This window comes from Lytechinus variegatus, chromosome 1 (assembly GCF_018143015.1).
Source record: "Lytechinus variegatus isolate NC3 chromosome 1, Lvar_3.0, whole genome shotgun sequence".
Taxonomy (NCBI): domain Eukaryota; kingdom Metazoa; phylum Echinodermata; class Echinoidea; order Temnopleuroida; family Toxopneustidae; genus Lytechinus; species Lytechinus variegatus.
Window position 1 is genome coordinate 29877919 of NC_054740.1, and position 60948 is coordinate 29938866.

General features: G+C 36.3%; 2 protein-coding genes across 3 annotated transcripts; one reads left to right on the forward strand and one right to left on the reverse strand.

The window, feature by feature from the left end:
* Positions 1 to 8823: 8823 nt before the first annotated feature.
* LOC121410828 lies at positions 8824 to 27316 on the forward strand. 2 transcript variants are annotated; one of them, XM_041603145.1, is made up of 4 exons: positions 8824 to 9002; positions 20973 to 21188; positions 21855 to 22016; positions 24675 to 27316. In XM_041603145.1, exons 2-4 carry the CDS (start codon positions 21070 to 21072, stop codon positions 27175 to 27177), a joined length of 2784 nt encoding a protein of 927 aa, XP_041459079.1. In that variant the 5' UTR covers positions 8824 to 9002; positions 20973 to 21069; the 3' UTR covers positions 27178 to 27316. The 2 variants fall into 2 exon arrangements, with proteins under 2 accessions (XP_041459079.1, XP_041459087.1); XM_041603153.1 differs by lacking the exon at positions 8824 to 9002 and adding an exon at positions 11784 to 11929.
* A 6574-nt stretch (positions 27317 to 33890) lies between these two features.
* On the reverse strand, positions 33891 to 60720 carry LOC121410841 (nuclear pore complex protein Nup54-like). The gene is made up of 13 exons (XM_041603166.1): positions 60622 to 60720; positions 53839 to 54069; positions 51267 to 51389; positions 49844 to 49903; positions 48605 to 48789; positions 47941 to 48128; positions 44873 to 45069; positions 43455 to 43509; positions 42627 to 42720; positions 41038 to 41145; positions 40141 to 40260; positions 38156 to 38266; positions 33891 to 37094 (listed from the first exon to the last, which is right to left on the reverse strand). Exons 1-13 carry the CDS (start codon positions 60710 to 60712, stop codon positions 36987 to 36989), a joined length of 1671 nt encoding a protein of 556 aa, XP_041459100.1. The 5' UTR covers positions 60713 to 60720; the 3' UTR covers positions 33891 to 36986.
* Positions 60721 to 60948: the final 228 nt, after the last annotated feature.

Genomic DNA, 60948 nt, shown 5'->3' on the forward strand with positions numbered 1-60948 from the left:
GCAAAAAAAATGTCAGTGAGTATGGGCGTTTGGTTTGCCTATAGCATATAGTTGTAATTATAATGTATTTTATATTGTTGATTTATATGGCAGGATGCTTAATGTCTGACAAGTTTACTATTGAAGGGACTTATCCATATCAAAAGGAACTTCCATGCTAATCCCCTTTTTAATTCTCATGAGACTATATAAATTCAATACATGAGTACAAGGGATTACCACGCTATTATTGTGTTGGGGTATTATCGGGGGGGGGGGTAGTGGAGAAGGCATATCAGCTGTATTTCAAGTTGTTTTAGTTTGATATGATGACATAAAGTGTAGTTCCCTATAGCTATATATATTTAAAGAAAGGTTTGATTCGGAATGTTAATGCCTTTTTTTAAATCAATTTTTGTGTGTAGGAGCTAGATAGTTATTGAATTTCAAAATTTATCAATATTTTGTGAAAAAAGTATATGCACATCGTCATGAATATTCATATTAGGTACGTTTTGTGGGCTGTTTGTCAGGTATCCCCACTTGTTCCTTCTTCTTCAGTGTAAATTACATGAAATCGTAAATTCACTTTTTATGCACTTAATCAGTCAATCCCGTTGTTTGAGTTCTTGGTAGAATGTTTTTACTAACCTTATTTCATACCCGGGATTTCATATAATAAACGTGGGGATGTGAAATCATCAGCCACCCAGCCTACATGCCCAGAATATTTTGTAATTTATTATCCAATTTTGAACTAATTATCAGCATTTTATGCTTTGTGAATTTTATTCTATTGAGATATAAATTTTCCCAGCCTGCGCATGGACCAAAAATGGGACATTAGTAACAGATTTGGATCTTGCAATGCATTATATTACTATACTTCCAAAGTGATTTTTCTATCGAAACTGCATAGGGGCACGGTTTTCAAAGGGGGGGGGGTTGCTGACCATGCAAAAATTAAATTACAATCCTATGGTCATTTTTAACTTTTTGTTCACGGTTTTGGAAAAAAGTGGGGGCCGCGGAACGGTTTTCAAAGTGGGGGGGGGGGGGGTGCTGACCATGCAAAAATTAAATCACAATCCGGCCTTTTTTAATTTTTTGTACACGGTTCCGGAAAAAGGTGGGGCCGCGGAACGGTTTTAAAAGTGTGTGGGGGGGGGGTGCTAACCATGCAAAAATTAAATCACAATCCTATGGTCATTTTTCACTTTTTGTACACGGTTTTGGAAAAAAGTGGGGGCCGCGGAACGGTTTTAAAAGTGGGGGGGGCTAACCATGCAAAAATTAATTCACAATCCTATGGTCATTTTTAACTTTTTGTACACTGTTTTGGAAAAAAAAGTGGGGGCCGGGGCTGAAGCCCCCAGGCCCTCGCTTCCGCGGCCCCTGTTTACATATATGGTGCACTGATTTTACAGATTTCAGTTGAAAATATGCAAATATATGTATTTGTTATTTTATTATGAGCCCAATAATTTTTCTATTATCAAATTGGTATTACTGCTGAAAATAAATTTACACCTTCTTAACCCATGCAAAAAGGGCTGGGGCATGATGCCCCCCCCCCCCTTCACTCCCCTTACTTCCTTGAATGCTTGAGCACCTAGGCAGCCCAGCTAAAGCCGGGGTATGGCAGGGCCTGCTGAGAGAATAGTTTTTTTAACTGAACTGGCCACCATGAATTATATACCGCTATCAATGCCCAATTCATCATTTGAATATCCTGAATTATTTTTATCAGAGAATATGTTATACATTTATAGTTGTACTTGTATGGATTTATTTCTTTCAAAATACTGTAAGTCTGTAATGAATTTCCAAGCATACTTTTCCTCATGGTATAGTTGATACATGTTTTATTTTTTAAATATAATTATCAAGATGATATAATCTCTGTAATCATAGTAATGTCTATATTTTAACATGCTATAGATCATTATTCTATTTTTTTTTTATTTAGAACCAATGTTGTAGTTCCGAAGTATTTGCCTATGATGCTATCTGCACATAATAATAATAATAATAGAATAAATAAAAAAATGTTGAAAAAATGAAAAAAAAAATCATTGTCTGTTGCCAAATTTCATTTTCAATGCGCACATTTTTTTCATATATCATGATTCATATCATATCATATATCTAGCTGATTAAAACGTTCTTGTCACATTCTGTTTTTCAAAGAATATGAAATGAAAAAGCAATAAAAAACACACTGCGTCTGAGTCTTTCTCTTTAGTAGATAGACAATGAGGGATAAACAAAAATTAAGAGAGAAAATGAACAGAATTGACTGGCATGTTTTCATCATTCCCATTATACACTGAAATATACAGCCATGACCGGCATGTTTCCATTTTCATTATACACTGAAATATATGGTATACTGACCGGCATGTTTCCATTTTCATATTATATCGGTCAATTGACCGGCATGTTTCCATTATACACTGAAACATATAGCCAATTGACCGGCATGTTTCCATTTTCTATTATATCGGTCAATTGACCTGCATGTTTCCATTTTCATTATGCACTGGTCAATTGACCGGCATGTTTCCATTTTCATTATACACTGTAACATATAGCCAATTGACCAGCATGTTTCCACTTTCATTATACAGTGAAATATATGGTATACTGACCGGCATGTTTCCATTTTCATATTATATCGGTCAATTGACCGGCATGTTTCCATTATACACTGAAACATATAGCCAATTGACCGGCATGTTTCCATTTTCTATTATATCGGTCAATTGACCTGCATGTTTCCATTTTCATTATGCACTGGTCAATTGACCGGCATGTTTCCATTTTCATTATACACTGTAACATATAGCCAATTGACCAGCATGTTTCCACTTTCATTATACAGTGAAATATATGGTATACTGACCGGCATGTTTCCATTTTCATATTATATCGGTCAATTGACCGGCATGTTTCCATTATACACTGAAACATATAGCCAATTGACCGGCATGTTTCCACTTTCATTATACAGTGAAATATATGGTATACTGACCGGCATGTTTCCATTTTCATATTATATCGGTCAATTGACCGGCATGTTTCCATTATACACTGAAACATATAGCCAATTGACCGGCATGTTTCCATTTTCTATATATCGGTCAATTGACCGGCATGTTTCCATTTTCATTATGCACTGGTCAATTGACCGGCATGTTTCCATTTTCATTATACACTGTAACATATAGCCAATTGACCAGCATGTTTCCACTTTCATTATACAGTGAAATATATGGTATACTGACCGGCATGTTTCCATTTTAATATTATATCGGTCAATTGACCGGCATGTTTCCACTTTCATTATACAGTGAAATATATGGTATACTGACCGGCATGTTTCCATTTTCATATTATATCGGTCAATTGACCGGCATGTTTCCATTATACACGTACTGAAACATATAGCCAATTGACCAGCATGTTTCCATTATACACTGAAACATATAGCCAATTGACCGGCATGTTTCCATTTTCTATTATATCGGTCAATTGACCTGCATGTTTCCATTTTCATTATGCACTGGTCAATTGACCGGCATGTTTCCATTTTCATTATACACTGTAACATATAGCCAATTGACCAGCATGTTTCCACTTTCATTATACAGTGAAATATATGGTATACTGACCGGCATGTTTCCATTTTCATATTATATGATATATCGGTCAATTGACCGGCATGTTTCCATTATACACTGAAACATATAGCCAATTGACCGGCATGTTTCCACTTTCATTATACAGTGAAATATATGGTATACTGACCGGCATGTTTCCATTTTCATATTATATCGGTCAATTGACCGGCATGTTTCCATTATACACTAAAACATATAGCCAATTGACCGGCATGTTTCCATTTTCTATTATATCGGTCAATTGACCTGCATGTTTCCATTTTCATTATGCACTGGTCAATTGACCGGCATGTTTCCATTTTCATTATACACTGTAACATATAGCCAATTGACCAGCATGTTTCCACTTTCATTATACAGTGAAATATATGGTATACTGACCGGCATGTTTCCATTTTCATATTATATCGGTCAATTGACCGGCATGTTTCCATTATACACTGAAACATATAGCCAATTGACCGGCATTTTTCCACTTTCATTATACAGTGAAATATATGGTATACTGACCGGCATGTTTCCATTTTCATATTATATCGGTCAATTGACCGGCATGTTTCCATTTCCACATTATGCTGGTCAATTGACTGGCATGTTTCCATTTTCATTACAGTGGACATTCCGCTGTTAATGTAATGAAACGCAATTAAGTGAAGACTCTCTTTAATCAATGAGAGGATTGATAGACTGAGTAAAAAATAAAAGACCCTTTCTAAAACAAACAAATCAAATAATTGGAATGTAGCAATTATCATTACACTTTTAAGTTTGGAAAGAGAGTCAGCTGATCAAGAGCTGTAATATCCTTCACATGCACACACTGCAACAAAATAAACCCATCCCTGATCGTTGTTATTGTAAAGTTAAAATCAAGAAAACGACTGGGTGTCTACTCTATGCCCTCACGTCCAGTGAACACATGTACTGCACGCTTCGCATCACACATACACACACGGAACACACAGACACTGCACTGCCTTAATTGACCAATCAGAGAACGACTGAGAATGGAAACCCGTCGGTCGCTAGCCAGCAGTGTGAGTGTACACCGGGAACATACGTATATCAAATGCTTTAATAATGGAAATGAAACATACCTTGGGCAAAAGTACAAAACAAGGTCCACATTATCAACAGTGCTACGATGAACAGTGTCTTCCCCATAACTGACTGCATCACAGCGTGTAGTCTGCTGCACATAAATGCAATGAGGTGTGTTCACGCGGTCTGTCTACGTCTGGCTGTGCACAATGCACAATATACATAACATATCGTTTGCGACCGACGACGTAGGCCTACTTGTCTGGTCAGAATAAGCTGAGATCGATTGATCGATCGTAGGCCCGATTACTAGTACATGTATAAGAAAGATGCAGGGCCAGGGATGAGTGCACGTATGGAGGCAGGGAAAAAAAGATGGAGATCGGGGGCTGATTGCACGAAAGGGTCTTTCAAAGGACCGTCTTTCGTGTCGCCCATCTTTTATGATACGCTATAAGCGGGGTGTTTCTGAAATTTATGATAAAAAATAATATTCGTTAGCTTGCTTTTAAAAATCAAATTTTATAAAATTTCATGATATATCACATATTAACATTTTGTTTATTTTAACGGACAAATAAAATATGTTTGCGATTGATTTATTTAAAATGCCTTTCACATGGCGCATCATAAAAAAATGGGCGACACGAAAGACGGTCCTTGCAAAGAGCCTTTCGTGCAATCGGCCCCGGCATATCTTATACCCCTTTCATAAACCCCATTAAAATGAATTAGGCGGCTAATAGCAGCATAATTTGGTCATAAAATTGGAGGAGGACAAGAGTTATCCGCATTACTCTGATGCTGCTATTATCCGCATAATAGCAGCATCGGGACAAGATTTTGAGTTTATGAACGCATTTCCAAATAATGCGGATAATTGCCATGGTGCGGTCACAAGGTCACCCTTTTCCAACACAACCGCATCGGAGGGGGCGTGTCCAGTTGTCATGGCGATCATATCAATTTGTTGTGTACAAAAAACGCTCCTTTTATAAGGCGTAGAAATGGGACGTTTAACGCACAGTCACTAATACGCGCCGCTGTCTTGGCGATCTACGTGTATAGTGGCGGGCTGCTACATTGCGGTGCAGGGGTGTTCAACTTACATATCGTGAGCGCACTCAGCTGCGTGTTTTCACTTCTTCTCCTTTCTCTCCTTTTCTTATCATTTTTCCTCGCATTACTTGTTTTCATAAATTTCCCTCTCACTTTCCTTGTTTTCTCACTCCCTTCAGTTTTGTAACTCTTCTTGATCACTTGCATTCATTGGCACACCCCCCGGTCAAAAATGGTACGGTCCTATCCAACATACACTCAAGTCGTCGCTGTACGAATAATGAAAACGTGCAAAATTCTTCACGCGTTGCGTTGCCTAGCTATGCGTGTGTACTATGTACACACAATGCCATCGGCTGAACCCGCCAAACTATAATGACCAATTATTGCAAAAGCTTTTGCAAATGTGAAAAGTGACAGAGGTTTTTTTTATCCAATCAAAATAATTCTTAGGTATTCGCAATCTACAGCATTTTCTGCAAAATGTCTTTTTTTGATAGGGTCTATTGTGACGTATATATTTTTTACAACAATGTGAAGTCGCACCAAACGTTTCGTTTCCTGCACTTAATTGCCCATTGGCTCATGTACAAATGGATTTCCAAAATCATCAAGAAAGGTTCCAAAAACCTCAAAAGTGACAGAACTTAATTTGACTAAAATTAAATGAAAATCATATCATGTTCAAGGTGAGAATCTGCTCTATTCTATTCTGTTTTGATAGATCACCTTGTTGACTCGTTTGGGAGATATCTTAGCAAATCCGTCAAAAAAGGCGTATTTTTCTATTATTCTCCATAGGGAAATAATTTAACACGCTACGCACTGCAAAAAAGGAGCGCAAACAAATTGATATGTATCCGCCTTTTTCAGGACGGTCGCTCGTAAAAATAATGCGGCTTATTTTCGGAGTTTATGAACGCAATTTTTATTGAATTATTCACATTACTCTTAGGCGGCTAATTGGAGGATAGGTTTATGAAAAGGGTATATTTCACAGGATTGAAATAAGATGCAGCAGCAGATTTTTTTCTCGCTGGCGGCTGGCGCGTAAAATCATGAGGGCGAATTATGGGATCGTACGCATCCCCGGTCTACTGATAGCTGTCTCTAGACTTTTGATGATTTGAATAAACAGAGAAAAACCAAACTAGCAAAACGATGAAAATTTCATCAAAATTAGACGTAAAATAATTTAGTTTTTATGCGCACATCTCAGTGATATACCAAAACTGTCAATGACGTCCATCACTCACTATTTCTTTTGTTTTCATTGTTTGAATAATACAAAATTTCATTTTTACAGATTTGACAACAGAGGCGTCGATCCTGGGGGGGGGGGCAGGGGGGCGATCGCCCCACCAATGAAAATATTGGGGGCAAATATATCATTTTGCCCCCCCCCCCCTTAATTCCGGATATGCATAAAAAAAAAACAAGAGTGTAATGTTCAGCAAGCGAGATTGAGATACACAACTCGTTCTTTATTTAAAATCGTGCTCAAAATGTCCGCTTTTCAGATTGGAATATAAAAATTTTAAGCTCGCGCTTCGCGCTCGCATCATTTCTGTTGCAAGAACCCATACTTTTCATGATTAAATAGGTGAATGTAAATGTCCCGTTTTCAGTTCTAAGCCTCAAAAGAACTCCTGCTTCGATTTGCTATCAGTGCGTCCCACAAAAAACAAAACCGAGATTTATCAGGCTTAATCACAAATACAATAGACAAATGACCTACCATTTTAAAGCTTAGAATCTCCTCTTTCACCTGTAATTACTAAGATTATTTCTCATTCACGCATGAGTGAGCAAAAACAATTTGAAAAGGATACCAAAAAGTCACTTGGCGGGCCGTATCTGATTTTAAAAAGAAAACCACACTTTCAGAAAGTTCAATATCTTGTCTTTTATTTGATACCCCAATTACAGAAAATGGTCAATAACAAAGTTCTGGTTATTTAAAATAAGGCTTGAATTTCAATACACCTATTCTGTTTAAGTCACAAAAAGTGCATAGAATTTCCAATCTTTAGGTAAAAGTGTAAAAATTTTCAACTCGCGCATGACGCTCGTATTATTTGATTGTTGAAATATGGAGTCTTCATGGATAGTTGCAAGCAGTATGTAGGCGTCCCTTTTCGATCAGTTCAAAACGTGTATCAAAAATTTCCGCTCGCGCTTGGCATTCATAGTATAGTTGCATAGACATCTTTTTCAGGATAACAAGCATTGCCTAGAATGTCCCAATTTTAGGGAAACTGTACATAACATTTCCAAAAAAAAAAGTTTGCTCGCGCTTCGCGCTCGCATTATATAAATTATGATATTATAGCTAGGTTTATGTTGATTTATAAGAGTAAAGCTAAGAAGTAATTATAAGAACTACCACTTCAAAGAAACAAAACAAAAATCATGTTCGAGCGGCCGATCGGGGAAAATATGACTGAAAAAAATTCCAACCCCCCCCCCCCCCCATTGGCGAAGGCTGGATCCACCCCTGTATAAAACATGTATTTTAGAACGATTTGGCTTTAATTTGGGGATGATGACCCTTTTTTTCTTTTGTTTGTCAAATTCATTTTCGTCGAAATTACGAAATTTAAATTTGGGGTGAAAACCTTGTACAAGTCAAATTTTCCAGCCCCATGTCCCCCCTACCTTTTATGAGAGATTTCCGCCCCTGCGTATCCCCATACTCCGGTACGGGCGTAGGATTGGAGCTGCATGTGGTTTTCCTCATTTCTTTCTCTGTCATCTCATCCTAGGTTTTACTTGCATACTTGTTGTAGGTCTTTATAGCATATTTTCAGTAAAAGTGTAAAACTGATCGAGAGACACACCTACTTGACTTTAAATCCTAGTACATGTAGATATATCCTATAAAAAGGACATAGAAAAGAAAAAAAAGAAGAAAAAGAAATATATTTTTGAAGTTTACTTTTTTCATTTATTTTTTAAAGAAAAAAAAGTTAAAAATTTAATATGATGGCGAAAATAGTCAAATTTGACTGGTTGCCAAATAAAAATAAGAACCCCCTGCTGTTACGCATTTGGCTTTTCATACATACAAGCGCAGCGTTTGATTTGAAAACAGTGCCGTACACGGTGTCGGTGACACCGGTCTGATCATCACAATATACAGCTACATGACGAAATTGCTGAATCTCATCTCAGAAAGGAGTTATCCAGACATCGCTTGATGCAATGTGCAATTTACTCAATACTCACACGTATTGCGAGGTTAGTGGTGATGTTGATAACTTAACAGTTGATTTAGGACATCATGATATTCAGACGTAGACTCAGTCTCAAAGTCAAATCTAACCCACTCATTCAATGAACAAGGTTATCATATATAACCTTGTTCTCAGTTATATCTCCATGTGTGACAAAATAAGGGTGGCAATGTTTGGCTTATTTTCTCTTTTTCTTTGGGGCAAATGCTTGATTTTTTACACTGAAAGTTTCCATTAGATCTGTTAATTCATACTGCTTGGCTCTTATTTAAATTTGATTCTTTATATCATTTTTTCTTAATTAAAAATAGAGATCAAAAAATGAAAATTTTCTTGCCATATTACTTTCCACCAATAGAGGGCGTACACAAAAATATGGCCAAAATTCAAGTTTTTTAGCGCTCTGGGGCCCGTTTCTCAACACCTGGACAAGTTAGTCATATCTTTATCCACAAACCACGGAGTTAGTTCTAATCTTACTAAACCTGTTTCACGAAAGGCTTCCTAACTAAAATACCTTGATATCGATACTATCGGTAAAAAGAGCAGACGAGACGTAGCCTTAGTCACATAATAGCATAATTTTCAAAAAGAAAGATTATGACGAAATTGCAAATATTGTGATGAATTGGGAATTACATCTTTTAAAAATAACAGCACAGGTAAATTATGCATCATACATACTTATACCATGAAGACTGGGGCATTCAATTGCTGAAAAATGGAATTATGAATAATTTATTTCATGACTAAAAAATCACATGTTTACGTTGAGATGGGTACCCCCGGGATATCCAAATTTGATAGTTTACGAAAGTAAACCAAAACGGTTTTATTCGTAAAATTATGATAATTATACAATGTTTTACGATTCCAAACATCATCGAAATATAGTTTAACATTTTTTTTTATAAATCCTTGATACCGATCTTACGATTTGACAAATTCTATGCATAAATTAGAGATTAGAATTTATCCAAATGTCAATGGGTCTGAAAACAACAAATACAAGTCCAGTTATGGATGGCCTGACGTGGTAGAATTTTTATCGATTATATTATTTTACTATTTCAAAATAAATGGTTTTGTGGCGTTTTACCAACAGTTTTCATAGTTACTTTGTATTACAATGATCATTGAATGCATATCCAACTTATTTTGGGATGTAATTTCAACCTCTATGATTGATTACGTAAGATTATAATTTTCAAATTTCTCGGCACTTTTGCATGTCATAGTCTACCCACGTGATGCCACTACGTCATTAAGAAAGAAGTTATGACAGGTTCGGAGGTGTCATAAATATTTAGTGAGGTTGTTGTACCCGATCTTGGTAAAGAGGGCTTCGTGAAACGGTTAGCGGACAAGTAGCTCACCATCTCCGATTTAGTCAAGAAGTTAGACTTATGACGGTGTTGAGAAACGGGCCCCTGGTGAATACAAAAATTATTCCCACGTTACTAATGAAAAATAAATAGCAACTGTATGGAAATTAGTAATTTGGGTCACAAAAGTGATATTTTAATGATTTTTTAAAGTGTGTGCTCTATACAGCATTGGCATACCATAGTCCTACGCTGTAGATTCTCCACAGGCCAGATGGTAGCAGTGAACAAGTGATCTAACCCAGCCCCAGGCCAGGCAGGGAGCTCGCGCTAAATTAAGCCAAGGGCTTACCGTGTAGCCTATTTGACCATACTCCTATGGATACCTATGGATGCTTCTGAACGCAGTCTAAGACTCTATATTCAGTTCCAAATTCTGTCTCCTTTTTAGGTTGGCCGGGTCATGTCCTGGTGGTGGGTCAGCATCAAACTTGAACTTCACAGGTTCACATCTCCAAGTCCAATACTTATCGGAGTTATCCAATCCATTCTCGAAGCTGTGGACACTGGGTGCATTCACTAATTCATTACTAAGGCTATTCCAAGGTTTCCTCATTGTGTAAAAGGAATTCTTACGTTTCTCAGTTACTGACCTCGGAATTTTTTATCATGACCCCTGGTAGGCCCCTGCACCTGTCCCAAATCTGGCACTACTTCCTGGTCATACCTGTGAAATAACTTGTATGTTTCGATCATGTCTCCTCGCGCACGGCGATAAGCTATAAATGTAGGAAGTTTTAGTTGAATCAATCTTTGTTCATATGGGAGGTTCTTAACCTCAGGCTCAGGTACCAACTTAGTGGCCCTTCTTTGTACATTTTCTATTGCTTGAATATGTTTTTTTAAGTATGGACTCCATACTGCATGAGCATACTCCAAATGAGGTCTAATCAATGCTTTGTATAGGAGCAAGAAGTTCTCCTTGTGAAGATAAACAAATGTTCTCCTAGACCTAATAAGATTCATTAGCCTATTGGCTTTATTTATCTTTGACTGAAAGTGCTGGTCAAAACTTACACCAAAAGCTTCAGTCTCTGTATTTTGGTTGTTCCGCTGAACTGCGTTGGCTCCACTCACCATACATAGACTGAAGTGGTTGGGGGTCCGTGGCTACAGACAACGTATAGTGAACTAGCGTTTTATAGATCGCGATCTAAAACTGTTTTTTGAGCGAAATTTAATTATGAAATTCAGGGAAATACAAATAATTTAAGTAATTGCATACCTTGGACCGGATTTATTGATAAAAAAAATCCACTGGATGATTGAGAAATCTGTCATCTAAGCCATTTTCTCCTGACCTGACGGTTTATCTTGCAAGTTGCCATCTTGAATGACGTCATTATCGTTAATGTCTCGATATATCGCGATTATAACTATTATCGTTTGTCTTCGTGAGTGTATCGTATTATTGCCTTGTAGGTGTGCTGGTAGAATGCAATATCGATATCACATTCGTACATTGTTGATGCCCTCTCCGCGTTCGTTTTCATAGTTTGGCTGCCATTTTGACCTGTTTTCCTGCATCGTACCCAACTAAACATCGGTAAAGTATAATTTTCATGCATTTTCATCTATATCGTTTAAATTTTTGTAAAATTGAATATTTAAATATTAAGAATGTTTAAATATCCTTAGATTGTAACCTCGATGTGTAAAAGAACCTCAAACTTTGGACTCTGGTCGGACAAAGGTGCTGGGGTTATAACAAATGGGAGCCCACACGGACACTTTACCGTCGGTGAATGGGGATTACAGTAAAATGTCAGAAATTGTTGAATAAATCCCCAGAAACGACGGTTATTCCTGTCTAGTCAAAACTAAGCTTTGTGTCAACAATCACTCCTAAATCTTTACTAGTTTCAACTTGTGATAGATTATGTGAGGCATTATCATGTGTCATTGTATAGTCATTGGAATCATTTCTTTTACCTATTGTAAGTACACAACATTTATCCGGATGGAACTTTAATAGCCACTTGTCTGACCATGAAACTAGATGATCTAAGTCCGCTTGTAATAACTCAGCATCTCTGTCATTTTTTACATGCTTGTATAACTTGGTGTCATCTGCGAATAAATGAACAGTACTTGACAATATCTGATCTGGTAGATCATTAAAGTACATTACAAACAGCAGGTTCCGAGGACACTCCCTTGCCCAGAGAACACACCATTCACACAAACACGGTGCTGTCGACCAACAAGAAATGACCTAGCCCACTCGCATATTAGCTTAGATATGCCAAATCCCTCAACTTTGGCTAAAAGTCTTTGGTGTGGGACTTTATCAAAGGCTTTCATGAAATCTAGGTAGATGACATCAACTGCACCACCAACCTCCAACATATTTGTCCAATCATCTAACACATTGAGTAATTGCAACATTGTTGATCGTCCTGATACAAATCCAAATTGTTTTGAACTGAGAAGATTGTTGCTCTTCACATGCTCATATATTTCATCCCTCAGGATAGACTCCATGATTTTACATACAATACATGTTAGACTTATTGGCCCGGGGGGGCCACTTACATTGACGAGTGGATACCATGCGCGACCAAAAAAACACGTAAAAAGGATGTCCTTTTCACGATAGGGCACGTTACGTACGTAACGTGATAAGGGTGTCAAAAACACAAAAATAATGAAAAAAGGGTATCTATTTCGCTAGGAAAATTACGTGTTTAGGGTCGAATATGCGGGGATGATAAAACAAAATTAAAATATTTTATAAAGGATGTCCTTTTGCCCCTATACTACGTGTTTAGAGTCCTATTTGCGCGAGGTGTAGAAGGTGAGGTCGTACTAAACCAAATAAGGTAAAGCCGACGACCGAAGGACCCGTAACAATAAAACATTCCTGTACTTGTTTAGGGGTTTATTTCAGGGAATATTTGCTAAGAGTATCGTTTTGTTTCCAATACTTGTTAAGGGTAGTGTTTCACACGCCAATACTTGTTAAGGGGTGCATTTTCAGAATATGGAAATTACGTATTTAGGGTGCTTTTCGAGACCCCATGGTCGCGCATGGTATCCACTCGTGAATGGAAGTGGCCCCCCCCCCCCGGGCTTATTGGTCTGTAGTTAGAAGGGAGTTTACGATCACCCTTTTTGAATACGACACTGACGTTGGCCTTTTTCCACACATTTGGTACTACGCCTGATGCAAGAGAGTTTGAGTAAATAATACTCAATGGTTTTGCAAGAACAGGTGCCAGTTCACGCAAGACACGGGGATGCAACCCATCTGGCCCTGGTGATTTGGATGTATTCAAACTCTCTAGTTTCTTAAATACACACTCTTCAGTAATTACAATTGTGTCTAGTATGTGAACGTCATGACGTTTAACAGATGGGAGTGGTCCATCAGGATCTTTAGTAAAGACACTAGAAAAATGTTTCAATAGTGCATTTGATTTCCCTACATCTGATTCTGTCAATGCTTTACTACTTCCAGTTCCATCCTGGTAGAGTGGTGGTATTCCACTCTTTACTTTTGTCTTGTATTTTGCATACTGCCAGAATTTCTTAGGATTAGATTTTACTTCCTTGGCAATGTTTGACTCATATCGTTTTTGACAATGTCTTGTTGCCGTCTTCACTTTATTTCTGATTGTGTTATCAGTTTTCTTCTTTTTTACAGTTTTGTCTCTAATATATCTTTCCCATGCTCTGTGCTTCTTCTTAATCAATTTCAGTGTGTCATAATCAACTGGGAAATCTTTTCCTTTGCCCCATGCATGTTTACCACATGTTACTACAGAAGGAATAAATTTGGGACTAGCGTGATTTATGGTCTAAATATTTCTCCAAATGAATTGTGAAAAGAGAAATTATGCACTTACCATGATTGTATGGATGAAGGTCTAACGAGTGGCAGTTTTCCTGACATCTGGGCACAGACTGGAACCTCAAAACACGAAAAGTTCTCTCCTTTTGTAACAAAATGGCCGATCGAAACGGGGGTAGCCTATACATGGTAGGAGACACTTGTTCACTGCTACCACCCTGCCTGTGGGGAATCTACAGGTAGGACTATGGTATGCCAATGTTGTACAGAGGACACACTTTAAAAAATCATTAAAATATCACTTTTGTGACCAAAATTACTAATTTCCATACAGTTGCAATTTATTTTTCATTAGTAACTTGGGAATAATTTTTGTATTCACCAGAACGCTCAAAAACTTGAATTTGGGGCATATTTTTGTGTACGCCCTCTATTGGTGGAAAGTAATATGGCAAGAAAATTTTCATTTTTTGATCTTTATTTTTCATTAAGAAAAAAATGATTTCAAGAATCAAATTTAAATAAGAGCCAAGATGTATGAATAATAGGTGTAATGAAAACTGTCAGTGTAAAAAAAATAAGCATTTGCCCCAAAGAAAAAGAGAAAATAAGCCAAACATTGCCACCCTTATTTTGCCACACATGGAGATATAACTGAGAACAAGGTTATAAATAATTATAACCTTGTTCATTGATTTTGCATTGTAACTCCCCTAATGGCGGCGGCACGCTAGCGAGCCGTCTGTGTATGAGGAGAATTAAACAAAAATTTAAATAACGTTAAAAAAACTCTAGACAAAAGACAAAAAAAGACAAAAAAGAAGGCTTCAAAATATAAAGTGTCCGGACACCCTACCCCCCATCCTACAAGCCATCCTGCCTGTCTGTGGGCAATCTGTGGGGAATAGGACAATGCTATGCCAATGGTAATGCTGTACACAGCACACACACAAAATCATTAAAATATCACTTTTGTGACCAAAAAAAACGAATTTCCATACAGTTGAAATTTATTTTTCATGGCATTATCGTGCTTTCTGAATACGGAGACAAAAAAAGATCTGGGGTGCAAAATTTCTTCCAATGCCTGTAGTCTCAACACTGGGTCTGAAGTTCCATCCGCGCTCGAGTTGGCTCATGATCAAAATCTTCTATTGCGTGCTCATGAGACTATACTTTCTTATCCCATCTCTCCCTCAAATCTCTCTCATTTTCTTTTACGCTTTTCGAGTGTTGGCTTGGACTAAAAGTAAAATAAAGAAAAACAATAGAAACTGGTTTGTTTGATTCCGCTCTTTTTTTATAGAACGTTGTTATAGAACGTTGTTATAGAACGTTGTTATCACTGACGGGATAACTAGCTAAAAAATAAAATTTGTGTATATGAGGAAAATGCCTCACACCTTGTCAAATCATTCTTGAACTCCAACATTCAACAAACTAAATGAATGTCAATAATGTAATCCCTACAGCTCGATGCACAGCTTTCACAAACTAATTATTTTCCCCAAAATGATATCTACATGATACTAGTATATTAGAAGTGTGCAGGAATGCCTAATTCAATAGACATGTAAAATTTCATGGCTCGTTATGTGCTCATGCCACATGCATGCTTGTTAAAGAGAAATTCCAGTAGTTGCAGTAAACACTGATTTCATAAGAAAGTCTGTAAAACAAGGCTTAATTGTCAGTATATCATCGAGGATCTAGATCTGGTACAGTTACATTAACTGAACTTTGTGAAATCTTGAAATCTACGCTGAAAAATGTTCACACCGAAGATCCCCAACATAGATAAGCGCACGTGGGACAATGTATAATTATTGTAGGGCGTCGGGCCCGACGCCCTACCCGATTCCTGTGCTTATTTGCTGATTTCTCAGCAATTACACAATTTCTTCCAGAATTCTTTGGCACATGCGTTTTATTTATACAAACAGACACTTTGGTGGTCATTTCATTGGATTCTGTACGAACTCATTTTGATATCGTTACCAAAACTAGCATTTACCTTTAATTTCTCATGCACACCTGTTGATTGACAAAGCAGAATTTACATCTGTCTTCTGAAAGTTGATAAAATAAAAATTGTCCTAAATTTATTTGTCAGTGGTCGACATCAGTTTAATGATCTTCAGAATTCAATGTTCTGTCTTATTTTGTCAGCCAAGTCAGGCCTCTCATGACTGACTGACTTAACTGACAAAATATGAATAAAATGATTGGCCTATTTATTTAGTCAGTGTCACAAATTTTTAACATCTTAAATGTTACAAAGGAAAAAATCTAATTATGAAGTAACCCTGTCATTTATCAATCTTACATTTTATTTAGTCAGCGATAAAACAAATCAATTCAAACTGTATATATCTTTATCCTCCTTTTTTACTCCACTTTTCCAACTAAATTACGCACGGTAAAACTAATTAACCTGTATATTCCATCAACCCGTCTTTTCCCTTTTCTTCAAAACCACTCTGGCACTTTAATCAATCAATTCACACTGTCTATATCTTTATCCTCCTTTTTTACTCCACGTTTCCAACTAAGTTACGCACGGTAATTACCCTGTATATTCCATCAACCCCTCTTTACCCTTCTCTTCAAAACCACTCTGCCACTTTTAGACAGTTAGCTATCTATCCTGTACAATTTCAACAAGCTTAATATTTATCTTTATGACTCCAGCGCGTGTTATCGCGTGGCCAAAACCCATATACGGACCCAAGAAGAAAGAAAAAGTTCTAGTTTTTATCCTCCTTTTTTGCTCCGTCAATTGGTTTTGACAACTGGATGCGCTGGAGTCAAAAAGGAAGATAAAGTAATAAAACATTGAAAATTAATGTGTGCGACTGCGTGTGCAGTGGCGGACCGTGATCCGGAGGAGACAAAGCATTGGGGGGGGCACAGCATTGTTCACAGACAATGCAGTGCCCCCCCCAATGCTTTGTCTCGTCCGGGTCACGGTCCGCTACTGTGCGTGTGATATGGTATCCTTTAGAATGATCCATTATGACTAGGGGAGTGTAATGATGCAAGAGTTAAGTTGCTGCGCAATGTCATGTCAACGCAAAAATTGTCCCAAGTGCGAGAGTCTTGTCCATTGAGAGCTAGCTGAATTTCTCGCATCATCCATTGAAAATCAACAAGGCATGGTAGTGCAGCTTAGCGAAATTCAGGTAATGTATACTTTATGACTCTTGAGTCAGCAATCCCGATTAGCCTTTTTCACGAGTAACTTGGGAGTAGTTTTTATATTCACCAGAACACTCGAAAACTTGAATTTTGGGCATATTTTTGTGTGCGCCCTCTATTGGTGGAAAGTAATGTGGCAAGACAATTGTCATTTTTCAATCTCTATTTTTAATTAAGAATAAATTTAAAGAATCAAATTGACTTAAAAAGCCAAATCATATGATGAGTAATCGAAACTAACAGTGACATAAAATCAAGCATTTGTCCCAAAGAAAAGAGAAAATAAGCCAAATATTGCCATATTTCACTACACAGGGAGTAGCAACAGAGAAAAAGGTTATATCCACTCAAGGCCAAGGGTCATTACATGCGGCGGCGCACAGAAAAATCAAGCCATAGAAGTCGTGTGTTGTGGAACCAGAAGTGGGATCGCAGCACGTTCGACCCACTAGTTAGAAATCAACTGCCAAATGCAGTCTATGGTGCGTGTAACCTCGCAATATGTGTGATTGGATTATATCTAAACCAGGCCAGGGAGCTCCGGCCCACAAAGCGGGTCAGAGTTCCTTGGGTTAGGTTATATCATAACCTTGTTCATAGAATGAGTATATTGATAGCTTTACGGTATGGTATTTGGTAAGCATTAATCGAGTCATCCCAATTGCAACTTTGAGCCCTGCTCATAGCTAGAAAGGCTACAGTGTACATGTAGGCCCTAAATAGAATTCACGAGGGGAGGCCGAGGGTAGCGGTGGTGAATTGGAGTGGAGCCTAGATCTATATGAACTCTCGCCTGAGGTAGCCAGCATGTTATGCTCTGTTAGGCTAACAATATTTCTGTGCGGCTGGCACAGATTGATGAGATAATAACATAGCACTGTAAAATCTGTGTGAATCATCAACTGCATACAGGTACTCCGGGTGGTCAGTGTCTTTGAGACACTCCTGGACTCTGTGTATGAACTCCTGGCAGAGATGACGTCTAAGCCAAGATCCAACAAAGACAGTAATCTTGACTGTCTCATCATTAGAGTCAAGTCATAGAGGGGTGGTATAGGTGGAAGACTTTCCCTGATGTGTAGAGACGACATCGAGTTATGATACGTGGATGAAAGTAATTGGGCTCTGGCAATATTCGAATGACAGGGTAGTGAGTGTTCTTTGGATAAAAGATGTCTTTTTCAAGATAGGGCACGTTACATAGATAACGTAATAAGGCATTAATGGTATCAAAACACTAAAATAATGAAAAAAGGGTATCTACATTATGTATTTCCAGGGAAAGCTACGTGTTTAAGGTCAAATTTGCGATGGTAAAAAGACTAATACGTTTTATAAAGGATGTACTTTTTTCCCCAACAGTCAAGACTTGTGTTAGAGTCCGATTTGCGTGAGGTGTGGGAGGTGGGGGCGTACTAAAACCAATGATGTAGGTAAAGGTTAAACCTACGTTCGTGACATATAATATATTGCTGTACATAGGGGTTCAATTCAGGGAATACTTGCCAAGGCAGGGTATCATTTTGTTTTCAATACAATTCACACACCAATATGGTTGGAACTTCATGTACCCCTTATCGACCACCTAATCTTCTAAGCATCATATCTGCGAAAATATTCATCAATTTTACCCAGTTTTAGTCTCATATGTGCAGAAAATTAAGCAGATCAGATTCCCATGTTTCGCACCGCGACTCCGATTCAATCCGCGTATATATCGACGAACAACGAATACAATGATTTTACATAAATTTGCACCTTTTATCTTTTGAAACCGACCACCCGCGATACACTAAGTTTACGGCCTATTCTTGTCGCAGTGGCGAAGTATTTTGACTCTTCCAAATCAATGCTAAATGATCATCTCACTACTTTGCGAGCTCCGGCACATTTGACGATTGACGACGGATATTTGTTCTAAAGCCGTTTCCTATCGGATTTCTTGGTTTTTCAGCGGGGTTTGGGTCTGGTCAATACAATTTTGATTAATTCTACTAAATTTTTACTTTTTGTTGCTTTTTTTTTCTTGTAAAATCAATTCTTACTGTTTCTATGGACACTGTGCCTACTCTCCCGCGCAGATTGGTGGAGGCTAGGATATGATATATCCAGAACTTGAGAGATGACATTGCACGGATGCCTTATGCGACAAGATGACTGACACAGCGAGGTAGATCTTGTTGTACTTGATCACTTTCCTAAAAGTGGAGTAAGGAAGTGGTTCCTAGATAATGCTGTGTAGACCGGGAAGGTCATATTTTCTCATCTTAGCGTATCCTGGATATTTTGGAAAGTAAGAGTCCATGCTCTGAGAGCTGCTACATGTAGGAATGCCCGATATTCAAAACGGTTGTGGTCTGGATTGGAAAGTTGACCGATAAGAAGCAATCTATCAAGATCTATCTGGATGGAAAGAGGCAAAATGTAGGTGAGAAGATACGTGATGTCTGACTGTTTCAACCTCAAAACATCTGTCAGAGGAACCTGCTTGATGAATCCCTAATCGTAATAGACCATAGGCCAAGGACCCTTATGCAGAACTATGGAGTGACTGTAGACTGTAGTTTCTTGTCCTTAGATTTTAAATAAACTTTTTGTGTAGAGGAGTCTGCTATTTCATTTCTTCTTGTTCCGCAATGTTCTAAGATCCACTCAAGATATGAAACTTGGAACTGCATCTAAGCCTTGTAGTAATAGTCAGAATTGCTGTGATAGAATAATAGGTTTGTCTTTCTGTTGCTGTGAGGGCAAAAGGGCAAAAATGCTATTTTTCCATTTGTCCCTCTTTGTCTAAATGTTTAGAAGCTTTATATATTATATAAATCTTCAATATTTTGGTGTCAAAAGAAAACATTTTGAGCCTACAATCCTATACAAAACTCTATATTTTTTGTTTTACTGCATTACATTTCGTAAACAAATATACACAATGAAAATAATAATGGTAAAAGTAATTAATCTCATCATTATTTGAAATTAAGTTCAATTCATTATGATGTCAGCAGCTCTGCGCTACAGGTTTTATCCCATGCATTAAAAGAGAAAAAAAAGGAATAAACATCGATGAGGAAGAGTCTAGTTTATTATCGAGACTAGCATGGTCGCCCACTTCTTTTCCATGCAAGAGGGCAGCTATATGTACACCATTTACATATATTGCATAAGATTTTACGTTGGGTATACTACATAGCTGACTTATGAGGTGTTTCAATCTCAACTTGCAACAATTGCAAGTCTATTTTTGGTCCCAGAATCAATCATAAGTTTTGAAATTAATTGTAAATTTGTGATTGATTGCTGATCTGATTTTTGAAACAAGCAGTGTAATTTGCTTTGCTGCAATCAAAATTAATCTGTCATTTGTAAACTTGCAACAGAATATGTACACTGGATTGCAAAATTCTCTTACAACACCCCCTTAGACATTCTGCAGCTCAGATGTTTTTGCCCAATTGGATAAAAAAAAATCATAATTTGATCAGGTTCAGGCAGACCAATGATGAGAGGAGTAAGGAGAAACGAATACTGCTTTACACTTTCCTTGGAAGTCTGGAACATTATTCCTTGATTCACTCCTGGTGTTTTCTATTACTTTCAGGCACAACATTTAGGACAGAAAGCCAGGATTCAGCCTTGCAATGAATCATCAGACTCAATTCAGCTGCATCAATTAATGGATCATAAGATATGATAACATGGCTGCTGGTAAACATCTTATCCTAGCCACTGTTATTGATGTTCTTCCTGGTCAGATGATATACCCAGCATGCGTTACCTGTTACACCAAACTTCACCTTCTTAGTGATTCAAATCAGTAAGTCTATCTCTCACTGTTGGATTCATTCAGTTATTTTCAGTTTCTATCTAGTCAGCCTTGAAATAAAAACTGATGTCCTTGATGGCACTGTAGTGAACTCCAGAATGTTTATTGTTTAAGTGATAACTTAATGTGTGTAATCATCATACAGCTTAAAGAGGAATGTTTCCAATCAAATGGATATGTATTTACATGACATATGGGATAGCCGCTCGAAAGTGATGTGATAAAACTTTCTTTGATGGATTTTTGTCAAACTTATCGGTAATGCTTTCTCATTTTTCTGCATTTTGATTTTTTTGTTGTAATCTATACCTCCATAGTGCACATCAAAGAAAGGATGCAGTATGTACAGGTCTTACTTTCTCAGTTGAAACTCTTTGAGGTTGGTCTATTCATTTCCCAACAAGCTTTTGATTCAATACAAATGAGTTGGCAGATGAAAAAAAGATTGTTTGGAAAAAAGATGAATTGGTAAAATACAGGTCCCAAATAGTCTAAACTTGCTTTACAACTAACCTGAAGCAATGGCAATACATTGAATACTCCCCGTCTGGTAAAGTCAGCTCTGTATTACAAAGATGCAGAATATTACTTAAAGTGACTATGTTGTTTTCTTGTAAATTGCATTCTAGCTGTCATATTGTTTATTCTGATCTATAGGTTGCAGTGTCAGAGGTGTGGAAAACTGTATGGGAGTGATCAGATTTACCAACGTTATCGTTTGACTTTAAGAGTAACCAGTCAGTCTGACTCTAGAGAGGTGACTGTGTTTGGATCATGCCTGGATCCTTTTATTGGGGTTAATGCTACAATATTAGCAAGGTAACAAAAATTTAAGTGTCTCAGTGCCATAGTACAACATATACATGTAGAACAAATAAGATTTGTGTAAGTGGAACTATTAAAGGTACATGTACCATATATTTTTTGTGTTGGCTTGATGTAGAGCAAGATGAGCCATTAGAGGAAATGAATGGGCGACTACCCCCCCCCCCCCCTCCATTATTTTTCAACTTGTGAAAAAGCGGAAAAAGAGGAGGGGTAAACTGAAGAAAGATAGAAAAGGGAGAACTCAGAAGAGTAAAAAAAAAAGGAGAGGTCTGGATTGTGTGGCTATACAGTGTGTATCCAAAAAAGTTTACACTCAAAATAATCCTGTAAAATTATCTATTTTTGATATCCTGAAGCATTTTCCACGTTAAAACATTGGTACAGATCTCTATAAGCAAATGATGATAGAACTATCGCGAAATCTTACCACTTGAATGAGCACTACTTTTGAAAAAGTTTTTGAAAAATGATTTGCACAGAACTCGGCAATACTATGTGAATAAATGTCAATGACAGTTATGAAGAACACATGGACTTTAGCTAGGGAGATTGATTTGAAGATATATTTTACCTTTTGAACTTATTTCCTTGCCCAAAACACTTCATAGAGCACCAATGCAACCCCCCCCCCCCCCCATAAACACACACCGAGGCAATCCTGAAAATATCTGCTTTACACAGAGTTGTGATTCTCCTGAAATGGCTTGGGCTTGATTTTCCTTCTGTTAATCATTGTCAAGCTTGGGAAAAGTGTGGAGATGGGCCTAGTGGAGATTCCCATTCCTGGTATCAAAGGTCAAGTCCAACCCAGAAAAATGTTGAATTGAATAAACAGAGAAAAACCAAACTAGCGTAACACTAAAAAAATTATCAAATCGGATGTAAAATAAGAAAGTTATGACATTTTAAAATTTCGCCTATTTTTCTTAAAACAGTGATATGCACAATCCAGTGACATGTAAATGAGACAGTCGATGATGTCCTTCGCTCACTATTTCTTTTGCTTTTTATTGTTTAAATTATACAATATTTCATTTTTTACAAATTTGACAATAAGGACCAACTTGACCGAACCATGTAGTATTAAACAATGCTAGTTCCACAATTTCATGGAGGAATTAATCATTGTTTCACTTGACAATGAGGGAAAAATTTGAATATTTCACATACTAAATTACAAAAAAAAACAGTGAGTGGATGACGTCATCAGTCTCCTCATTTACATACCAACTAGGATGTGCATATAACTGTTTTATGAAATTAAGCAAAAAATGTCATATCTTTCTTATTTTACATCTGATTTTGATGAACTTTCAGTATTATGCTTGTTGGATTTTTTTATTTTTATTCAAATCAACTTATGGTTGGGGTGGCCTTGTCTTTATACCTTCTTTCGAACAAATGCACACAGTACCCCGGGCATGGCCCGATAATGTTAAAGGGATTATTTCACCTTGTGAGCATTTTTTTTTGTGCCTTTTTTCCTTGACACAACATGAAAATGAGCATTTCTTCACACACTGATTTCTGTGAGCTTACCAAAAATAGACAATGTTCACTTAAATGTAACATTCTGTCAATTTTTTTTAATTTGATAGATGTGGCTTAAACCCAAGAATATATGTAAAAAAAAATATCACCATATTGTTTATTTTTTCAAGTCCCAGGACTGTTTCGAAGTATAAACTTTTTGTTGTTACACACTATATTCTCTAGATGTATATAACCCCTGCTATTTCAGATGAGAAAAAAATTATCTTTATGCCTTGCCACTATCTGGTGTAATGCCTGAAATGTGAAATATTATACAGTATGCAGGAGATGTAAAGATAAGGGATTATACCCTCTTTGAAGAAAATATTGCATCTATTTGATGGTCGAAATTGTAAGTATGATTAGGGGGTGTAAACTAAAAGTCTTGGTTAAGAACAAGCTGAGATAAAAGGGTAGATTTAAGTAAACCAGTCTGTTTTGCATTATTATTAAAATGTGTTTATCAGTGATTTAGTTATAATGGCTTGCCAAGAATCTAAAACCGCAGCATCTGCCATTCAATACAGACCACATGCTCACCCAATCTTCTATTTACACTGAGGTGGAAAAACAATTTTTTACTATTGCAAGTCATTACATGTTTGAAAAACAAATATGCTTTCTTTTTCAACTTTGATACTGAATACTGTACGCTTTTCAAATTTTCTGAAATTTCTCATGTATTCCTATCGTTGCTTCCAAAAAAGAATTTCCTTGTCACACAGAACTAGAAAATGAGAGGGAAAAGCATTTGACATTTTTGAAAATTCTGAATTGCTAACATTTTTCTTCCATGCAAGTTTGCCTGCTTTCAGCTCAAGATTTGTCTCTTTATATGGTTTATTTAGTCATGCAAGGTATTTACATAGTATTGTTTTAGACTGCTATTGTAATAAAAATCAAGCTATTGGATATTTGAATTGTGCACTGACTACTCCATGAATAGGTGTATAGGTGTGATTTATTACCAATTCATTAGTGACTCGTTATCGCTTGATGAGATTGATTCATCCAGGCAGTAGTACTTGATCTATAAATGTATGTATAGACCAATGGTCAAGCTGGTTTACAATTCTTTGCCAAGATTGTCATATAGTTTGTTTACATCTTTTGCAGCTACTTGGAGCATACGTTGCAAGTTCATGCAAGCTCCAATGATCTCCTCCATGATTCCATCATCAAAACACTCGTTGGGCATCCTTTCTACTTTGGTTTCAAGACATCCCCAGCTCAGAGGAATAATTTCACTGGTCCATCTCTAGCAGATATCATGGCAAGGGATCATGAAAGTTTGGTAGCAGTGCAGATGACCTCCCCTTTTCAACAGTGGAACTTTCCAACTGTTGTGCAGTATCTACAAAAGACTGTCGAGAGGTTAGGGCATGCTCCATGTGGAGAGTGTGGTATCTGTCGTGTAATACCAGTATCTCATCCTCGGCACCAACATGAAAGAGTGAAATATGATGATGCTGAAGATACCATTGAAAAGGGAGGGGTCAATGTAGAGGGTTTTGAAATAACCTGCTCACGATTAGATGCAACTTGTGATGAAACCACAAGTAGCAACACAACCTTACATTTAGGAGAAACAGTCTTTAGCTGTAGTATCCCGAGTTTTAGGCTAAGCTGTGATAAGAGCATGTCTACCACAGAGGAAAAAATTAGTAGTAGACTGTTAAATAGTTCTCATTATCAGAGAAACTTGTATCAGACCGATAGTAGTAGCACAAAATATCAAGAAGATTTCCCAAGGGAAATACACAAAGATGAATATACGCCGCCAATATACACTAGTGATGACATGGACCATCAAGAAATTAGTAAACATAACTTGCATAAGTTTAAGTCATTTAAAGAAGGTATTCCAGTTGTTGCAACTTCAAATCGGGCAGAGTGTGGCATGTGCATCAAAGGCAACCTTCTAGAAGAAGGTGGTAGAAATAAGGTCAATGGTTCGAATAGTTGTGCAGTCACTACAGATAATGGTGAGGATGAGTTTGTCACACACAATCTTGAAGAATGTCAGCAGGATGTCCTTGCAAATACCAATAAAGACAATGGTAGAAGCAAGGATACATTCCACCCAGTTGCTTCACGAGAAATTGGACTTGAGCTGGATGTTGTAGGAATCAACGATTCATCTATCATTCAAGAATGTGAAGAGTTCATGAACAAGTGGCTAGAGGAAAATAGTCTTGATAGATGGTCGTACAGGGAATCCATTGAGAATTCTAGTATAAATCTGAGAGGATCACCTAACTTGGACACCAATGCTCTCAAAGTAGAAGACTGTTGCAGGACAGAGGCCAGAGAGAATGATAAAGGCAGTAGCTTTCATGAGGTAGACCCTTCCAGGACGTGTATGAGCCAAGAATTTCTAGATGATCTGCCCTTCTCAGAAGCCCTGGATCAGTTCTTGTATGACATAGAGGACGAACAACCACAGTCAAGGGGAAGGGGATCCAGTAATAGCCAACACCTAGCTCACACAAAAGGCTTATTCAGTGGCACCATAAACAGTCATAAGGGGACTTCTTCAGCCTTAAAGAGTAAGAGGTCAAGTGAAGCAGGAAGAACAGAAGGAAGACCAAATGGGAGAACAGAAACAGGGGGAAATGCTACAGCCCAAACAAGTGGCTTGGTCAAATACCATACTGAAACTGATGTATGTTATGCAAAAGATTCTGAAATTATAGTAAATCCAGTGCATGATATCAAGTGCAATACAAATGAAGGAAATGAAAAGGAAGAGCAGAGAGAGTCACAGTCGATTAAAGAAGATAATGAAGATTTCAACAAAAGGAATAGGAATCATGGGACTGACTGTTATTGTGATGATGGCACTGTTCTTTCAGATTCTTCCAAGCAAAAGCAACAACCATCACCTCAGAAATCCAGAAGAAGGAAGCTTGATGAATGTATTTGTGAAAGTAGAGCACCTTCACATTCCTCCTTGCAAAGTGAACAATCATCTTGTGATTACAGCCAAAGTCCACTTCTCTTCTCCCAATCACAATCCCCCATCTTACTGCCAAAGCCATCAAAGTTCCTTCCATCACAGCAGCCTAGATCCCTAAATATTCATGGACTATGTGCTGATGATACTGAGAATATGGTGCCCATCCTCCACAGCACTACACCTCACTTAAGAAACAGATTTCATCATAGCAGAAAGAAACTGAACAAACCGAGTGATGGAAACCAACAGGGAACAGCTACAGATGACTCCTCTAACGATCAGCAAATACCAGATCAAGGCACTCCATGTCTTTTCTTCCAGATCACGGACGATCCGATTATTTCTTCTCGGCCCTCTCCGATCCCAACCACTGGAAACTTTCCGAAAGTGTTCCACAGCAGACAAAAAGCCACACCTCTTCGACAACTCTTCCTGCAGAGAGCACGCTCCTGGAAAATGTCCAGCACACCCATGACAAGTAAGAAGACCACCGCCAGAGAGAGTTCTTTTGAAAGCCCTTTGTCATCTGGTACCCCAAACCTCTTCTCACCCGAAACAAGTCTTGAAAACACATCATCTAATCTTGGTCAATTGAATCATTCAAAAGAGAGGGAAGAATCTATTCCCAATAGTTTTGAGTACACACCTGATCTTTTTTAGAAGCTAATTATGTGAATTTTGATGGTTGCAAATAAAGTGCATTTTCATGTCAAAGGACATTAAAGGAATGGTCCCGGCTGAAAGTATTTATCGCTAAATAAATAGAATAGAATTCACTGAGCAAAATGCCGAAAAATTTCATCAAATTCGATAGCAAATAACAAAGTTATTGAATTTTAAAGTTTAGCAATATTTTGTGAACACAGTAGTCATGAATATTCATTAGGTGGGCTGATGTCACATCTCCACTTGTTCTTTTGTATTTTATTATATGAAATTAGGTTCATTCAATTTTTTTCCTTCAAAAACTAGAAAAATTGGATTGACAACTGATTTAGTGCATTAGATATTTATTGCTGCAACTTATTTCATTATATGGGAGACATATTATTCACACAAGTATGAAATAATGAAAAATTATGATTTTATGTAATAACATACGAAAACGGAAAGTGGGGTTGTGACATCATCAGCCCACCTAATGAATATTCATGATGACTGTTTTCACAAAATATTGCTAAACTTTAAACTTCAATAACTTCATTATTTGTTTTCTGATTTTGATGAAATTTTCAGCATTTTGCTCAGTGAATTCGTCTCTATGTAGATATAAATATTTTCAACCCAGACCTACCCTTTGACTGTGAGCTAATACCATTTGCCAAATAAGAAAGCTAGACTTCGTTAAAAGAACTGTTGTAACTGAAGAAAGAAATTGATATGATATTTATCTTTGTTTACAAGTTAATAATATGTATCACAAAGTACTGTGATATGTATCACAGTATCACAAAGTACTAAATAATACATATTTAAGAAGGGATAAACCATACTTGCAGTTTGTGATTTTTGGGGGCTTGAGCCTTGTGTTGTCTTTCAAAATTAATATTTTGCTTATCAATACTGTTAATTTTCAGATCATTGTAATATAAGGCTCTCCAATCTGATAATATGGTGATTGATATTCATGTTAAAACAACCATTTATATGCATACAAAATTATTTTGTAAATAAATTTTTAATTTTGTGTTCTTTTTTTTTGTTTTATGAAACAATGAGATAATACCTATTGTGTAGGCTTATGAATATAATACTCAATACATTCTGATAATGTGAGAAAAGCAGTGGCACATATATCGGCCCTGCAAACTACACAAAGGAGTAACTCTTTTTTTTTTTAATAATACATTATATCATATAGGGAAATAAAACTCCTCTTTTTTCCAGATACTATGCACAGTCATCTATGGGAAATGTGCCGTGACTCCTATTTTTCAAATGAATCACTCACATTTTGTATGTTTACAGGTTAGAGGGCCCAACACATGCCAATCAAGGTTAGAGAAATACTAGCTGCCTGTATTGAACTTAGGGTGTGTAAATGCTTCCATCGCGAGGACAGAATCAGCGATTTGAAACGTTGATTCAAAATGCCGATCGTAAACGTGGTTCTGGGAGTGCTGTTTATGCTTAAAGGGGAATCCAACCCAAATAAAAACTTGTTTTTATAAGGAAAAGAAAAATCAGACAAGTTGATAGGTGAAAATTTGAACAATATTGGACAAACAAAAAGAAAGTTATGAATTTTTAAAAGTTGTAAATATTGGTAATCACTATACCCATGGAGACTTCAAATTGGCCGCATATGGGATGTCATAGTGATGTAAGGCAAGGACTACTCTTCCATGTGCTCCAATACATATTATGGCTAAAATGTCATTTTTCCCAAAAGTTTTATTTCAAATTATATTTTTCTTTCATGAGGACATACTACAATATACTACCTGGGTTATATTTAGATTACTGCCCCAGGGGAATGTGTACTTAGGAGAAAACCACAAATCCCTGATAATAAAGTACATGGCCTATGGGAAAGTTGTCCTTGCCCCTTGTCATAATTTACTTACACAGTTGCCAATTTGAAATCTACATAGGATTAGTGATCTCAATTTTAAAGCAGCTATAACTTTCTCATTGCTTGTCCGATTTCTTTCAAACTTTCACCATTCTGTTTAATTTATTTTTCTCCTTCCCAACACAACATTTTATGGCCAAGGCTGGATTCCCCTTTAACTTTTCAGAGCAAATCATGGTCTCAAGCTGGCTTCACATCGTAAAGCGAGGTCAAATTGGGGGCGCCTTTTTTCGAAAGTTTTTTTTCCGATTGTTGTTATTAAGTGGAGATAACATGGAGCAATACGACTGTATTTGCCCGCGGATTTTCATCTCACCGGAAGCATGTATCAAATGACGTCATTTAAACACGTTCACGATCAAGGTTCTGTTTATACTTCCCCAGAAAGCCTGATTCTGGTCAAAAAACGTTTACAAACGCACCTTTTTGTGAGTTTACGATTGGTGTTTTGAAACAGCATTTAAATGAAAGTAAGCATGGACGCAACCATGTTTTGGACTAATCACGTTTGGAAATGCTGATTCTGGCCTGAAAAGTGGAAGCATAAACACGGCCTTACATGTAGGTGGTCTATAGTGATGTGACATAACAAGAGATGTGTGGTTCATTAGCACAATTCAGCACTCAAATAGTTGAACATTACAGTACAGCTTTAATTTTCTTCCATGAAAAAGCCAAGTTAACATTAAGGACTGTATAATGTTAATGACATGTTGATATTGTGTGCGAGAAAGTTTTAGCATTACGGTACCTTATAATAGTCTTAGACCATGGTTTGTTAGTCCAGAAATGTGGGATTTCGTCTTTTTGAAAAACCTAGTTTAGGCACACTGGTGATGATACCAATGGGAGTTGTAAAGAAACATGTTCATGTATGTTTTTTTCTAATTGTAGCTGTTTCAATCATGTACATGTTCTATGTTCTTCAATGTTAAATAGGAAATTATATTCATATTTATGCATGTTTGTATTCTATAATCAACTTCAGTACTAATATATAGAACTTCAATGGATGGTGACATTGTATACTCGAACAAAGATGGCTATTTTTTTTAATGATAAATTATAAGGAGGGTGGAAAAGCTTTTGAAGAAAAAGGAATATCATTCCAATGGTAAATTGCCAATTTGTCCTCTGCCAACTCGTCCACTCACCACATGGTCTACCTTCATTTTCTAATCATGCAATTCCGTTCATCAACATTTCGTCTAATAACCATTTAATCCAATAATCATTTGGTTGAATCATCACTTCGTCTAATCACCAGTTCGTCTATTACCGTTTGGTCTAATAACCAGTTGGTCTAATACCCATATTCTTTTCATTCATTTTGTACAATTAGCACTTTAGTTTAAATAGACCAAATGATAAATGGACGAAATGGCTTTTGGACCAATTGGTTAGACGGAATGGCAGACTAAATGAAAGTTGACCATGTGGTGAGTGGATGAACTTGATGGTAGACCAAATGAAAGAAGACAAGTTGGGAATGGGACGAATTGGCATTAGATGAATTGGAAATAAACCATTCCAATGACCAAAAATTTTAATTGAAGAAATACAAATTTTCTTTGATATAAAGCAGTGTATGAAGACTAAGCAGCCTTTTTGTCCTTGTCTGTTACTCTACATCTGCAAATCTATTTCTGAAAAGAACTTCATCATTGGGAAATTAAATTGCAGAGAACAATCCAGGAAATGTTCAATATTAAAACCTTCGAAGTTTGTTTTTCCATTTTATTTTAAAGGACAAGTCCATACTAATGGCAAGTTGGTTTTTATAGAAATGGATGTTTTCTATAAATTAATAACATTCTGTATTGTACAACGCCTACTTAGCTTGTTGTACGCGATCAAATGGGAGGCTGAATGTCACACATTCGTACCGTTGCACACAAGACGTACCATCCAAAATGTACCATTGCACGGCTTTAGGAGGTGACGTCACAATGCGATTTCACTGAATAAGGTGACAATGCGCGTACAGCCCGCTGGCTAAATGCGCAATGCTGTCCAAGATCATGTGCGCTTGTGGGATTTTGCTTTTCGCTTTCAATATTTTTGCTCCCTTTTCATAGATTACTGGAGGGAAAAACTCTTGTTTTTTCATATCGCTAGATTCAGAGGCGTTGTACAACACAAATAGCGAATATTCTTATTCTTGCAATGGTGCGAGATTTCGCATTCGGTGAAAGAAAGAAACGCTCTATTCAACTCGGCTAACGCCTCGTTGAATAGAGCATCTTTCTTTCACCTCATGCGAAATCTCGCACCATCGCACTCATGCCTATTCGCTATTTGTATGTTTAATAAGAAAATGATATACCAGTACATGTAGTGTGTATTCTATAGTAATTATATAGGTAGAACTACAATGGATGGTGATACCTATGACTGAGATATTTGTTTTATGATACGTTTGTAGATCAAGGAATATCACTCCAATGACTAGAAATTTTATTTAAAAAAGAGAAGACTGCTTTTTTGTTGTCTTTGGCTGGTACTGTGCAATGTGTGCATTATGTGTGATTGTCTGATATCATTGTCTTACAAATGAAGAACTCCTCGTTACCATCATTAGAACATTAAAATGCAGAGAACATGACAGGAAATGCTCAATATTTAGAATTAATATATTCAAATGGGAAATCCACAATAACGGCAAGTTGGTTTTACAAGGAAAATAAGTAAAAAAAAATCATTAATGGAGGTTTGGCAAAATATCAACAAGATTGTTATATATTTTCATTTTTATGTATCTTTAATTCTGTGATGATGGTATGAGATGAAGTTTGTGACCATGGATTTCTCTTTAACTCAAGACAAAATATTAAAGAGATAATTTCATTTACATGTACTACTTTCTGTCAGAAAAGCTTCTGTTTTCTTTTTGTTTGGAGAAGGAGCACCCTCTGTTATCAGGATTTGTGAAAAAATGCAACATTATAAAGGAATCCATTCTTGGTCATTAAGAGTTGTGTGGGAAAGAAGAAAAGTAAGTATAACAGAATAGTGAAAGTTTGAAAGAAATCAGACAAGCAGTAATAAAGTTATTCTTTATTAAATGTCAAGTCCACCTCGAAAAACATTGATTTAGATCAAAAGAGAAAAATCAGACAAGAAAAATGCTCAAAATTTTATCAAAATTGCATGTAAAATAAGAAAGTTATGACATTTAAAGTTTCGCTATTTTTCACAAAATGGTTAAATGCACAATTTAGTCCCATGCAAATGAAACGATGACGTCCCTCACTCAGTATTTTTTGTTTTTTATTGTTTGAATTATACAACATTTCAATTTTTACAGATTTGACAATAAGGACCAACTTAACTGAACCATTATATGTTAAACAATAGTAATTCCACATTTTCGGGGAGAAAAAAAATTGGTTTCACAGGACGATGAGAAAATTAGAATATATCATATTTTATATAGTAAAATACAAGAGAAATAGTGATGTCATCAGTTCCCTCATTTGCATACCGAAAAGGATGTGCACATAAACTGTTTTGTGAAATTAAGCGAAACTTAGAATATCATTACTTTTTTTTTACATCCGATTTGATGAAATTTTCAGTGTTTTGTTTGTTAGATTTCTCTTTTTATTCAAATCAACTCTTTGTTGGGATGGACTTGTCCTTTAAAAGTAGTGATCCCTAAGACTATTCATATTGGCAACTGGTATGACAAGGTGCAAGCACACCATTCCCATAGGCCATGTACTTAATTACCAGGATTTTGTGGTTTTCTCCCAAGTACCATTATTACCCTGGGGCAGTAATCTTAATATATTAGGTGATTTTTTTTTTCAAAATGACACTTCAGCCATTATTTGTATTGGTGTACATGGAAGAGTGGCCCTTGCCTTACATCACTATAACATCAGACAACCAAGTCTACATTGGTAAAGTGATAACAATTTATACAACTTTTAAAAAAAATCCAAAACTTTCTCATTGTGTGTTCACCTACAAACTATTTTTCCTTTTATTCTAAAAACTTTTTAGTTGGGATGGATTTCCCTGTAGCATTATACACATGTAAGAACCCTATTCCCTATTTCGACACCTAAACCAACAATTTTTAAGATCTCTGATTAAAGAATAAAGCAGTTTTTGTTATTTTAATTTGTTTTAGTGTTGCAAACTATCAGAATTACCTCTAAATATCACATAAATCTGTTCAAATTAGGCAACACTAGACTTGAAAGAGGTATTAATAGTACATGCTGTGCACAGTCAAGGTGTTGCTTCATAAAGCTGTATTCAAGTTATGTTGGTGGTGACCTGTTAAATCAGATTCTCATTCGTTTAGATTCCCATCAACTGAAATCTTGTCTTAATTTGATAAGGGGTATCAAAAATTAATTCAAAGATAAAAAATTGGGTATCTGATACCAGTAAACTTGCACCAGGAGGTTGTCTTAAAGATGTCTTCTTGTGCTACATGACTTTATTTTAGCCCCATTTATGTTTTGATTTGTATAACCTAATTCAAAATTTGACATTGGACTCGGTATGCAGGAGTTGGTGAACAATAATTTGGATCTACAATTGATGTCAGAATGTCATTGAATAAAAAGAATAAGAATCTAATTTGTCAAGAGAAGATGGCTCTCAACATTCAACAACTTAATGAAACACCATCAAGGTCTACCGAAGTACTTTGACTTCGGCAATAATTACAATTAGAGAAAATAGACTTCTGTATAATATAACTTATTAAGTGTATATCAAACAAATTTTAAAAAGGAACACGATTCTCGATTCAAAAGACACAAAACAAGTTTACTCAGTTACTTTTATGTACATGTATTTTTCAAAGATATTTTTTTCCAATTATTATTACAAAGTTTTCATAAAGCTTTCATTTCATGATCCAATGAAGTGGATTATACAAACTCATTGGCATATCTATACACAGTGAAAACTTATACAAAGATAAACTCAGGTTCATGTAGAACTCATTTTGTACAGTTGCACAGCCTCATTCAGGCATGGTGGTAGCTCAGTAAAATTTTTAGTCAAGGCATTGTAAGATAAGTTGATAAACTGACATACGGTTTAACTCAAAGAAATTATTATTTTTCAAAGAGAAAGTGATTTGTCTGCAGTGAGGCAACTAGAGTTCCTATGCGTTATGATGTCTTGTATCTCACTGCCTCTGCTCACACAAAATTATTATTACTGTTCAAGTAGACAGATGCCTCTTGTCTTTTGGCACTCCACTCTTTGCAATTCTCCACCAAGTTGTTAAATGAGTTCCCAGTAAGGTTCAAAAGCCTATGCAGTATGTCTTGCAATTGAGTCTTGAAACTCTTTCTGGAATGCTCCAGAGGGTGTGGAGAAAGTGCAACATTGTGTTCGGGCATGTCGGGATTGTATGACGGGGGGTAATAATCTACGATATCTGTAAAGCACATATTCAGATGTATTTGAAAACATCTGAAAAGCTTTATGTGCTTAAAAGCACTCTATAAAAGTGAAATGATGTTCTTAATTTTACTTTGCAACCCAACTTCTGACCAGGGGCCCATAATACAAATCTTAGCAGTCATTGGCGAAGAATATCTTTACAATTGACTACAATGTACCGTACAAATCAAGCATTAAAATCAAGTGTATGATCAATCGCTAACCTTTGTGTTACGGGAACCCGGAGATGGTTGTATAACCCATGTAATATTGTTTCTAGCCCAATTTCACAAAAATTTACCATTTACAGTTGGTAATTACAGTGTACCATGGTAACCTAGGTCAGTGCTTCTAAAACTCTAGATGCCCACTCTAGGTTTTTATCCTACACTGCAGTATTCTAAATAGAGAAAAATTATGATAAAAGTAGCAGACTATAAAGAAAACAGAACAAATGGATGGTGATGCTCTGATTCATAACACGACCTCCAGGGGACCCTAACACAAAGCTTATTAATCAATCATAATACTAATAATAATGGTGCCTACTTATATAGCGTGCAGGTTCCCCTTTCGGTGCTCATGGCGCTTTAAAAAGGCACTGCTATTATTACCCCGGCTAAGCTAGGCAACCGATTCAGGCGCACACAGCTTTTTTTAGGAATTACTTCTGCCGGTACTTATTTCGAGTGCAGCACACAGTGGATGAATTTCTTGCTGAAGGAAATTACGCCATGGATGGGACTTGAACCCACGACCCTCTGTTTCAAAGTCCGGAGACTAATCCACTGGGCCACAACGCTCCACTATCATGAAAATCAAGCGTACAAGGCCCAGACATACCCTCATTCCTCAGTATTTTCATACTGAAATTTCCTTACCATGTGATTATAAAAATTGTTCACTTTTACCTTGGGGTAAAATTGAATTGCAATTGATATGACAACAGTTGAGTTGAATCAAAGATATACGACAAAACATCAGATACATTTTTTTTTCTAATTGGATATTACTTTGGCTGACCCTGCAGCCAACCTGAGAAAGCTCTTATGCCCAACGGAGCACTGTGAACTATTGGTTGTGAAGCATTGACTGAACTACATCAACAGTTAATCAAAAACACTTTACAGCTACTTAAAGTGACTACGTGGAATGCTAAGGTACATGTAGACCCCAATCTTGAATAAAAAATTGAAAAAAAATAAAGTAAAATAAATACCCCATGAATGCATGACTATCCACTTGATTTTATACAATATTTGTATGTAACACATAGTATAACACGTTTATGAGATGGTATCGCATGGCTTCATCATGAACTTTTAAATTGCTTTAACAAAATAGACATTGATTTATGACTTGAACCCACTGTGGAAAAGACTTCCTTGTAGGAAATTAATCAAAAGTGAACCTTTAATATAATACCTGCACAAGCTTGCTAGCCCTATTACAGATAAGGTGTTGGAAAATGGGAGGTCAATTTTCCAGAATGCTACGCAATTCAGCACCCATACCGATATCACACATCAGCAAACAATTAATGCTTTATGCAGAGATGGTGTCAACAGCTCGCTCAAATTTTAATCATGAACTGGCACCTATAACTGCATCATATATTTTGTCCAGAATAATCTCCTGATGAACATACTAGACCATGATATAGGAAGTTCTGTTTCAAAAAGAAAATATGGTGTAGCAATCCCATGAAGGCTCTACATTGAAGCACCTGACTAAATTTGAAACAAGCATAACATATTTTCATTGGTAAAGGAATCAAAAGTGCCAATGCATAACATTCATGTGGCTTGTGTTGCCTTCTGTACAATAAGTTGCAGCATGTAAAATTATTGAGCTTTTGATTTATGTGTTCACTAGTGGACTACCACTTTTGAAGCAGTGGACATCAACAAACTCATCGCTTGTAGCAGATTTCTTGAACCTGTTCATCCTTGTTTTGCTAGTCACCCACAGACTGTGACATGTCTATGAATAAGCACTATACGAAACACCACATTATACATGTAAGTCACAAAGTGTTCTCAATTGGCTTGATTCTGCAAGCAGGGAGTCTGTGATTTCCTTTCATTCAAAATTATAGAAGATTAATTCCCCAAGTAACCACATTATATTCATGCAGCATATAATCACATGTACAGTCACTTGCACCAAATTCGGTGTCGGCCTTGCTTCAGTTCAGCCATGAAAGCATGCATACAGATGACATCAATGAGCTATTAAATGTGCATGGTCATGTGAAACCCCCCACAAATATACCACTGTATGCTTTGTCAACTGCTTCAAAAAATTACCCAATACATTGCAGTCCACTAGAAAGCTTGCAAATTGATAGCTTACAAACAGTTCCTCACGAGCTGCATCTCTTGTCAACCTCCATCTAGTCATATTAAACATAAGAGTGGTCCACTGCAGTTTAGATATTCAAGAGTCCATTGTAATTTGAGTCAATATTGATGTATGATCAACTGGTTGCTTCTTCCAACCCTCTCTCAATGAGTTTTAAATCTTCCAAGTCTTCTTTGATGATACCCACAAGATGGCTGATACCTTCTTGTTGTTGTTTCAGATGCTGAGGATTCAAAGATAGACAAATATACAATTAGAGATCATATGAAAGTCTGAATATGTGCATAGAATCATGTGTGTACACCCTACTATACACATAAAAACAATTCAAATATATGGGCTAAAAATAGGCTTCAATATGACTTCAGGTTTGTGTATCAGATTTGGCATTCCTCAATGAGAGGGATGAAGAATTATTAAAATCAAAATAGTGTTGATAACTCATAAAATTTAACACATTTGTATCTTTATTTTATAAAATGATGGAACTATTAGTAATTTCTATTCAAGAAAATGGATGTGGAACACAAAACATGGGAAATCACACTAAACAATATTATTAGATCAGTCCTTGCTGTACACAAAAATCAATGTACTTGGTTTATATGAATTCACTTGGGACTACAAGCAGTTAATCTACACTACAGTTGGTCTAATATCCATTTAGTATAACTGCCATTCAGTCTAATGCCATGAGTTCCCATTCATCTACTTATCATTATGAGCTTTGTAGATGACAAAATGAGTGTAGAGTAACTAGAAATTACACAAAATGGTGCATGAACTAACTGGCAATTAGACTGAATACAGTTTGTAGACGAAATAGATAGTAGACAAAGTGGTTGTAGGTGAATTCAGACTAAACCATGTGGGATGATACTAAAGAGAGAGTAGACCAAGTGTGTGTAATACAATCAACAATCTACTTCTGTACTATTACCTCCAAAATATCATAATTGACTGAGACAAAAAGCTCCCCATCTCACATAATTGCTACTCTGCACGATAATTTTTTTCTTTTAAGATCTCAGTCAGTCTTTCACTACATTTTTTTTTTAAACAGTGGTTGGTTAATCTTCAACAAGACAGCTGAATTAAGTTCTACACAAAAAATAGACCCTTCAGCATTTCAAATGTTGTTGACTACATTTTGGTTGACTACATTTTGGTTGACCAATCTCTCAGGATAAATGCGTATAAGTGACATCACAGTAAGAACCCATTAATAACACTATAAAGCGTGCATGTAACATGAAAAATACTTTGAGAGTATTGTAAACTCACCTGTCTAATTTCATACTGGAGATCAGAATCAATAGAATACTGCTCACTATTACGACTGAATGGAAGGTGACTCTGCAAACGGATCTGGGATAACATCTCATTCAGACGAGCCTGAAACAAAACGAGATGATCTTTGAATGTATTCATGGTGGAGAGATAATATATAAAAGGTTTTGCACAATATCATATGACTGTTTGTAATCTTTTGTAATTAGTTGTTCCTAACTGTAATACTCCTGGGGGGGCATAATGCCTCCCCCCAACAAGAAAGTTGAAAAACAATAAAATACATAAGAAATAATTACCTCAACATCTTTTTCTTTCAGAAATTGATGAGGGGGTTATGAAAGACATTTGTACCAAAAATTGCTATTCAAGAAGTTTTATTTCCTTTAAAAATACCAAATTGTATGATTTCTCACATAAATAAGCATAAATTAATGAATTAGAAAAAATAAAAGGACTTTCATAAATTTAGCTTTGAATTACCCTTGGAGTATTAGGGTTAAAAGGGTTTTATGACATCTGCTCCAGAGACAATTGCTCCGCTCTAAATTCCACACACTAATCAAATGACCAACTTTAACCCTGGGTTTAACCCTAAATAGACAGGGCTATTTTGACGCCTAGAAAGACAGGAGGAAGGGGCTGATTCAGCTCCCCCTTAAAGCGACCTTACATTCACAAATCATGGGCAAATTGAATCAATACGAAATTTGCAAAAGGCCAATTGACTTGCATGATATAATCCGTCCGTCATGAGAGCCTGTCGGACTAATGCGATAAAAGTTCGGACAAAAGCACAAATTTAACCGATGCAGTGATCATATTTACTTTTTGATTGCTAAAACAAAACAAATATCCTTTGTAAAGACATGTTTCAAAATGGAAACTTGCAGTATACTTCTGGTTGGTTAGTCTACTAAATATCGCTCTCCTATTAGACCTCCCAGACATGCCAGCGTCTATTACACAACAGGTATGCAGTCTGAAAGCAGGCCTTGTAAATTGCTCTTTCATATCATAAGCCGTTTTCTCGAGCGAAACTTGAAATAGGGCAATAAATCCTAGCACTTGGAACAGACTATCATTATATAGTGACAGACTTGAATCCCTGATTTCCCCACGATTTTTCAATGGTAGGTCGCTGTAAGGTCTTGGTCGTCGATTGCGCAATTGCGATGAAAATTGGCATGTGCATTACCCATGGCATGATCTACAAAATTATGAGATCAAATTCTGTGAAAAATCTCACTGCTAATTAATTATGCTTATTTATGTGTAAAATCAAGTATGTCTAACTAAATAATGTCCCTAAAATGCTAATTTTTGGTTCAGACTCTTTATAGGAATCTGATCAAATGAACTTTATTTTCTTAGGTATTTCACTGTTTTCTAAATTTCTTATGTATTTCTTTGTTTTTTACTTTTTTATTTTTATGGTTTTTCAATGGACATCGTCAGGGACTTTATTTTGAACATAAACAAAATGAATTAAATTGATTTAATCAGTAAAAGTAAAAATAATTATCAATTCATAAATTATGGATAAAAACACTATTTGCATTAGATTTGTACACAAATTCACGTCTTTGAGTAATTTTGAACAATCATGGCAGTCAGAGTGAGCTTAAAACAAATGCTACAGCTCGTCTGATATTATTTCATGGTTCCAAGATTAATTCTGACTAATATCTCAATTAGAATATGCCACATTACTCATGTGAAAGCCAGAATATGACTATACATCATTTTGCTAAACCTCCTGGCAAGCCCTGAACATCTTATGTTTCATATCACATAAAATACTTATGGATATAGACATGTTTCAAGAAAACAAAAAAGGTAATGAAAGAAAAAAATCTATACTGAATAAAGATTCTACAGCTTACAATATTGAAAAAAAAATCTTGCTACATGTTACTCGATTAAAACTTCCAAGATGAAATGATAAAATGATCTGTCATACATATTTTGTAACCTACCTTCATCTGGGTTGGTGCATTTAACTCTGCCATCAGTCCCTCAAGCTGTGTTCTAAGATGCTCCTCCTCTAACTGAATGGACACTCCTTGTTTTCTCTGGACCTCCTGTCGAGCCATGACCTGATAATCAGTGGTAAACAGAAATGAGGATCTGGCATTTATCATCTACTCCCTTTTCTATTCCCGATTCTATTTCCTTATCAGCATTTTCCCATCTCCTAAAAATTAGAACTTTACTCTGCAAGGTTTATAAAATCAACTCAAAGTGTTTTGCTGTTTCAAAAAAATCTAATTTCCAGTTATGAAACCCTTTAATCCTGTTTCAAATTGAGTTAATAGGGAAATACTGTTTTGTCACTTAAAAAATTGTACACAGCAAGAACATATAGAAAACAACGATAAATTCAATTAATTTAACATGAAAAGTAAAGAACAAAAAAAATTTCCATTTTGAGTTAATGATAAATGGAAAATCACTGTACTAGTGCTCCAGAGCACTTATAAAACATTTTGGAATCAATTGTGTTGCAACTTAGCCCTCATCTGGAAGATGCACTGATTTACATTAATTCTCAGGGGAGCAGGTCTTAATATCAGAAGGAGTAAAAACAAATCATTTCAATTCCACTTCTGCCATAAAACTCTTAAAATAACAGGTAGTTTATCTCTGATGCTACTTCATTCCATTGTCATAGGCTTATTTGTTGTATTAATGAGGGTAAAACAAGAAGAAAAATTTGCGTTTTCCATAGTTTACACATCGACACACTCAACAAAACACTTGCCCATGGTTTGATGGGCATAAACTCGGCTCAGTCTGATAATGTAATCTACTATCAACATGTTCTTCCTCCTCTACTTCTTGTTGATCATCATCTGAATTCCATTTATACCTACCTGTAAAACTCTATGTGATAATTCTAGATGTCTTCTCTTATTCTCTGCTATCCTCGCCTGCAATGTGTCCTGCTGCTCTTGCAATTTTTCCAAGTCTTTGCTTACAAGCTATCAACAAATAAATAAATCAAAGAACAAATATATCAATCATTTAGTCTGCTTGAGGAAGCATCTCTAGAAAATGGTACGTGGAACGCCCCTAGCATGTTTCATTGTCCATTTAAATGTACACAGGAGCATTGCCTTTGTAACATTGAAATATCAAACATTGCCTCTTTTTTTTTAATTTACCCTTTGAATACATTCCAGGATTTTCAAAGGGGGGGGGGACATTTTGCAATATTTGAAAAGCAAAAAAAAGGCCCTCAATTGCATATGCATAACATATTCCCATAAAATATGTTTTTGGTGTCTCTTAAAAGGGGGGGGGGGCACAGGCCAGATTACCTGGATACAGACCTGCCAACCTTTGGGAATGAAAAACTGTATTCTGTGATTAAAAAAAAACTGTATTTTTCCCCCTAACAGTGTATTTTATGATAAAATTCTTGGCGCACTCGCTCATCGCAGTGCTCAAGCTGCATGCAAGCTAAATGCCCACTGCTATTGCAGATGAAAAAAAAACATTGAAACACCCTGGTTTTAACAAAATGATTGAAAAAAAAACAAGTTACCTGAAATTACATTGATCTAATAACCATACTTGTGTATGCTTTATGAAATAGAGACATATAGAGGTGATTTTTCTCAATAAATTACGATTTTGTAAAAAAAAATCAGATTTTTTTTTTACAAAAATCATATTTTTAAATAAAAAATGTACTGCCATATTTTGGTTGAAAAACGTACTAAATACGCCTAAAGCATACTGGTTGGCAGATTACCAGGATATGCCACTGTACAGTGCAATAATCTAAGACCACGAAAATGAAAGAAATTAGAGAATCGGGGTAATGCCAGAGCTGCCAACCTGAACAAGAACATTTCAGTATTTTTAAAGCTGAAAATCAGTATTTCGGCAAGGAAATCAGTATTTTCAAAGAAATACCATAGGACAACACATAAAACTGAAACTTGAGAAATCATTATTTTGCATGAAACCATCAGTATTCTTCTCATTTTTCAGTACTAAATACTGAAAATCCGTACTACTTGGCAGCTCTGTAATGCCCCTCTTATGATGTCACATAATTCAATCATTTTCAAGACAATGATAAAACTTAATTATTAAAATACCTCTAGTGGTATCTCAGCAAACCACAGCAACATCAAACAAGAGTCAAAACAATGTTTTGATAGCAGTTGCTATTAATCCTCCCTGTACACCTCATATTAAAATAAGTTAAGTTACATTAAAATGTAGCATGACCCAAGAAAAGGAAACTGTTTGTTAATTTTTTTTGTCTCAATGCCCAATTTCTAAAATACAAAACTTGACAATATTGATAAAAATTAATGATGCAATCTTACAAATATCAATCTCTTAGTTTTTCCAAACAATTCAAATACTAAATGAATTTATCAATTATACAGAGTGTAAAGTCTGTGGAAGGACAGTCATTGTCAACTTGTTTTTAAAGCATACTTACATCCAGTCTTGCTTGATGCTGTTGTGTCTCTTGCTGCTGATATTCTAATCTTGTCTTGATTACATCAAATCCAACAAGTGGGACTGGGATCAGCCTAGAATTCGAATATGCACATAAGAATTAGAAAAATATTACAAACTAAATGAGTTACTTATTCACGACATATCCACATCCATCACTGTTTAAAGCACATGCCTAATACACTTTCGTAAAAATTACATCTGCATTTTGCTGATCACAATTTTAGAAATCAATTTGAAAATTTTCTTACAATATAACAGAATTCGACAAAAATGTACATTAATGTTGTAACCCGCAAGTGAAAACCCGAACCGTACCATCCCGTATAATCCAATAATTTGCAAGCAGGACCCGCTGACCCGTCAGGTTTTAACCCACAAGTCAATTTATCTTTGAAAAATGAAAAATATTATTTCTACAATCCCCATACTATACAGGCTCAATTCAGGAAAATATATGCCAACTAATAACCTAGCCTAGAGTGAATTTACTTACAATTTGCAAAAACGCCTCTATAACGTTTACTTTCTCAATATCTATTCTATCTATCACGCATTTGTCATAACACGAAGCCTGGCCAAGACCTGTACACAATTACAAGTATGTATTAAGCTATAGCAAGAAAGGGAGTTAATGCTTTATTCTCAACTATACTCTTCTTTAAGAATAAATTTTCAGCAAAAGACTCATGGAAGATATATGAGGAGAAAGACATTATCAACAATGCCTCAATGTCTCTAATTATGACAATTTTTTGTGGAAAATATCAGAATTTTCCTTAGCTTTTTATTTTATACTGTAACTTACCTATCTGGATCAGGATTATCAAGCTGAGCTTGCCTCCATAGTCTTGGGTCATAACCTAAAAGGAAAAAAAAATAACATTGAAATTAAGTTTCTAATTTAAATGCCCCCATCCCCTCCCCCAAAAAATAACTCTCACTGCAATTTATTTCTTAAAATGCATTGTCAGGATGATACAACATCTCCTTTGTGAGACCCAAATCCATTTTTTTCTTATTTGCACTGTTAAGGCCATCGCACATTTTACGACCCGACCGGTAGCCGACTGGCTTGCGACTGGGTGAGGGGAGAGGTGACGTCAAAGCACTTGTCAGCTTCACAGTCGCAGACCGGTCAGAGACAAGTCGCAAGGAAAATCAGAAGGATTTGACATGTTGAATCCTTATGACTGGATCGCAAGCTCAATCCAACCTCCAGCCAATCAGACAGCAGAGTTGCATAACGCGTATTATGATAAACAATGCGCATACGCAGTAGTAAGCGCAATTTCTCAGATGCTATGCCAAAAAGCAAAAAGCGCATGCGTGAGTCGCAGATCGGACCGCAAGGTGTGCGGTGTCGAGGCTTATGACTGCCTTGCGATTCATCTCCCCTCACTCAGTCGCAAGCCAGTCGCCAACCAGTCGGGTCGTAAGGTGTGCGGTAGCCTTTAAGATCACAAAAGTAGAGCCAGCTATTTATTGAAAATATAAGACAGAGCAAAAGATGCATTCAAAAATCATTGAAGAATTGTAATTTTAATAGCAGATTATTATTATTTTGTTCACATACGTCTCATTCTTCTTCAAACCATTCTCTCAGTCTGTCATTGTTATTCACTCATTCCCTCATGCCTCATTATTTCAACTGATGTTTCATCTCCGTTCCCAAGCACACTTTCATCATGTCTCGATCCCCCAGACCATTTGTGTAAACATTGACATTACTGTTTTGCCCCCTTGATGAACAACTCCTAGTTCATCTCCATTCGTTAATTCTTCCTCAGAATATTATGTACAGTGAATGATATATTGTAGTTTAGTATAGAGAATAAAGTCAGTTGTGATTGTGACTCCAAGCCAAGCAGTCATGGCCATTTCTTGAGTAGAGATCGAGACAGAGTATGAGTTCAAGTGTGTCTTAGAGTCAGAATACACAGACACAAAAATGCAAATCGGCTATTATGTGTATCTGAAAAAAAGGAAACCTCTACTCATTGATTTAAAGCAAAACCTCTTGATTTCATGCATAAACTTCACACATAAATTAGCATTAAAATGGCTCATATAATTTCCACGATGCAATTTTGTAGATTTTGCCATGTGTGCAAAAATTTGAAACTAAATGCTTAACCAGTGGTGAAGGAGTCCTTACTGAACCTATCAAATCACTTGCCTTGGCTGCATGTCAAAGGTCTCATGACCAACATTTGTTGAACTTACCTAGAGGAGGATTCTGGAGGTAGTTCTCTAACTGAGTCTGTGTCAATGCTTGTCTTGGTTGCATGTGAACAACCCCCAAACTACCAAGCTGTTGCTTGATCTTAGCGTTGTTCAAGAAGGCAAAGGTTTCTGTTGATGGGATGCGTTTGGTAGCACCAGTAGGAAGACGTTCCAAGATGTAGATTACTACCTCCGATCTACAATGAACAAGAACAAGTACAACGTGAAGAAAAGGCAAAAATTAACTTGGAAGATGTAAATAACACAGGTTTGCATAATCTGATCTAAAAAAAATGCTATGACCAGGGCAATATACAACTTATGGTAGGTCAACTTGAGCAAATGTTACTTACTCATACTATGTACACTTTTAATCATCTAGGATATATATATATTCTACGTGACATCTTGTGGATGAAAATACATTTTAAAGGAGAATGAAACATTTGGAATAAGATAGCTTGTGTGAAAACAGAAAAATCAAAGAAACAGATCAAAGAAAGTTTGAAAAAAATCGGACAAATAATGAGAAAGTTATGAGCATTTGAATATTGTGATCACCAATGCTATGGACAACTCTCCCCATTACTTTAGTATATATTTCACTTGACTTGCCTCTTTCATCACATCTGTCAGTAGATCATGTGTTCTTTATTTAGGAGGGCATGTAATACAGATTTTCAAAGAATACATCATGGATGAAGAGTTTGTATCGCCATAAGAAAAAGCAAAAAGAGACATTTTGAGGGTATTTTGTAGTCCATCAAAGAGAAAGTTGTTCACATGTGACATCACACATCCTTGTCGCATTGACAATGGGAGGATCTCCATAGAATTAGCGATTGCAATATTCAAATGCTTATAACTTTCTCATTATTTGTCCGATTTTTCTCAAACTTTCGATGATCTGTTTCTTTAATTTTTCTGTTTTCACACAAGCCTACTTGTTCCAAAGGTTTCATTCCCCTTTAAGTAGGCTTGAATAGGCCTTTTTTTTAAACTCAGGTTAATTTGAATCAACTCCACCCTTTGTTGCCACTTCACAGTCCACTGTACATTCTTCTTTTCCTTTTTTTCACCAGTGCAGCTGTGTTTCAGGCTATTTCACTTTTTTGCCTACTAAACCTAATAAAAATCTGGGTTTTTTCAAAGCATATTCCTTCTGTTGTAAGAATGAGTACAAAGTTGAAAATGTAAGCTATAAACGTGCTTGTGACAGTGCTACATGCACAAAGCTCTTAACATCTCTAAGTAAGAATGATCAAAGGGTCATTCCATGCCAATTCACCCAATGAATGTGCAATTTTGCACCCGACCCTCTCAGAATTCATTGTAATTTGGTATACATAAAATTCAACATGGCCCAAGCACAAAACAAAAAAAATTAGTCCAATTGGTCAGTCGGTTCTCGCGCTACGGCCTGCCCTTTTCTCCTTGTTTTGACAAAAATGGGCGTGACCTTCAACTTTCAATGGCCACTGCGTCGTTATGTGTTGACCAATTTTCATGAAACTGGTACCATTTAATAGGAAATTCAGAGAGGAATCCAAAACATGCATCAAATAAGGTATTGGAGCAATTTATAAGGTCATGACCTTTGACCTTAACTTTGACCTTGAGTTTGACCCCCAGACAAATAATTTTTAAACTTGATTTTCGTGTATGTTAATTATTGGTATGATATTGACAAAATATGTTAAAATCAATGATGATATTTTATTTCTTCACCTTTAAAAACTCTTCCAAAGATACCATGAAATTTCACTCTAGTCCCACACACTGATATTCATGTTAGTAAAGTGTTTACCAGTTACATGATTTCTTCCAATCTTAAGTTACAGTATGCAAACACATGAAAAGAAATTAAGCTTAATCAGTTCACAAATGAAAGATAAAACATTTATGCTCATGAATAGGTATCTGTTTAGGCATTTTAATGTTCAGCAATATAAATCATATAAATCATATTATATCGGGAGGAGAGACTCAGTTATATCGGGAGGAGAGACCTGCGGGTCACAGTGATTCAGTTCGCTTTTCGCCTCCCAGGCCCAGGTGACGCCAAACAAATAATAATAATAAATAATAAATATACATATATATATATATATATATATATTTTGAGGATAAAAGTGAAGACTTCACTAACATGAATATATATATATATATATATATATGTTATTTATTGCCGAACATCAAAATGAATATATATTGCTGAGCATCAAAATGCCTAAACAGATACCTATTCATGAGCATAAATATTTGATGTTTCATTTGTGAACTGATTAAGCTTAATTTCTTTTCATGTGTTTGCATACTGTAACTTAAGATTGGAAGAAATCATGTAACTGGTAAACACTTTACTAACATGAATATCAGCGTGTGGGACTAGAGTGAAATTTCATGGTATCTTTGGAAGAGTTTTTAAAGGTGAAGAAATAAAATATCATCATTGATTTTAACATATTTTGTCAATATCATACCAATAATCAACATACACGAAAATCAAGTTAAAAAATTATTTGTCCGGGGGTCAAACTCAAGGTCAAAGTTAAGGTCAAAGGTCATGACCTGATAAATTGCTTCAATACATTATTTGATGCATGTTTTGGATTCCTCTCTGAATTTCCTATTAAATGGTACCAGTTTTGTGAAAATTGGTCAACACGTTACGACGCAATGGCCATTGAAAGTTGAAGGTCACGCCCATTTTTGTCAAAACAAGGAGAAAAGGGCGGGCCGTAGCGCGAGAACCGACGGACCGATTGGACTAATTTTTTTTGTTTTGTGCTTGGGCCATGTTGAATTTTATGTGTATCAAATTACAACGAATTCTGAGATGGTCGGGTGCAACCACTGGGTGAATCCAGATGGAATGACCCCAAAGTGGAATACAGAAAACACAATGAATTTATTGCACTGAATTAATTAACATCCACAATGCAGATATTTGTTCCCATTAGATATTAAACATTCACATACAGAAAAATAAAAGGTGGAATATGAGTACACAAATAAAAAAAGATAAAGCCCTAGGTTATGTGGATAAGTCAAAGGGGGGTTCTTACTTATCATCAGGAAGGGGTCTGACATCCTCTACGCATACAGACAGAGTTGGTTTACTGCCCATGATTCTGTAGAGTGAATCTACCAGCTGTTGTTGCTGAGCCCTGATTTCAGTGTCTTTCTTCTTGAAGTGTAAGACAACCAGACCATCTTTTGTCTTTGCTGTCGGCTTGACGCTATAGCCAACCGTCTAGACAGATTAGAATGATGAATATTAGTGCCAATTTGAAATCATTTCATAATTGTTGTGATGCCAATCTCTTATAACTGGTTTCCATTTTCTGGAACACGTATATTGATCTCTGCATGCCCTACATGTAAGTAGCAAAAAATATTTGACTGAAAAGATAATGTTCACCCTATAGTGAATATATATCTTTTTTCTTACAGAAATCTATGTGTAATAATGCTTATGCTTAGCAAAACATCTGTTCCCATCTTCACTAACTTTTCTTTTAAAAGCATCTTTACTGCTTTGAAACACCTGCCTCAAAACATGTGTAGCATGGAAGAGTTATATCCCTTCACTAATGAAAATTGAACAATGTATATTGTCATAGCAGTGATATGTGAATGTAAACCCTGAATTGGTTTCACCCTTAATCTATGTGTATGCGTACCCATGTGTATGTGTATCTATGTGTATCTTGATTCTACAGAATCTACCTTGAATCTACAGAAGGGGTTTTCTGGAGTGAAGTTGACTGTGGTATTCTGATTTACAAACCCACTACCGGTCCCCCAGAATGCCTGAAGTTGATTCCATTTGGCTAGTAGGTTATCCCTTTCATCTCCATAGATACTAGGTACAGATAGAGCAGCAGCGAGCAGAACAAGGTTGTTGTCAACACCTGAATAATGAAGAGACGTAAAATAGTGACATTGCCGTAAAATAGTGACATTGCGTCAGGTTCCAACTCTCTCATGGTAATCGCCAGATGAATCCAAGTACAGTACTTACTGTGCATACACGGCAAGCAGGCAAGCCGGAACCTAATGACAGGGGTAATTAATGATACACAGTAATGCTCATATGAACATATTCAAAACGTTCAAATTCTGTCATATTTTAGATATTGAATTGTGAAGTCAGGTGTTAAAATTCAATAGAGTTTGTTTCTCTGGGCTTGCCGAACATTGTAGTGTTGTTGTCTACATTCGACACTCAGCATGAAGGAGTGCATTCTATGGTGGGGTTCACAAAGAGGCCATTCTTATTACGCTTTCTTAAACTAGTTCACTGGAAATCGATTCAGGAAACCAATTTGGAAGATCGCTTAGCTATCGTTCCCACTTGATCACACGAAAGTGTTTTTTCAAAATCACTTCACGTAAAGCGATCTTGTTGCCATGGAAACGCTGTCAGTGGGGTGACAGCTTTCATGCAAAATTCAAAACCGCAGCGTAGGCATTCTACACCTGTCGTGTGGAGTAGCGCGCTCAAAATGTGCGAAGATTGCTTTCCGAAGAACAGTTATGTCCTCATGCTAAAACCTGTTTAACGAGGCAAAGCGATCTTGAAAACTACATCGCGAGGTGGTTTTCTGAACCGGTTTGGAAGGTCGCTTCCAAGATCGCTTCAACCACTTTTACTACACGTCAAACTAGTTTCCACTAAACTAGTTTTAGGAAGGTAGTGAGAACGGTGTCTAACTTTTGAGCACAACTGTATCTGTATTCCTAAAGCATTTTAAAGATATCGTTCTTTATGCTACATCAACCACACAAGGTGATCGGAGCATTTCTAAGCTCTGTAAAACAAAAAAGATCGGGGAACCAGTCAACAAAAGTTTGAGCAATGACTGGTTATCATTCGATACAATACCATAGAAGCCAGCCTTATAGTAATTTTGTGCAGAATATCATCATCTTCATCAAAGGTAACTACATTACTATTGTACCTACCTAGTTGTTGTTGTTGCTGCTGCTGCTGAGGCTGAGCACCAAATCCAGTACCTAATCCACCTAAATGCCAAGAAATAATGTAACAACTATGATTTGAAGAACTATATTTTAATCCAAAAAATTTTGGGAGATTGGCTAAAAAAAAAAAAAAGAGTATTCAACAACCTGCATATCATGTGCATCTCTCCTATACAAACCTTAGTTTTACAAGACAATTTTAAGTCGATGTTTCATGAGCTAGATCCATAAACTTAAGTTGTGATGCCACCTCAACATATATTCCCAACATGGCCAGAGCTCATTGATCTTTAAATGACCTTTGACCTTGGCCATGTTCCTGAATCGCGCACAGGGTATTCAGGGATACATTTCTGCTCTTATGTCCAAATTTCATTAACTTGATCCATAAACTTTTAAGTTATGATGAAAATTAGCCAAACACCCCCAACATAACCAAAGTTTGTTGACTCTAAATGAACTTTGACCTTGGTCATGTGACCTGAAACTCGCATAGGATGTACAATGATACTTGATTGATTGATCTTATGTCCAAGTTTCATGGACTAGATCCATAAAATTTCCAAATTATGACAATTCCTCAAATAACCCCAACATGGCCAAAGTTTGTTGACCCTAAGTGACCTTTATCATGTAACCTGCTCAAGCAAGATCTTCAGTGATACACTATTACCCTTTGAAGTTTTATGAACTAGGTCCATATACTTTCATAGTTATGACAACATTTCAAAAACTTAACCTTGGTTAAGATTTCAATACTGATTCCGTTAACATGGTCTAAGTTCATGGACCGTAAAGGAATATGGACCTTGGTCATGTGACCTGAAACTCAGGCAGGATAATCAGTAATGATTACTAGTAATACTTGATTACTCCTATGTCCAAGTTTCATGAACTAGGTCCATGTACTTTATAAGTTATGATGACATTTCGAAAACTTAACCTTGGTTAAGATTTCAATGTTGACAACGGAGCCGGACGAAAAGCGGCGCCTATAGTCTCGCTCTGCTATGCAGGCCACACAAAAATGCTTTAATTTAGATTATACATGATGAAGAGTATTAACCTCGTAGGGTCATAACTCACCCAAAGTGAAATGACATTCATAGACAACGTCGCATTCAGCCTGCCTGACAAAATAGGGACACAGCACATGCTGTCTCATCAGGCACAATCCAGTCAATTATACATGGTTACATGCTGTAAAAATTTTCTCCTTTATTTCTTTGAAAACATCTGCTGCTCTTAATTTATGAATATTTTCTTCAAGAGATAAGTACAAACCATGCAAAACTAGCAAGAGCACAATATCAATCAATGCCTGGGGTCATGGAATGTTGTGTGTTCTGACAATTTCAACATACAAATAATGTAAGATTATTCAAATCAAGGGTTTTACACTTACTTGTAGTTGTTGTTCCTGTGTTAAGACCACCAAAACCAAACTTGAGGCTAGAGCTAGAGGTAGCAGTTTGACCAAAGCCACCCCCACCAAAGAGAGATGATCCTCCTGGCTTGGCACCGAACCCTGGACAAAAGATTACAAATAAGTTCAAAAGCTTAAGACAGAATAAAACAATCACCATGAGCTATTAAATTCTTCCCATCAGAAAGAAAAATGTTAAAAGTGGATATGGTATACTGCAACGGATTGCTATCAAAATGCAAACATGGACATTCATAACATTAAAGCAGTGTGACTATTTGCGTGCACATCATGTATTCAATTAATCATGAAGAAGAATCATGTACAAACAAATCCAATTAATGTCATTGTTACATTGTAAAACTTTACATGTTAATATTTATTATGATCAATTATGAAAATTTTCTTTGGAAAATACCCAGCCAAATCACACATCCCTGTACAATATAGCTTGCTCATTTATGGTGGGAAATATTTGTGTCTGAAAAGTGAAATACTTAAATAACTGATTTTTTAAAACTAGATTATTTGTACTTGTTACATTATTGAAACACTGCCAATGAATAAATATAAAATGTGACTGGAGCAAATTCACTACTCTTAAATTGTTACAATGCTATGAATGCTACATACAGACATGCAACACATAAACAAGTGGAATGCCTCTGGCGGTCTCACCTGCATCACATGATTCAATATGGCAGCAGTGCTGACTTTGAAAATTACTATAACTCGCACAAGATGTTCAGTGATACTTGGTTACTCTTATGTCCACGTTTTATGAACTAGACCAATACACTTACAGAGATACATGTATGATGGTAATTCAACAAATACCCCCAACGTGGCCAAAGTTCATTGACCTTACATGACCTTTGACCTTGATCATGTGACCTGAAACTTGCACAGGATGTTCGTTGATACTTGAATACTCTTATGTCCAAGTTTCATGAGTCAGATCCATAAACTTTCAAAGTTATGATGGTAATTCAACAGATAACCCCATTATGGCCAAAGTTCATTGACTTTTGACCTTGGTAGTGTGACCTGAAATGCGCACAGGATGTTCAGTGATACTTGATAACTATTATGTCCAAGTTTCATGAATCATATCCATAAACTTTCAAAGTTATGATGGTAATTCAACAGATACCCAAAATTCGGCCAAAGTTCATTGACCCTAAATGACCTTTGACCTTGGTCATGTTACATGAAACTCAGGCAGAATGTTCAGTAATACTTGATGAACCTTATGGCCAAGTTTCATGAACTAGGTTCATATACATTCTAAGTTATGCTGTCATAAAAACTTCAGTTAAGATTTGGTGTCGACACCGCCGCCGCCGCCTACATGTATAGTCTCACTCTGCTATGCAGGTGAGACAAAAATGGAGAACTATATTGTCATCAATGAAAATGGGAAATGCATAATAGTACATTACCAAATTGTAAAGCCATTTTTGTGTGCGTGTGTCCAGATATTTTGGTGATGTTGGATGAATGACATGACAAAAATAAAGCTTAAAATAATGTATAACTCAAAATGCAGCAATATAGCAAAAATGAGTTTTTGTGGTGTTTTTTTTTTATAACAAAGTGGTTCACAGAGGGCATACTGAACTACATGGCAGCTCGATCAAAATGATGAAAATTACCAAAATAACACATAAAATAAGCAAAGTTTTCAATAGAAAGCATCATTATGACCATGGAAGATACAGGTAGATGCAAAGGAACTCAAGAAGAAGCAATATAGCAAAACTGTGGGGGGGGGGTAGACAAAGTGGATCACAGACGGCAGGCTGGACTACACATCTGCTATTTTACCCACCTAGATCAAAATTAAAGCCTGTGGTGGAAGGCTTGATGCCACCACTACCACTGCCAAAATTGAAGTTGCCTGGAGTAAAAACAGTACCATTAACATATGTACTAGTCACTCAAATTATGTAAACTAAGGATTTCTTGTTGGCTTCATTCTGGCAATAAAGTGAGCAGTTTGCAGTGGATTGATTGTTTGAATTATTACACAAGCTCATAATCTAGCCTTTAGACAATGTTCCATGTCTGTTATTTTGCAAAATGCAGGGTGAATACAAGCCCCTGATCTGTATGCAAGCTCAGCCACAGAGCCTTGAGAAGCCTGCCTTGGACTTCCTATTACAACCATTTTTAAATTTCCTGACTCCTGATTGCTACCCAAGCCAATACTTGACCAAGAATATAGCCAAGTCAGAAGGCCTTGTCAAAAGACTAATGAAATCAGGATCTAGAATATCAAGCATCTATAAAACATTTACACAAAACGTTACAGTTAGAGTGCCGAGAAGCTAAATTTCCAAACCAAGGATATACATATACTGGGTACCAGAAATAGAATCACATCTGAAAGAGCGGGGGGGGGGGGGGGGGGGCTGGCGTTAAAATTAATACTTAAAATGCTACCTGAATTTTCACTGCAGCAATCTGATCCAGAATAAGTATGACAGGTAATCTAAAAATCCCCAAACAGCTGTACCCTTCACTTTCAAAGATAAGAATTGATTCATACCTCCTGTGCTTGTAGATGTTCCAAAGTTGAATCCAGATGCACTGCTAGTTGTCTGAGTATTTCCACCAAGCCCACCACTCCCAAAGCCAAAGCCTCCACCAGTACTGGTTGTAGCTGTTCCTATGGGTTTAATCCCAAATCCAAATGCAGAGCTGCTCGTGGTGGTGGCTGTAGAAGTCCCAAAGCCAAGAGTAGGTGCAGTTGTTTTAGTTGTACTACCAAAGGAAAATCCTATTTAAAAATGAAAATAATAAGCATATGAATTGATTATCTGTAGAAAGGTTTGGGGCAAATATCTGTACTGTTTCAGCATTCAATCTAGATTGGATACTTGTATTGGCAATAGCGAGGTAAAAATAGGGTGATATTTCAGATTCAAGTTTAATGTCATATGAAGCAGAATAGTATCCTGATCGATTTTACACCCTTTTAACGAAAATAAGGTGAACAAAAGTGTCGCTATTAAAGGCGAGCACATAATACACTTGCCTGTAACACAGAGAATGGAGTTAAAAAGGAAAGTAGAAGATGATTTCACCATTAACCTGTTTTTCTTTCTTTTTTTTACGAGAAATATTTTGCACAAGAACATTCTCATGCTGTTTTTTACTGCTTCTTTAAGTCAAATGATAAAGCTATCAAGCAGACTCACAGTGGAAAATCACTTTTGATTTCTTTACTATGCAAGAGCTCGGACATGTAACCCCGACTGGGGCGCCTCGGACTTCGGCCGGAACTTAACCACCCTTGGCTACTTTTCAGATTTTTGTTTCGGAGGGGAATATCATGCCTGCTACAGGGAACCATACAGGCAAGGGACTTGAATGCATGTGATACATGAACATACCTGCTATTGAACTGCACACACAGCAGATCCAAGTTGCTTTAAAAAAAATATTCCAGGGGTGAAATCCAGCAGTAAAATCCATGTTTTTGACTTCTAAAGATTCTTATGACACTCGCTAATTATGGACTCCAAAAATCTTGTAAGGGGGAAGTGATTTCCACTGGAAATATCTCTGCCGAGATCGCACAAGTTTGATCTATCGCAAGAAAATATGCAAAGGCTGCCGCAGGGATTCCCCACGGCGGAAAATTCGACACCCTTCCAAATATGGCACTCTTTCAAAGCTATGTGATCACGTCCAACATTGAGCCGAAAGAGGTCCGTTTGTTAAGTAGATAATTATTGCTTACCGACTTCTACATCAAATTATTAAAAGTAATAATTAAAATTTGCATTTGCGCAGCTGAGATCTTGGCCCTCGATTGCGCAAGCGCTGCGAAAAATTTGCACAGTGGTAGTGTGGGATATAATCTACAAGGCTGTATGATTAATTTTTTTTTAAATAACAATGAATTATAGTAATTCATTCATGAGATGAAACATTTGCTCTATCATACTGCCTCAAAACTGCTAATCTTTTATTCAGACTCGCAGATCCTGATCATACATGTATGTACTGCAAAAAAAAAATGGTATCGCAATTTTTTTCTTTTGTATTTTACTGTTTTTTTTTTATTTCTTATCTATTTCTTTGTTTCCCGACTTGTTTTTTAAGAAAAGTGTTGCAGACTTAATTCCGATGATAAACAAGACAAAATTACGTGATTATAAATGATAAATTATAAATAATAATTATAATAATTATTTATAATCAAATTTTAGTATTTGTTAAAGAATTAGTTTTTATCTAAAAATTGTTCTTCAAAACAGCATTTTGTAACATCGCTACGTCATAACAAAGTAGTTCAAGGGTCAGACCTATTGTATTTGCTTTGTTGACAAACGGACATGACGGATCGAGGGATCTACACAAGATCGATCTGGTAAGAAATTCTAAATTTTTAAACTTTATATTAACCAATTTTTGAAACCTTCATATGCATTAGGCAGGGCGCGACACTAGCGCCGGTCCAACGGTCCAGACCGGTAAAATCGCTGTCGGGCCAGTAGATTTTCAGAAATAGCAAGATTTACTGGTCCGACATGACCAGTAAAAAATATTGTCGGGCCAGCAATTTTTCCAAAAATAGCAAGATTTATGGGTCCGACATGACCAGTAATAAAAACCATTGTTGGGCCAGTAACTTTTCCAGAAATGGTCAAATTCACCGGTCCATCATAAACAAAAAAAATATTCCATGACTCAAATTGCAAACCATTTTCCTCCCGTTAATTTCTGTCATTCACACACAGAATACACACAGAATGAATCGCATGTAATTTTTACTTGGGTAACATACAGTGTGCATAATAGCCTAGCCAGCCACACAGCCCACATGGTAAAATTCCTACTGGCTGCAAGAACGAAGCTTGGCCCCAGAGCTTGGCTAACCTCTGGCAGAAATCTCTCACAGAACTGTCAAAATTCATTGTTCACACTCATGAAAAGCTCTTATAATGTCCATATTTCCTAAAAACTGGGGTAACTCTGTCAGTTGTAAGCAGTAAAAGGAGAAATTTTCACTTGTTTTAGTTCAAACAGATCGGGTTTCGAGTGATATCATCTGAATACAGCCCCACATATGTATTTATGTGTGTGTGTTGATACACTTGGTTTCTGACTTTCTTTTTTAGCTATATTTTAATTGAGTCAAAAAGAAAAGTTAATTTATTTATGATAGCTTTAGCTTTCTTCCTCTGTTTTCTTTCTATCTTTCTTTTCTTCTTTCTTTTCAATCTTTGTTTCTTCCATCTCTTCTTTCATTTTCTGTTACTTTCTTTCTTTTTAATTTCCCATTTTTTCATTGTTTCAATCTTTCTATCCTATTAAAAAGTATTTTTCTTTATTTCTTTTTTGATTTCTTTAATTCTTGAGACCATCCAGCCTATATTTATCTCTTCTTCTTTCTTTCCTCCTTTTTACCCTTTCTTTCCTTCATTCTTTGTTACATTCTTTCTTCCTTCCATCCACCAATTCTTCACCCTTTCTTGTTTTTTATTTCTTCCTTCTTTCAGCCCTTTCTCTTTCTTTCATTCATTCCTTCCTTTCTTTTGTTCTTTCTTTTTTCCCTTCATTCAATCTATCTGTTTACCTTTTTTTTTTTACTGCTCGCTTCCTTTCTCTAATTCTTTTCTTTCTTTCCTTCCTTTCTTTGTCTCTCAGTATTTCTTTTTTTTCTTCCTTTCATCTGTTCTTTTACCTTTTCTTCCTCTTTTATATTGCTTGCTTGCTTCCTTCCCTTCCTTCTTTATTTCTTTCCAATTCCATCATTCTTTTTTCCTTCTTTCTATCATTTTACCTTTTCTTTATTTCTTCCTTAATTCCTTTCTTCCTTCTTTCATCCTTCCTCCCTCTCTTTCTTTTTTTCCTTCTTTCCATCTCTCATTTTACCCTTTCTTTTTTTATTACTTCTTTCTTTCCTTCACTACTTTCTGTCTTTTTTCTTTCTTTCTTTATTGTTTCATTTCTTTCCTTCATTCCTTTATTTTGTTTATTTCTTTTGTTCTTTCTTATTTTTGTTCTTTCTTTCCTTCCTTCCTTTCCTTCTGTAGTTCTTTCTTTTTTTCTTTCCTTCACATCTATCCTTTCTTTACCTTTTCTTTTTTTTCTTTCTTCCTTCCTTCATTTCTTTCTTTTATTCTTTCTTTGTTTCTTTCTTTCTTTCTGTCTTGATTTCTTTTTTGTCTTTCATTCCTTCATTTTTGGGGGGGGGGGGTAACAAAAAAGGACAGCAAAATAAACTCCCGCTTTTTTAATGTTTTCTTTATTTTTGGGGACCAGTAGATTTCAGGTTCGGACCAGTAAAAAATTGAAAAACTGGAAATCTACTGGAAACTGGAAATCCGACATGAATAGGTTGGACCAGTAGAAAAAAGGGTTAGTGTGGAGCCCTGCAGTAGGCGTATGAAGGTGTAAAAATAAATAAAAATCGTCATCATTTACATGATATTTATCTTATAAGATAGATTTCCTAGGGAAATGCATCTTTGTTTGGTCAGTCTCTTAGTCTTATACATACATGGTAAGCAGTTCAAGGCTCCATGATGGAGAGTATATGTCAAAATAGTAAAAAAAACATCATCATGGAGTCCTCGGCTCAAGCCTCCACCAAGGCTAGCAAGTAGCAAGCATGTAAAAATCTACGTCCAGCTGATCTGTCCACATGATCGCTCGCGCAAGTGAAATTAGGGTGTCTGGTGAAAGAAAATATTTTTCTTATTTCAAGATAATATCACATTTTCTTTGTGAATTTGAAGAGAAATTACCTTCAGACTGACAGAAATGTAACTTTTGAAATAAATCAAATTATTGGCTGCAAAAAAGGAAGAATGAAATTAGATCAATTTTCAGCATTTCTCTGCCATAGACTGTGTAGTTAAGAAATGGACACACACAGTTCCAATTTTTTAGCTTCCGAGAGCTGTTACATGCCAAAAACTTGTCCATAAAGAGACCAACTCCAAGTCGCCAGGGCGAATCTGCATTAGATCTAATGTTAGACTTACATGTAAATGTACAGGATAGCCACACCAGGGGTGGTATTTTGAAAACATTCTTATCTTTGTTCTTATCTTTTACCTCATTGAGATAAGAAGACGCTAAAATCATTGCAAATCAGTATTCTAAAATTTTTCTTAACGCGTTCTTATCTCTGTAAGGACTGCCTCCTTCTTATCTTCAATACGCCCAATTTTAGGATACTACCAATCAAAATGAGCTTTATATTGGCAGTTTAACCAATAGAAGTGTTCCTTATGTCAAGAGAATATCATGGGCGCTGCACGTACACTGTTTCTGGCGCACTGCGCGAAATGTGCATTTTATACGCAATGACTGATTATTATTTTGAGACATGTGCACAAAATAAAGAAAGAAAGTAAGTAAAGTAAATCAGCTGCCCGCTTTGTACACGGTGACTACAGGACCTCAACATCTTCCTCAGCCCTTGTGTCTGCACTCGGATGGGATAGTCTCTATACACGCCGTCTTCTTGCTCAGTGTACCCTCTTCCATAAAATTCATCATCATCTATTTGCTGTACCTTTTCCTCCTACCACATATATTGGACGACATGATCACAGCCTTAAATATGCTATACCAAAAGCAACCACTGATGCATACAAGTTCTCTTTCTTCCCACGTACTATCAAAATTTGGAATCACCTACCAGGACCTGTTGTAATGGGAACAAACCCAGCTGTATTTCGAGAGGCTGCGCTGCCATTCATCCGCGCGATGCAGCCTCCTGTTGGGTCTCTTATGCTGTAAACCAAGAGGCAGTTTTTACTTGCATGGTGCACATCCACTTTTAATGTATATAAGTGAAATTTCAAATTAATTCACCATGGCACCTCGCACTGATATACACAGAATGGTTTCATCCCAGGATAGCTTTGAAGCTGCTGAAAGGAATTACTCTTCAAGTTTCAAGGAAAAAAGTAAATAAAGAAAAAGAACGAAAAGGGAAAATAAAAAGGCAGGAAAAATGAAGAATGAAAAAAAAAAGAAAACGAGAACATTAAAGGAAAGAATAAAGAAAAATATTTTTATAAATTAATAGAAGAAAGACAGAGAGAAAAAAAGAGAAAGTAAAGAAAGAGAGTAAATCATGAAGAATGAACGGAAAAGGAATGAGCGAAAGAAAGAAAAAAGAAGAAATAAAGAAAGTATTAAGACACAAAAGTGTCAGAAAGCAGAAATTTGAAGAAAAAAAATAGAGCGAACGAACGATAAAAAAGAACAAGAAATGAAAATAAAACAAAGAAAAATAAGGGAGGAAAATTTGAAATTTCAGGACGGAAGAAAGAAAAAAATATAAAGACGAAAGAATGAATGAAAGAAAAATAAGGAAGAAATAAGATTACAAAAAAATAAAGTGAAGGTAGAGAGCAAGGAAAAAAGAAAGAAAAGAAAGAAAAAGAGTGAGAAAAAGGGAAATAAAAAAGCAGAAATAAAGACTTGGTAAAGAAAAAAAAAGGAAAAGGGAAAATAAAAAGGAAGAAACATAAAGAATAAATGAAACATAAGAAGAAATTAAAAGATTCAAAAGATATATCTGGAGAATGAAAGGAAGACATAGAAAGAAGAAAAAAAGAGAACAAAAATAAAGAAAGAAAAAAGAGGATAGAAAAAAGAGACGGGCAAAATAAAGGGTGAATGAATGAAAGAAAGGGTGTGATAAATAACTGTTACTACTAGTGTACATCAATTTTTGAGCAAGAATGAACGCAGACATCATGAGATGTGATAACCTCGGCTCTAGCTATCTTAAATATTATCATAAAATATCGAAAGATAAGAAAGATAAAAGTTAAGAACGTTTTCAGAATACCACTTATCTATTATCTTGATTTTATTCTTATCTTTTCAGCGCGCTTTTGTATTCCTATAGATCTATATGCGCAAGTTATTTACGGAATTACGCGCTCAGCAGCCATGCCCATAGCCATGGCATAGGAATTAGGATGGAAAGCAAGATAAGATGATCAGATATCAGATGATAAGAACGTTTTCAGAATACCAATTTAAGAACGTGACGTAGATAAGAACAAAATTAAGATAAGAACATTTTCAGAATACCGCCCCAGGCGTTTAACTGTATACATCAACCATCCAGATCCAGAACTGTTGTTAGCGCCGCCAACGCAACATCATGCACACCGGGATCGCGACAGCAGCTGCCCCTACGGCGTCGGGCATGTTGGGCCTCATTTTTCGTCAGGTGTATCCGGTCAAATTTTTGCAGTCTATCGAGTCATGACAGTACAAAAACTTTAGATGGTAGATGTCTTATTGATATAATTTACATCGAGTCATGATATATAAAATATCTCACCTGATGTCCCAGTTGAGGTAGAACCAAATCCACCGAAAGATGGTTTATTTTGCCCGCCAAATGTGCCAGTACTGCCAAAGTTGAACGACATCTTGAATGATATTGTATGTGAATATAAAGTTTATTCGAAATTTCCGATAGATGGCGCTGGCACAGTTTCTACAAGGCCCTATAAAAAACTATATAGGGCCTTGAGTTTTTGCAGATTTTTGCAGTCTTTGAGAGTAACATAACCAGTGGCGTAACTACGGGGGCATGGGGCACGTGCCCCCCCCCCCATCGGCTGGCCACAAAAAAAACGTGGAAATGGAGAAAAAGAGGGAGAAA

Coding starts and splice junctions, on each gene's coding strand:
- LOC121410828 (XM_041603145.1), top strand. CDS start 21,070: ATGGCTGCTGGTAAACATCTTATCCTAGCCACTGTTATTGATGTTCTT. Junction 21,189..21,854: donor CTTCTTAGTGATTCAAATCA/GTAAGTCTATCT, acceptor TCTGATCTATAG/GTTGCAGTGTCAGAGGTGTG. Junction 22,017..24,674: donor AATGCTACAATATTAGCAAG/GTAACAAAAATT, acceptor CATCTTTTGCAG/CTACTTGGAGCATACGTTGC.
- LOC121410841 (XM_041603166.1), bottom strand. CDS start 60,712: ATGTCGTTCAACTTTGGCAGTACTGGCACATTTGGCGGGCAAAATAAA. Junction 54,070..60,621: donor TACCTCAACTGGGACATCAG/GTGAGATATTTT, acceptor ATTTTTAAATAG/GATTTTCCTTTGGTAGTACA. Junction 40,261..41,037: donor TATCACATAGAGTTTTACAG/GTAGGTATAAAT, acceptor ACTGATTATCAG/GTCATGGCTCGACAGGAGGT.